Source organism: Tachypleus tridentatus, chromosome 1 (assembly GCF_004210375.1).
Source record: "Tachypleus tridentatus isolate NWPU-2018 chromosome 1, ASM421037v1, whole genome shotgun sequence".
NCBI classification, from domain to species: domain Eukaryota; kingdom Metazoa; phylum Arthropoda; class Merostomata; order Xiphosura; family Limulidae; genus Tachypleus; species Tachypleus tridentatus.
In genome coordinates, this window is record NC_134825.1 from 59,065,839 (window position 1) to 59,137,927 (window position 72,089).

Sequence of the window (72,089 nt, forward strand, 5' to 3'; positions counted from 1 at the left end):
CTTCAGTCAGTGTTACTTCATGTACGTAAAATGTAATTTCTCATTTATATCAAAGGTTTTTATCTCATTTATATCAAATATTTTGACAACATTCGTTGTTTTACTTCAAGCCTTACATTTTAATTAAAGTCTGGAAAAAGATTTTATCATGCAAAGAAGTGAAACAGTGTAAAACCAAAATGATAGCTTTGTAGGTATACATAAATAGGCTTACCTCAAGCGCCTATACTTCGAATAATCGGCTTGGCCTTAAAAAAATACCAAAAGGTGCTGACTAGTTAATATTGTGATGAAAAATAATTCTATATAAATGCTTAGTTTTATCTAGACCACCATCCTATTTCAACCCTAACAAAGGCATCACAGAAGAAATCACCATCAGATACAGAGGCGGAATATTGTAATAATTATTCTCAGCAGCGGGATCCTGTAGTCACATGACTGAAACATGTGATTGCTACTGTTATCACTAAACAACAGTGATTAGTATAATAGTTATTCTTCCTGTTTCTTTGGGATTCAGTTCATATTTTGGATCAGAAAGTGTCGGGTTCAGCGTTAACCTCTACCACTCTCTTAGGAATTGTTATTTTGTTTGCACTGTTACTGAATCATAGGTTATTATTTTTGTCACATTGTTACATTACTCAGAGTATGTTAAATGTTTTGAGTCGTACGCTGTATCCTCGCATTCATCTGCTGGAGGCGGACAGTACCCAACACGACGAATCAACGGTCAATGGTTTAAATAATATTTTTTTTAATCAAGCACAAAGCTACACAATGGGCTATCTGTGCTCTGCTCACTACGGGTATCGAAACCTGGTTTTTAGCGTTCTAAGTCCGCAGATATACCGCTGAACCACTAAGGGGCAAATAATATTCATTAACTCTGACATAAATGTAATATATAAATTGACATGGCTGGTTTGTTTCTTTCAGCGTTTTAGTACGATATCATCCATCTGCGCTCTGTTCGGAACGAGAAAACACACGCCGCCGAATTTTAGGCTTTTAAAATTTCTAATTTGCTGATACACTGATGGACAAATGATTAAAACTAAGAAAGCTTACATTACGAACAATTATTTTGCCATAGATAGTGTACATTTAAGCTGTAAAAGGTTTAATGACTTGTTACCTGAGGAAACATTAGGGGAATTCTCTAGTGTCTTCATTGGGTAATCAGTTTTGTTTTTGAAAATCGTGCAAAGCTACACAAGGGATATCTGCGCTAGCCGTCTCTAATTTACCAGTGTAAGACTAGAGGGAAGGCATCTAGTCATCACCACCCACTGCCAACTCTTGGGCTACTCTTTTACCAACGAATAGCGAGACTGACCGTCACATTATAACGCCCCCAAAGCTGAAAGGGCAAGCATGTTAGGAGCGACGGGGATTCGAAACCGCGACCCTATGATTGTGAGTCGAGTGATAAAGTTATAAGTCTAGTTAAACCTTGAACAAATTGAGCTTAAAGAAGTCCGTATCAAGGCCGAGAAATAGAAATAGCAAGCTGAAAGAGAAAGTAAACGTCTAGAGGCCAAACAAACTCGAATTGAAGCTGAAATAGAAAGAATAACATTATATAGAAGCTGGGAAACATATTAGTTTGAAAGAAATGGAAATTAGACTCATCACTGATCAACTAAGGCAAAATGGCAAATTAAGTTAAAGTACCACCATTTAAAGAAAATGAAATTGATAAATATATTCAACACTTTTAGAATGTTGCCTGGAATGACCCATTGAAAAATGGTCATTATTATTACAAAGTGTTTTAAATGGTAGAGCATAAAGACCTGTGCTGCTCTCACTCTACAAAATTGTAAAGATTATGATAAAGTTAAAACAGCTATTTGAAACCATATAAGTTACTACTGGAGGCTTATCGCTAAATGTTTAAAGATTATCACAAACAAGAAAGCCAAACTTATGTAGAATTCACCCATGAAAAAGAGAGGCTTATTGGCCACAGTTTCGACAAACTAATATGTTGTAGAAGCGAAGACTTCAAAACATACTTGGATAAAAAGAAAGTTGAAACACTACAGGAAACAATTGTTCTTTAACACATAAAACCACTTTTCATAAAAAGAAATTTCTGTAATCTCAGGAATGTGTAATGTGAAAGTCTTGCCTATTCCCTAAATTTGTATAAGATTTTCGAGTGTAAGAATCAACAATATGTGTTTTATGAAAGTACTAACGTATCTTCGAATATTTTCGTCAACTGAACTTTCGAAAATCTCAACTTGAAAATTTATAAATCGACACGCCAAGAGACAATTTAATATTTTGGTTTGCTACAGTTAATATACTATAAACCTTGGAAGCTATAACTGTTATTAACGCGTATTAATAGGAGAACTACAGGTATTTGACCAGGAAACATTACAAACCGTTAATTTTAATGAATTAACAGACCCAGCATGGCTTGGTGATTAGAGTACTCAACTCGTAATCTTAGGTTCCAACCATCAATTCTTCAAGATATGCTAAAGGGTTTGTTTCCATTACATTCCTGTAACTAGATATATTACTGATAACTCTTAGTATAAATATTTCATTTATTGTTAGTGCAATGATTTCTCTCCTTGTTGTTACTGGAACTTTAACCTTGGATATAGTATTTGCCATGTAGTGCATAGAGGTTTCCTACTCAATGGCTGTAAAGCTTTTTGAAGAAAACTTAATGTCACATCTTTGTCTCCATATGAAGCTAATACCCGCTATGCAATCTTCCTTCTTATAAATTATGAGTTATAGAGGAGCTTCGTACAGAAGTGTACCAGCTCAACTTGTTTTCATTTTGCCCCACTTCCAGTGTAACTCGTACATCAATAGACAAATCTGTCAAAGTATGAGAGGTGTATGTTCCTGTTCACCTCAGTCTCATCCACTTCCATTCTGCTAGTATCTACAACAACAAGACACAATCTTCATATTGGTACATCCATACTTTTATCATTTTATTGTAGCACATCTTCTGAGAATGGGTAGCCTTTCTGAATTTTTGGCAAACAAATCATTTAATGCAGACCTTAACAATTCTAAATGTTCTTATGGCCTTTTCATCAAGGAGAAAATCGTGCATCACGTCAATAGTGACAAGTATTTCCCATCCAAACATGAGCATATTCAGCAAACAGCCTACAGATCTGTGTTCAACTGCCCAGTAATTGCTCATCCCAGTGAATCTAGCCAGGATTAACAGACTTAACAAGCAAGCATTTGATAATCTGTATTACCTATTCTGTTAAATTATCAGACTAAAGGCGATTAAACAATTTTAAAAAAACTGGCTGTTCAAATTAGCTACCTAATCCATGTTAATCTCTTCTCATGATAACAACTGTGCATTCCAGTTCTGAGTCAACATATCAAATCAATCGATTGGCCTTAGCATATTTTGTGAATTAGTTGATGGCAATGAGTGTGAATTAATGGTCTCTGTTATGAGGAGTAGATCAGTAATATCCAGATCTTACCCTCTATTGAAAAGATCCAACACTTCTCTTTTGGAATTTTCTTTCCTACCACTGTGTTTTTCTTTAAACAGCACATATCGTATTCACAAGTGCTGAACATCTCTTAATTAATGTAGTCATGAAACTGTTATCAAATGTTGCATAATTATGGGTAATATTTTTCTATCCTCCATACTTTGCTATGCAGAATCATGGAACCAGCAGCTGTAACACAATTATTGAACCATGGCTTAGTGACATACAATGGCAATACAGCACATTGTCCTGCACTCACAACTGCTCATAGAAGTACCACAAATTAAGTGCATCTGTACTACGTTTCTCTGGATGGCTGAGTTTTATTTTGTAGCAAGAAAAGGGACATCAATGCTAGATCTGGGTCCTTTAGTTCATCTTTCAATAATTTCTGAACTATTCATCAGTGCATCCATCCACTGGTGCATTGTTATGGTTAAATCGGTTTAAACTCCTTTGTCCTGCGGTCAAACGTTGAAAATGTTTGGGGTGAATGGCAAGGTAAGTCTATAGAAATGTACGTCAGTTCCAAACAGTGCATGATCTTCGTGAAGCCATCTTCACCACTTGGAATAACATTCCAGCCAGCCTTCTGCAAACGTTTATATCGACAATGCCAAAGCGAATGTTTGAAGTTATTCGCAATGACGGCCGTGTAACTCACTACTGAGACCTCTTGTTGGGCATTTCTTACCCTGTTTAGGACTTCTTTTTAGTATAGTCTTAAACTTTTGACCAGCTAGTATTTAGGCTAATTTCACAGTGTTCACATTTTCCCTATTAAATGCTAAAAAAGGTTTTTATATTTATTTTCCCTTTTCTTATTTTCATCTTTCAAAGCCCTACTCAAAAAAGTGGTTGAGTCTAACAACGCAAAATGCATATTTTTCTTTATGTTCATTGATCTAAAGATTTTGGCCAGCAGTGTATTGTTGATTTCTACAACTCCAAGTTATAGTAGCACCCACTATTTTATTGAGTAGGTACTACTAATCTTATATTAATCAGGTATCACTTGACATCCTCGAGGAACGTTTTCACAAGCGGAAATTCAAAATGGCTGCAAACAGTGTTTAAAAATTTACTGTAACGCGTGTGTGGGGGTTTTCTTATAGCAAAGCCACATCGGGCTATCTCCTAACCCACCGCGGGGAATCGAACCTTTGATTTTAGCGTCGTAAATCCCTAGACATACCGCTGTACTGGCGGGGGCCTGCTGCAACGCCATAATAATAAATATTTATTATCATTGATAGATAAGAAATCAAAGAAAAATTACCTTAGTGTGTTTCCAACTCCCAAGATAAAACAAAGTATACAAGAATAAAACGTTTAAAGCTAAACCACTTCTCATAATTCTGGGAAGTTTAATACAAAACACAAACGTGTGACTGCATGAAAATTAAGAGATTTTTTAAACCGAAAAGATTTAACTAGATTTTTTTAAATCATGACGAGTGCATTTCCGTGCTAATGCTAAATATATGTACGTAATATATTGTTCACTGCATGTGTTTATACTACAATGACATTCATTTCAGCAACTGTATTTTCAGTTTCAGGATGTAATACAAAATGACATCCTCTGAGGGTTTACGGTTATTAAATTAAGTGCTCATCGTTAATTCGTTCTTCCAGACTAGTATCCATCTGGTGACTCAAGCACGACCATGGAGTTAGGTAAATTGTCGACTCAGTTTTTGAATGGAAAGAAGTAAGTTTAGCTACACTAACATATGAAAACACAATTAATTTCCTGATAGGTTTCGTTAATCTGTTTCTTGACTGGTTTTATATTCTGAACTGCGTACTTCCTAGAGAGGGTAATACTCGAGTTAATGTCCTTGTTGTTGTTGGTAGGTAGTCTAGTCTGTTTTGGATTTTTGTTTTTGAATTTCGCGCAGAGCTACTCGAGGGCTATCTGCGCTAGCCGTCCCTAATTTAGTAGTGTAAGACTACAGGGAAGGCAGCTAGTCATCACCACCCACCGTCAACTCTTGGGCTACTCTTTCACCAACGAATAGTGGGGTTGACCGTCACTTTATAACGACCCTACGGCTGAAAAGGCGAGCATGTTTGGTGTGGCGGGGATGCGAACCCGCGACTCTCAGATTACGAGTCGCACGCCTTTACCCACCTGGCCATGCCGGGATATATATGAAAACTACATTTTCTTTTTAAAGGTATAAATATTTTTCTAATCAAAAAGGTACGTATACTGGTTTTGGACAAGCACCACCACCTTGACAGTATAGCAGAGATGATGAAAATCTATGAAGAGGTTGATACCACAAGGGTCAAGGGCATATCTTAGGAGGAAATTGAAGATTAAAGTTATGCTAAACTCCATTCTATATAGAAGGTGTTGGTATATCTATACCAACTCAAAATGTGGTTTGTATTGAGGCAAATTGTCAATCGTTTCAACACTTACTTAGAGATTATTTATGAACTACAAACACTCATGTGCATTATGTAGATATACTTTATTTTAATAAGCAGTTTTAAATGTAATATGTGTATTAATATTTTAAGTACAGAATATCTAAATTTCTGTTGAAAATACTAAACAGAACCTTAAACTTTGAGATAAGTTTGTCTATGTATTTGTTTTCCTAATAATGTTTTTGTAAATAGACAAATGTGCTTTTTAGGTATGTTCTAAGTAACACTGTATGACAGTTCTGTTAATCAAACTACAAGTATTAAACATCAGTTTTGTTCACTAGTTGGAATATAATTTATAACTTCATATAAATTTACATATTAAACCTAACAGGTTTCTACCTAAAAACTATTTTAATTGCATTCTAATATTATTTCTACACAGAAGCAGAATGTTTTGTTTGCACAACTTTGTTTTGAAAATGGTATTGGAGAACATTACAGAGATCTGTGAAAAAAACCAAAAACGTTTTGAGTGTGAAAGGGAATAATTACAGAATGCACTATCTTATTGTTTTAATAAAACTTTCTGTAATTATTAATATATTTATGTAAATAATGATATATTTAATTAAAAAAAGAGTTGTCTATTGGGCTGTTGTGCAATTTAATTTCTTTGATTGTTGTAATGGTATTTTAGAAGAGAGTTTATATGCCTTCACCACAAATGAAATATTTTCAAATTCTTCAATACAAAAGTTATTTGTTTTAAAATGTAGAACAGTATTATTTGTTTCTTTGCAATTATTCATCTTTGCCTAGACCTAGACTTAGGTTTACATTTTGTAAACATCCAGAAAATTCCTGCTTGTTTGTTCTTGAACTTCACGCAAAGCTACACCAGGGCTACCTGCGCTAGCCGCCCGTAATTTAACAGTGTAAGGCTAGAGGGAAGGCAGTTAGTCGTCACCACCCACCGCCAACTCTTGAGCTACTCTTTTACCAACGAATAGTGGGATTGACCGTCACATTATAACGCCCCCACGGCTGAAAGGGCGAGCATGTTTGGTGTGACGGGGATTCGACCCTGCGACCCTCAGATTATGAGACAAGCGCCCCCACCTGGCCTGTAGAACAGTCACGAGTAGATGTAAAAACCTGGGCGTGGAAGTCGGTCAAACTCGGTATCGGGCACGTGTTCATAAGACGAGTGAATAAGAAAACTACTTACGTTATGTAAAGGTCTGTGCCCCAGTTTCAGTTTTCCTGGCTTTCTTGGAGACACGGGTCTGGGTTTTGTGGTTCTTTGCTACGATGAGCTCCGTGGCTATAGATGCATGTTTCACCACGACGTGTGGTGTATGGGTGAATCTATTACAGACGTTTTCGGTTGCTGGCTCTCATATGCGTCATTCTTGACCTGTGGGTAGATAAAGCTACATTAATATATGGTGGAACTGTGAGAGGCATCTGGGTTCTCCACGTTGAATGGGGTCCTGAGGCAGGCTTACTGGTGTTGTTAAATTGTGTAGCTATTCGGCTGCGGGGACGTTCGGCTCTAAAGTAAAAAACATTAAAGAAACAACCATTAGTTAAGAATTAATCAGCTACTTATTTAGACGTGATTAAAAGCTTGATGAACTGGGTAGTGATACTTGTGACTGTGATCGGATTTGGTGGAATTCAGTGTCTTCTTCTAGGAACAGCTGGATCTCATCTGGAGAGATGTAAGGGTGGACATCTCTAAGAAAGACAGAAAAGAGGTTTGCTGAACTTTTAGTGGTAGAACATGTGACGTTGTTGTCCATAATCCAAGGTTTACATAAATAATCAAGGTAAGTCTAGGTTGAGGGCTGGAGAAACTTTCTCCTCGTCGAAGAATCCTGGTCATTGGGGGACTAGTGGTTAGTGGTTACTCCAGGCTTATCTTTGTTGATAAAGGCGACTGTTTGTTACGAGGAGAAGTGAAGAGGTACTCCATCATGGAATACCAGTAGAACTGGCGTCAAACTGGCCAGCTGGGAAAACAAATCAAGTCTTATTAGCTCGGATGCTGAAATAGGAATCCATTTAAAAATGCTAAAACGTTTTTAAAATGTCTCAAAAGAAAGAGATGACGCCTTTATGTTGGAAAATGGCTGAAAAAATCATTAAGGGGACATTCTGAGCTTTCGATTGGTTATTCACATGTCATATATAGAAGTAAGTGTATATAAGGGACCGTTTCTAAAAATGGAAAGAGATGAGAGGAGCCACTTTGTTTGATTCAGTACGTGAACGATATCTGAGCAAATATAAAAGATAGAAGGTTATTATTTTATATTCTAGCTTGTTAATATCTGTAATTTGAGTTCCTAATTCGTACAACGTTACAGCCTTTATATTTTGACATCACAAAATCTAATCTGAACCAGTGTTGTATTCAACTTACTACTTGAAATACAAATATTGATGTTTAAGTGTTGTTTTTTTAAATATTTACCCTTAAATTAAGAAAATTAATAACGTATAATATGAAAAAAATGAGTTGTGATATACAGTTTGATACCAAACTTAATGACATAAGTTCATTAAATACTAGTAGTTATTACAATAGTGTCGGCCGTTTCCTTTTATTGCATTTCTCAATATACTGCTAGATCACTCCCTGAGATATATAAAATACTTATATGCGTTCCCCTCACACTGTGTGTATGTTGTGTTATAAGATGGTATAAGTTTTGTGCGACTGAGGACCATATTACAACGACTAAATGTGGTAAGCCCATCATTACAGAACCCAAAACTGAATATTGTAAGATGGAAAAAAAACTATTAAGATCATTGGAACAATACTGAATAAAAAATGGAGTCATCACAATATTTTACAATTACCTATCATATTATTAAACATTATACTAATCTGATTTGTTGATAACTTTTTATATTTGGAGGACATAATAAAACTTATTACATTGTAACTCAATAATACCGTAGTATATCTACGAAAAAACTTAAAGCTCCGTAATTTTAGACAAAGAACTCTATATATGTATATTATATATTCAGTCCATGTCTAAAGTGTATAAGATTACCTATATTACACCTCAAGTTTTCTGATGTCTTCTCAGTGAAAGAAAATTTCTGTAGTTTTCAAACAGATACAATTTAATAAAAATGTTTTCACAATTCCCAACTAAGAGAACTGAAAGTTTACAGAAATCACCACGAGAAGCACCTTAAACGTATTTATTTGCTCTATTAATACGCAATAGTCCAACACTTGCTCTAACCAATCGTATTTGAACTTTGTTTATAACTACTTTTTATTAGTAAACGACTAAACCACGTGATGTAGCACTGTAATAATATGTCCATAAAGAGAAACGCACCAAAATCAAGAAATGGATGATATATTATTAACAGATAATAGGTTTGTTTTTCTTTTTTTGTAAAAATATTGATGTTCAATAAAATAAAAGCATGTTCGATGAGTATTAATGTTAAACATTTCGAAAGCTGAGCCTTTCTTCTTCAGACACTATGATAGCGTAACTTCGTTATTCAGTGATATGTAAAGGTAGTTGAGTGACGTCACCTAAGCTTCCAGGAAGTGTTTGTGAATATTTTTCAATGTACGGTGTTAAGTCTCTTTCATTTCCGGTGCACCACGGCTGGGACCAAGGGCGTTATGTAAAATGAGTTGGAGATGTTCTGCTCTTGGTATGTTGAAGAATAATTATACTTATGTGTTCTTAAAATAAAATACATTTTATTTAATTCCGCGTACAGGGTGAAAAGAAATAAAAGTTTCTGAGCACTCCTGATTATCTTACAGGTCTGAAAGACTTTAAATCAAAATTACTGTTAAGATGTTGAATGGAAGCACACACATGGAAATTAAATAAAAAGGAATTGTTAAACAATCAACTTAAAGAGAATGAATAGAAAAGTATTAAAAATAAATAGTAAGTACAAGAAAGATCAGAAGGTCAAAGTTACGAGTTTACAATTCTAAAATCAGGGTCTTGATTCCCGTCGTTGGACTTAGCGGATAACCTGATGTGGCTTTTCTGGAAGAAGATACACACACTATATGAAAAAAAAAAACACAAATAAAAAATATTTTTCCGACAGAGAATAAACCAGGGATCGGAGGTCGCTAATTCCATGATCTAGTTTTAATCCAAAAGGTTGAACAGTACTTACATTAGCAACCCAACAAGCTTTCTTTATCACTATTCGCTTTAGTTGTAAAATCGGTTTCAATGGCGATTACAGTAAGTTCCTTAATGGAGTTGGTTGAAGTGTTGAGCAACGGAGAAATATTTTTTTATTGTTAATAGAAGACTTACGGCTGTTGTCAAGTTATTTAAGAGTTGTTTGTGTATGTCCTACGTACTAGTGATTGCATTTGTTACTCTGTATAAGATAAATGGTATTTTGTGATGTAAATTCTTCTAGAATTTTCAAGTTTCTCTGATTGTGCATTTTAGAGTAAAAAAAAAAGCCAGTGGTTTTTTATAGATTGGAAGGTTTGACAACGATCTTTATTACATAAATAACAACCATTATTTGATGTGGTGTAATTCACTTTAGTATGAAAAAGGGTATCTTTAAAACTTTGCCTTTCCGAAATGAGACAACAGAATCTTCAGGAAATATCTGTTCAAGGCGATCGTTTAGTTGCAGAAGATATAAACGTTTTTGTTCTTATAATTTGACCGTAGGTAATGTTCCGTTTAGTGTGAGTCGTTGAGCTTTTATAGTTGTATAGCATAAAATTAATAACGTTAAATGTAGTAATGGAAGATTAACTTATTTTGATCAGGTACAAAAAAAGCCTATTTTTCATGTAAATGTAAGCAAAAGTATTTTATATTGGATGCTTGGATTAAAAGAACAATTTCAAACAAATGAATGTCTCAATAAAAATATAAATTGGATGTACATGGGACAGTTCTTTCTATATTTTAAACAAAATATTATGCTTCTAATTATTAAAACATCTTCATCTACATGCAATTAAAAGCTATTATGTAATGGTTCTACTTAAATTAATCAGTAAACATCCATATGTAGTTGTCTGTTATCTGTTACGGTTGCTGAAATAAGATGGTTTCTGAGCTGTAACGTAACAATGGAAAATTTGAGCTCCTATTTCATGTAGTGTTAGGGCTGCCAACTTTTAGGAATGTGTTTGAATGAGACGTTTTAAGAACTTAAGTTTCAGTATCTGGTGAAGTTCTACAAATACCAAAGATGCTTACCTTGTAGTAGCTCTGGGGGTATTATCCCCTTCCCTTATTATTTCAATGAAACACCTTGGTACATTCATGGATGAACGTAATACTGCACTTGACCTGGATCCAGGCAGTCAACCAATTACAATACACTATATAAAGCTGGTAATGTGACTAAAATGTAAAGTTTTGACTTTGTACCAATGCATGTGAGTGTGTTAATAGGTTCAAACATTTGAGTATTTGTAGCTCTGTAGTGTACATCAGTAAATCACATCAGCCAACACTATTCAACTGTATAAAAATATTTTGTGTGCATCTAGTTATGTTCATAGATTCATAAATATATATACTTTAAATAAGTTTATATTACATTACATTGTTGACTCTCCAAAATTATACCTGTAACTTTATATGTAAAAACAATGAGTAATCATTTTAATTATATAGTTTTAACCTAAAAAATAAACTGTGTATGTGATTATTTTATTTAAAATATTTCTACAGAATGCTTCTTAAATTAAATTGAAAACCTCCCTCTAGCCAACAAATAAATTACAACACTAAGAATTGTTTTGTTTTTTTTAATTTCGCACAAAGCTACTCGAGGGCTGTCTGTGCTAGCCGTCCCTAATTTAGCAGTGTAATACAAGAGGGAAGGCAGCTAGTCATCACCACCCACCGCCAACTCTTGGGCTACTCTTTTCCCAACAAATAGTGGGATTGACCGTCACATTATAACGCCCCCACGGTTGAAAGAGTGAGCATGTTTGGCGCGACGGGGATGCGAACCCGCGGCCCTCAAATTACGAGTCGCACGCCTTAACACGCTTGGCCATGGCAGGCCTAACATTAAGAAATACGGTGTACGATAGTAACGGTAAGCAACGAGTTGTTTCATCCGCTACAGTTTTTAGAATTAACCATATTGTTTCTCTTTTAGAGTGCAATAGTAAAGTAAATTACTCAACATTTAGTAATCAATTGGTGGTATTTCGTCAGAATGAACATTAGGTACAAGTATATAGATTATTTCCTTTCAATAAGTTAAAATCTGCTGTAACGATTAGAGAAATGCCCATAGAATGTATCAAAATATGCGTTCTTTTTATTTTTATTAAAGCTTTATCAAAGTAAAAAATTACAATGTTTGTATAGCAAAACCCGGTTTTTAGCGTTGCAAGTCCTCAGACATATCACTGTGCCGTGAGGATTGGGATTGAGCAAGTTACGATCTTTACAAAATCAAATACGAATTTTGAAAAGTTTAAACTTTACAATAAGTTCCCACAAATTGTTTCATGTAATAAAAGCTTTTTAGGTATTTAAATGCAAAAACAACTTACAAGTGATGTATGGTGAAATTATTTCAGCAAAAGAATAACATAATTATCACTACCTGACTTCAAAATAAAATTGATTTCATGAATCAGATGACTCAAATAAGTTTTAAGTATTACCTTATCCTGTGACTTTAGAATGTCTATCCAATCATGAAAAATGAAATGTTGTAATGAACTGAACACCAACAAACAAACATGACTGTATGTATATAAGCTGAAACAAACTGGCGACCTTCGTTATATTTTATATACGCTATCTGAAGGAAAATCCCCAGACGCTAATTCGAATTTTCAGCGCCTTACTGTTTCATTTCCCAAGTTCAACTCTTTGCTAAACATCTTAGGCTATGAAAACTCGAACAAATGTAAACCGAGTCATAATTTTTAAAATAATATTTAAAAAATCGACGAACTGTTATTATTTATATCAGTTGATATTTATTAATAATCAGAAGTTACGATTTGTATAAATTTTGGACCCTTGAAAGAAATCTTACAAATTTGTGTAAAGTGCCTATTTGTAGTATTAGTAGTAATATTAGTATAAACTGACGTGTCCACTTCAAGTGGAAAGTACTGTTACTACTGCTGTCGTTAGCTCTTATAGGAAATGTCTGATAATCCAGTTAATTCCTGTTTGCATAAAAATTTGTTGTTGTTTTTTTTTACAATCCATGCTGTTTTAATTTCTTTATTCATCATGGGGAAATGTATTTTTATCCAGTTTTCAATTTAATCTAAGAAGCATTCTGTAGAAATATTTTAAATAAAATAATTACATACACAGTTTATTTTTTAGGTTAAAACTGTATAATTAAAATGATTACTCATTGTTTTTACATATAAAGTTACAGGTACAATTTTAGAGAGTCAACAATGTAATGTAATATAAACTTATTTAAAGTATATATATTTATGAATCTATGAACATAAGTAGATGCACACAAAATATTTTTATACAGTTGAATAGTGTTGGCTGATGTGATTTACTGATGTACACTACAGAGCTACAAATACTCAAATGTTTGAACCTATTAACACACTCACATGCATTGGTACAAAGTCAAAACTTTACATTTTAGTCACATTACCAGCTTTATATAGTGTATTGTAATTGGTTGACTGCCTGGATCCAGGTCAAGTGCAGTATTACTTTCATCCATGAATGTACCAAGGTGTTTCATTGAAATAATAAGGGAAGGGGATCATACCCCCAGAACCACTACAAGGTGAGCATCTTTGGTATTTGTAGAACTTCACCGGAAATTGAAACTTTAGTTCTTAAAACGTCTCATTCAAACACATTCCTAAAAGTTGGCAGCCCTAACACTACATGAAATAGGAGCTCAAATTTTCCATTGTTACGTTACAGCTCAGAAACCATCTTATTTCAGCAACCGTAACAGATAACAGACAACTACATATGGATGTTTACTGATTAATTTAAGTAGAACCATTACATAATAGCTTTTAATTGCATGTAGATGAGGATGTTTTAATAATTAGAAGCATAATATTTTGTTTAAAATATAGAAAGAATATCAGTGCTAAATATGAATAAGAATCTAGAAATATAAATAAGTAACATGCTTCAAAGAACACCAAGCTGAATGTGATACATTGTATAGGGTGCATTATGGTAGGATCATTTTATGGCAATGTCTGAGAAATCCTGAATGTATGAATTTTTGATGACAAAATCAATATTGAATGTTATTTATTATATTTGAAATCACTTGTATACAGCTTGTAAATTTTACTGCAATTATTATGAGTAATTACTTTCAACTATGGTAAATGAGCTACATAAGATATATGTATGATACTTTCACTGTCTTTACTGTTGAATATTGAAATATAACCCGAATTACAAAATTTATTTTTTATTTAAACTCCAGCACTAACAAACTATTGGGTGAATTTATCATGTTATGTATATAGCAAATCTCATTTTAATGTTATTGAGAAAACATAATATCATGTTAATAATTTGGAAATAACACTTATGCTTTTCATCACAAAAAGTTTAAACACACTTAAGCACAAAGAAAGAAAAATAATAGAAAATATGTCATGTTATAGTGCACCAAGACCACATTATGTGTTTTTTATGATATGAACGGAAAATACAGTGTGAGTTTTATTCTTTCATTTTAGTTAGGTTAATGGGAAACTGCCTAAAGGCTAAATCATTGCTAACGTTACTCCTGTTTTAAAGGAGTTAATAACATTTGCATTGGAAATCATAGACTTATTGGTCGTGTTTGTACAGTGAGTAGAATTCCAAGGAGTCAAATAAAAGATTTCCAAAATAATTTACTAAAATGTGATATTATATTACACGTTCCCAGTGTGAAAGTTTCCCTTATTTTAATAATTAAAGTTCTGTCAACAGTGAGATGGAGAAATAACTTTAGTCTTTATAAACAAATAAAACGTCAATCAGTATATCTAATTAATTAAAATCATTGATCGGTTTGTTTTGTATCAAAGTAACTAACTACTCTGATCATAAGTTGATATTAATTTACCACTAAAAAGTCATTTCATTCTTTCCTAAATATGAGTTTTCTCTGACGCTGATACAGAGCCTAACACACTTAAATATTTTCTTGTGAACTGTCCCATGTACATCCAATTTATATTTTTATTGAGACATTCATTTGTTTGAAATTGTTCTTTTAATCCAAGCATCCTATATAAAATACTTTTGCTTACATTTACATGAAAAATAGGCTTTTTTTGTACCTGATCAAAATAAGTTAATCTTCCATTACTACATTTAACGTTATTAATTTTATGCTATACAACTATAAAATCAACGACTCACACTAAACGGAACATTACCTAGGTCAAATTATTAAAACAAAAACGTTTACATCTTCTGCAACTAAACGATCGCCTTGAACAGATATTTCCTGAAGATTCTGTTGTCTCATTTTGGAAAGGCAAAGTTTTAAAGATACCCTTTTTCATACTAAAGTGAATTACACCACATCAAATAATGGTTGTTATTTATGTAATAAAGATCGTTGTCAAACCTTTCAATCTATAAAAAATCACTGGCCCTTTTTTTTTACTCTAAAAAGCACAACCAGAGAAACTTGAAAATTCTAGAAGAATTTACATCACAAAATACCATTTGTCTTATACAGAGTAACAAATGCAATCACTTGTACGTAGAACATACACAAACAACTCATATATCACTCAATAATTTAGTTACACTATCATAATGCCTCAAGAAGAAAGGCCCAGCTTTCGAAATGTTTAACATTAATACTCATCAAACATGCTTTTATTTTATTGAATACCAATATTTTTCGTCAAATAGTACGTATTCCTTTTTGCTAGTGTTTTCAAAAATAATGTTATATTCAACACTGTAAGAATCTAACTTACACATTATGTTGATCTGTAGCCGAAACTAGTCATTTTTTAATGTTATCGCTGATATTTTTAAGATGATAAACATTATATGAAAACATTTGTTGAGAGAAAATGTCATGAAGTAATATGTTTATTGCCTTTAACAAATATTCATTAGTTTTAATACATCAGTAGTGTTATGTCCAGGTTTTGTACAGCTTTTCGTGGTTAATGCATATTGATGTAGAGCAGTTAATTCCTACAGTATTTTATCTGAAAACAAGATAATCTCAACTTTTATCTATATTCATTACAAAGTTTTAAAACAATTAAACATGTAAATTATACGTATTTAAATACTTTTAATCTCAAAAATATTTTCAAATCGATATTTGTTGTATTCTAACTACTTTTAATGTAATTCTTGAAGAAAAAATAATATTTTCATTGATTTTAATACTGTTTTTTCCATCTTAAAATATTCAGTTTTGGGTCCTGTTATGATAGATTTACCGCCTTTAGTCGTTGTAATATGGTCTTCAGTCGCACATCTTATAGCTGCGGACTATATCTCAACGTACACACAGTGCGAGGGGAACGTATATAAGTGTTTTATATATCTCAGAGAGTGATCTAGCAGTATATTGAGAAGCAATAAAAGGAAACGGCCGACACTATTGTAATAACTACTAGTATTTAATGAACTTATGTCATTAAATTTGGTATCAAACTGTATATCACAACTAATTTTTTTTCATATTATTATATAGCCCTCAACCTAGACTTACCTTGATTATTTATGTAAACCTTGGATTATGGACAACAACGTCAGATGTTCTACCACTAAAAGTTCAGCAAACCTCTTTTCTGTCTTTCTTAGAGGTGTCCACCCTTAACACTCTCCAGGTGAGATCCAGCTGTTCCTAGAAGAAGACACTGAATTCCACCAAATCCGATCACAGTTACAAGTGTCACTACCCAGTTCATCAAGCTTTTAATCACGTCTAAATAAGCAGCTGATTAATTCTTAACTAATGGTTGTTTCTTTAATGTTTTTTACTTTAGAGCCGAACGTCCCTGCCGCCGAATAGCTACACAATTTAACAATATCAGTAAGCCTGCCTCACGACTCCATTCAACGTGGAGAACCCAGACGCCTCTCACAGTTCCACCAGATATTAATGTAGCTTTATCTACCCACAGGTCAAGAACAACTCGACTAAGAATGATACAGGCGAAAGCCAGCAACCAGAAACGTCTGTAACAGATTCACCCAGAAATCAAGCGTCGTGGTGAAGCATGCCTCTCTAGCTACAGAGCACATTCTAGCAACGAACCACAAAACCCACACCGGTGTCTCCAGGTAAACCCAAACTGGGGCATAGACCTTTACACAATGTAAGTAGTTTTCTTATTCACTATACTTCAAACTATAAAAGTTCAATCCATGTCAAGTTCCAGAAAAAAACAAAAAAGAAATTTATCACAAACTAATTTAGATTACTCTCAAATCAGGAATTTGCCACTTTATCACAGGCTTGGTCTCCACAAAAGTCAAGGGACGTTATTTGTTCCTGTACTCAAGCTACTGAAATTATCTCGCGTGCACACTCCGTTAAGTTTCAGCCTAAGCCAAGTTCAACTCTTCTGCTTTTCTCTTCTTACATTTCTGTCTCATGGGATTTTGCTGCCCAATAATATAATACATTATCCGCTCGCAGTACCCACCTTAGTAAGTAATAATTAATTGTCTCAAGCATTTCATAACTGCCGTGTAGTTTTAATATACTTCTCGAAGTGGTGCTGAAAAGAAATTACTGTTTATGAGCGCCAGTTTCTCTCAAGCCCCTTATGAGCTTGCTAGATATAAAACCTATACTGCCGAATCTGATCATCCTTTCGAGGCTATCCCTCGTGCTGATAATTTCAGTCTTTAGCCTATTCGAAATTTCATTTTCTTAGACATAAATACAGCTTAGTTACTAAACTTGATAAATTAGCATAAATTATAAATTGGTAATTTATATTTTTTGTTTTCATTATTGAAACGTATATATAAAAAAAATCCATAAAATTATTTCTTTTCACATCCTTCCAGGAGTGAAATTTCTTAAGGCTTAGCTAGCAACGACAAGCAGCAACTGTGTACAAAGATTGTAACCAGAAGAGATAATTATAATAGTTTGCTTTACTTCTTTATTGATTGTTCTATAGGCCAGGTACTTAGATCGCTCAACTCATAATCTGATAGTTGCGGATTCGAATTCCCATTACACAAAATATGCTCGTCCTTTCAGACGTAGGTACGTTATAACGTTGCGGTTAATTCCACTATGTGTTGGTAAGAGAGTAGCCCGAGTTCACAGTAAGTGGCGATGACTAACTTCCTAAATTACGGACGGCTATCGAAGATAGCTCTCGTATAACTTTACGCGAAGTTCAGAAACAAAGAAATAATACTGTTCTAGATATTAAGACAAAATTATGTGGTTTTGTTAGATTAATCCTCGATGTTTATTTTGCTTTGCAAATAGCGTTGTTGTTTTAAAATAATTCATGATAAAAGGGAGAGAAAAAAACCCAAGTAAACGTTTATGTGATTTCTGATTCTCATTTATATAGCCTGGAAACTTGAAATGATCCAAAATACCTTTAGGGACAATTTTATAGTGGTGACAATCAGGAAACGAGCTTGAACTGTTTTTGTGAAAGAGGGTTGGTGACACTATACTACTAATGACATGGTCAGTATTTGAAAACTCATCAGTTAATTTCACAAACCAGTTAGAAAACCTGACATTTGTAGTGAAAAACAACTAAGTTATGTGAATTAAAATTATTCCTTCTGAACAACGAATATCCACCACCTCTTTGCACATTTTCAAGTAGAAAAAAGAAAGAAAAATTTCCAAAGAAAACCCTAAATATATTACTTTAATGGTACCTCTAACTAATGAAGCTATCTTGAAGAAAATAAAAACTAAAATGTAGGGTCGTTTATTTCCAGTGTTGAAATGTCTTTTATACACCAATATATAATACAGAAATTAAAAAAAAACTTTAATATTTTTTATCATCCAACATACCCTGTGAATCATAAAATACTTTTCATCATATACAATAATCATTTACACATAATCATTTTAGATTAGTCCCACCTGTAATTTATTTTTAATGCATTTTTTCTGTAGAGTTGATACTTGTTATCAAAATAGATAGTTCTCTTCTAAAAATACTATTATAACAGTCAAAAAATTAGATTGCAAAACAGTCCAGTAGATAATTCTTTTAAATGAAATACATCATTATTTACACGAATATATTCATAATTACAGAAAGTTTTATCACAACAATTTTGTTTTAGTTAAAATAAAACCTAATGATCTCTGTGAATATTCTCCAATACCATTTCAAAACAAAGTTGTGCAAACAAAACATTCTGTTTCTGTGTAGAAATAATATTGGAGTGTGATTAAAATAGTTTTCAGGTAGAAACCCGTTAGGTTTAATACATAAATTTATGTGAAGTTATAAATTATATTCCCAATAGTGAACAATACTGAAGTTTAACAGTTGTAGTTTGATTAACAGAACTGTCATACAGTGTTACTTAGAACATACCTAAAAAGCACATTTGTCTATTTACAAAAACATTATTAGGAAAACAAATACATAGACAAACTTATCTCAAAGTTTAAGGTTCTGTTTAGTATTTTCAACAGAAATTTAGATATTCTGTACTTAAAATATTAATACACATATTACATTTAAAACTGCTTATTAAAATAAAGTATATCTACATAATGCAGATGAGTGTTTGTAGTTCATAAATAATCTCTAAGTAAGTGTTGAAACGACTGACAATTTGCCTCAATACAAACCACATTTTGAGTTGGTATAGATATACCAACACCTATATAGAATGGAGTTTAGCATAACTTTAATCTTCAATTTCCTCCTAAGATATGCCCTTGACCCTTGTGGTATCAACCTCTTCATAGATTTTCATCATCTCTGCTATACTGTCAAGGTGGTGGTGCTTGTCCAAAACCAGTATACGTACCTTTTTGATTAGAAAAGTATTTATACCTTTAGAAAGAAAATGTAGTTTTCATATATATCCCGGCATGGCCAGGTCAGTTAAGGTGTGCGACTCGTAATCTGAGGGTCGCAGGTTTGAATCCCCATCACACCAAACATGCTTGCCCTTTCAGCAATGGGGGCATTATAATGTTACACTCAATCCCACTATTTGTTGGTAAAAGAGTAGCCCAAGAGTTGGTGGTGGGTGGTGATGAGTAGCTGCCTTCCCTCTAGTCTTACACTGCTAAATTAGGGGTGGGTAGCGCAGATAGCCCTCAAGTAGCTTTGAGCAAAATTAAAAAAAACAAAGAAACAAAATGCTTATATAATGTATATTACAGTCTTAAGTTTAAAGCCAACATTTTTTATGTAAATTACACAGAATATTAAAATGCATATACAATTTTTACATACAAACTTTGTTTCAACTTTAAAACTGCATAAGTTGTTATTAAACCTACTGAAAAAACAACCAATGTATAAAAGTTTTATGAAAGTGCGACTTCATATAATACATGTTGCAATGTTTATTGGTACCCTGAAATGAACAAATGTAATACAAAATAAAAGATAAAGGGGCATATAAGAGTATTATGCAAGAAAGAAATATCTTAATCTGAGGAAAATGTGTGACAGAAACATAAACAATACATTAATTACAAGTTATAACATAAATCATAAGTTTGAAAAATAATTTATTTAAAAAATGAAAAACTCAAATTCTTGACAAAATAAACTACTCTGTGAAATGGACTGTAATTTTAAAGTGAAAATATAAGTTATTGAAATCCTATTGTGTAGAGAGTTTTTTAAAACTAATTTATGTGTGGAATTTTTCATAAAATTAATGTGAACACACAGGAAATAAAGTTACAGAATAAATTAAAAGATATAGGTACACATTAAAAATTTAGTATTATAAAATATAATTTGAACATCTAAGACTTCAAAACAAACATTCTGTGACACTACTTTTACAGGTAAAAACGTCTCATAAAGTCATAATTGGTGGGAGACAAAAGTATAATTAAGAGAGAGACAAGATTATTTACAACAACCATATGACTTATTGGACCAACATGTAAACATCTACACCAGTCTTTCCAAAATGAATACTCATCTCCGTGAACAGCATGACTTCTTTCCTTTTGAGTTTTGCACATTCTGCCAAAGAGACTTGCAAATCACCAACCTTGTAAAAATTCCCACCTAATCTTATATGAATTTACACCACTGCATGATTGCATCATCTTACAGCAAAACACTTCATCAATAGAAGGACAACACACCTCCATGAACAGTGACTCCCTCTACTTTCAACCCTCATAGATTGGTATTCTTTTTTTTTGGCACTGTAGTGAACTGGCATATTTTAAGTTTGCTGAGATTTTAAACTTTTTCATCTTTCATTTGCTTGAGTTTATTATACTCAACATGAATTCACATTTTAATACAAATTCTTCTTGTGCTTATTTGACTGAAGAATCTTCTAATATAGAGCCTTTATTACCCTTTCTGCTGAAAGTTCTGTATCTGTGAAAGGCCATCTTTCATTTTATGGTTAAGTCCATTAAACTGCCAGAACCTCCTATTCCCTTCCACTCATTTTCTTTCGTATTATTTTGAAATTAAAGGGGATGAATTCAAGCACCATTTTCTTCCTCAAGGTCTGCACTCTGGGAATTGCTATACCTAATGAATAACACATTCAAACATGTTTTGACATTCTTCATCTTACTTTTCAGTATGTACAATTTTTCTCTTACTCCAATGCCTCCTGACTCTCTTCACTTTTATGCAAATCTTTTCATAATTTCATTATATTTCTTCTTTCCCTTGTTATATCTGTACATGATACTTCTTTTAGGTTCAACTTTGCTCCCATGGTTTTATGCAATCCCCCCCCTATTGTGACTAATTCCCATGTTTTAGTTTTTAGTCAGTCAGATTTGCCATTTCTTGTATCACAGTCCTTGAAGTTACTTTTGACAGTGTGGGGGATAGATTCATTATCTGCTGTTTCTTTTTTTTAGTAATTACTCTTCCCACCTTTGTGACTTCCTTTTACCCTTCCTTGGTACGTCTCCACCATTCACTTCATCTGGTTACTTTGGAATCTAAATATTTCTTTTATTTGTGACTTTACCTCATTCCACATTCTTTGCCATTTCTCTTTCTACCTTCTACTTTTGCTCCTTTTTTCTTCATTTGGAGATTCCTAGTAGTTTTTATAATTCTCTGATATGAAGGCTTTCAGCTGTCTATCTCTAATTTCTTCTGACACCTTTGTTTGCCCCCATTGTCCAACCTTGATCCACCACTTCTATAACTCATCCTGATTCTTCTCCCACTCTCTATCCTATGTCTTGTTAGTCCTCCCCTTCTCGTTCCACTTCAATCCAACTTCTTACTTGTTGATCTACTTGTCAGTTATATTTGGTTTTTCCTCCTTTTCATCCCAACTACTGTCCTTCACCTTACATTTGATCCTGCATAGCTATGACATTTCAAAGGGGAGATGTCAGAATTACTGGAGAAATAAACCATCGAAAGGTTCACAGCCCCTTTTGAAACTTTTACTACCACCTTTCTGTTATCCACAAAAAAGACTGGGGACTGGCAACAATTTTCAATCTTTTCTCTTTCTCAATTGGCCATTTAGGCCTGACGTATAAATTATCAAGGTTTATATCTGGGACACTTTTCTCCACATCTTAATTACTCTATCCTCATGACATATTCTTCTATTCATCCAGTGGGATCACATTTCTAGTTATCTTTCGTTTGGTATGGTGTTTATTCCCCTGCATTTTCATTTGCATTATGTGGGTGTTTTCTCATCTTCTTCATGTTCTTGGCCTATTAATTTCATTTTATCTTGATGACAGTCTTCTCCTAGTCTGTTCCCAATCATAATCCTTCCTCCAACTATGCTTCTTTTCTTCACAAATCCAATTATTTAACATAGCTCATCAGTCTTCCTATTTCTTTTTTACACTGACCCTATTTCTCATTCCCCTAGTATTCTCTTTGACTCCTCTCAGCCATTCTCAACCTTCTTCCATTTGCTTACTAGAATTTGAATGTCTAGTCACCACATTTCTCATTTTGCATTCACTTTCTGCACTAGAGATCCTTTCTCCTTCAGTGACTATGGCATTTTTGGAGCCTCTCCTTCTACTTAGTCTGGGAGATATGCATTATCTAAGTTGATATTACACAACCAATGAGCTATGGGCTCAGTCAATTTAACCCAAACATTACTCCAAAATAGCCTTTACAGTTTCCATACTATAACTTTCAGTACTTTCTAGTTATGTTCAAGAAATTTCACAAACTTTCAGGAAGCATTAAGAGTCATTTGTAGAGAAAAATCAGAATTTTTAATAAAGTATTTTCACCAAACGTTTTTCAGGAATATATGAAATCAAAGTGTTGACTGCTCCAAGTGCAAACAGGTTTTTGCATTAAGATTAAACATACTTTCGTTCATCAGAAAAATATCAAATTTCATTTGCATAATCTCCAAAGACTCTTAAATAAATTTCAAATTTTTTTTCAATAAAAGTTTATATACTTTTTCTCTCATTTTCTTTACCCTAATTATACAATGTTGGTTAATTAAACTGACCTCATAACTGCCAAAAAATAAAAATAAATCTAATCCAAGAAGTTAGAAACAGTACTACTGGAGCTAAAATTAGTGGATTTAACTGTAGTGAGCATATTCTGTTGAGCAACATATTCCTACCCTTGACTTGTGCAGATGAACAACTATTGGAGGGAAGGAAAAGGAATAAAGATAAATGTGAATGGTGAACTTAAAAAGGTAATAGCTATGGATGATTCTTTAACAAGGTTTGTGGAGAGGACAGTCTGTGAGGAAATTTGAAGAAACAAACTGGATTATGCTATCCATGGGCAGAAGTGGGGAACATAATTGACAGAAAAAGATATATAATAAACAGAGCTAGCAATAAAGCAGTTTTTGTTGAGTATGTAGGGAAAGGTAGGTCAGAGGAACAAACTGATAAATATAAGGGATTAATAAAGGCCATAACTTAATTTTGTCAAGGATACTGCCTAGAATTATAAGTTGGTCACCTAGGGCTAAACCTAGGCTTAAGTTAGTATGTAATGATGAGGAGATTGGTAGGTGGGACTTGTGAAATCAGATCAGTGAAAGAAGGGAGCATTTTTAAATGAATGGTTTATATTTAAATAAGATAGGGGTTGGCTTGTTTGAATGGCTATTAACTCAGCTGTAAGACAAGTTTTGAAACTAAGACTAGATAGTGGTGAAGGCTAGGATAAACAACATGCAAAATGAATAAAGCATAGATAAGATTAGTATAGGAAATGAGTATAGAATTAGAAGTAGTTATAAGGGTAGGTTTAGTTGTTGTTATTGTAATGCTAGAAGTATAAGAAATAAAATAGATTACCTTACAGCATTGGTAGAAAGGGAGGGTTTTGATATAAAGTGAATAACTGAAACATGGTTAAACATAGGTGATTTTAATGAGATAAATTTCTTTGAAATATAAAGTTACAGGTTATTTAATTGAAATGGAATACTAAAGAGGGAAGGAGAAGTAGTTTTACATGTAAAATGTGAAATAACTCCCATTGAAATTGAGGATATCAAAGATAATATGTTGGAGATTGAATCCATTTGGGCTTCTGTTAATGAATATAAAGTGAAAAGGCTTTTAATGGGGATTTATTACAGATCACCAAATGATATTCATAAAATTAGTGAGAAACTTGATAATGACATTATGATTTTAGCTGTTAATGAAGTCATAATTGTTATTTTTTTAATTTCAGGCATATAAATTGGGAAATGTTAGAGTCAAACTGTGAGGGAGAAAGGTTTTTGAAATTGTTCAAGATAGTTTTCTTCAAATGGTTAAGAACCTCTACTAGAAACAATGGTATTTCAGATTTACCGCTAACATCTCATACAGAAATGGGTGGAAAATGGGGAATATTTGGTTGCAAGTGATCATTGTTTTATTAGGTTTGATGATTTATTGCATATGGAGATAGGAAATAATGATATTTTGGTTACAAATTTCAAAAAAGCAAATTTTGAAATAATGTGACAAGAATTATTTATTACAAATTGGGCAGTTGAGTTATATAGAGACACCAATGAATTATGGAAAATCTTTAAAGATAAATTTTTTAAATATTCAAAATAAACATATTCCTGGTATGAAAAATTAAAAGTGGCTACAAGTAGAAAATCAGGTTGGATCACTAAGGGTAAAAGGGATAAAACTTAAAGAAAAGCATCACAAATTTTAAATTGGCTGGAATAAGTGGAGATTTAAGAGATTAAAGAAAATTAAGAAATTTGGTGAAATAAGAAATTAGGGCATCAAAAAGGATGTATGAGAAAAAAAGGTTGACTGAAAATTCTAAAAATTAACAGTAAGGTTTTCTTTAACTACATCAAGGGTAATAAACAAAAAGTTAGGATAGGGGTAGGATCCTTGAGGTATAATAAAGAAAGGCCCATATCTGATTATAATAACACAGCTGGATTACTGAATTCTGGTTTCTCTTAAGTTTTTATTAATGAAGATTTAAGCAATATTTCTTATCTTGAACAGTTTATAGAAGGAAACATGATGATCACATTAATTCTGAGTCTGTTTAGAAAAAACTGAGAATTTTAAACAATGATAAATCTTCTGGGCTGACTAATATTTTCCAAGGGTTTTGGAAGGAGTTTAAGGATTGTATGTGTGAGCCACTTGTCACTTTTTTTTTTTAAGTCCTTGAATAGTGAACAGATAAAAGAGGATTGGAAGTTGGCTAATGCTACTTTCATAGAAGGTGATAAAAATTGTCCCAGTAATTATATGTCTATTATTTTACATCACTTATGAGAAAAGTGTGAGAAAATATGATAAAGATGTTTTGGAAATTCATTTAACAAAGTTTAAAATTTTATTGGATAGTCAACAGAGTTTTACTAAGAGAAAATCTCACCTTACAAATCTTTTGACATTCTTTGAAAACGTTACTGCTTATATAGATGAGGGTAAGGGTGTAGATTTGATATATTTGGATTTTCAGAAAGCACTAGACAAGGTGCAACATAAAAATGTTATTAAAACTTCTCTCTCTTTTTAGGTGTGGAGGATAAGTTAGCAAATTGGATAGAAGAGTGGCTGAATGAAAGAAAGCAAAGGGTTGTTATATATGATGATCAGTCCAAATGGATAAACATCACAAGTAGGATACCTCAGAAATCAGTTTTACAAACTTTGTGTAAACATTCATATTGGCAGGAATCCATACAATGCCTTAATCTCACAGTGGTATGAGCCAACAGTAGATGATGGTAATGCAGATATGTGATGATGAGAAGTGTAAGTCTATAGTGTTTCTTTATGTACTGTGTTATCTGTTTAAACTCTATATTATGCGGGTTCTGAGGTGCCCAGTAGGTGTAATTGTGACAATTAACTGAGCCATTTATGTGGCCTCATTGCTCCAGATAATGTTGTTTGGAAACTGTACATCCTCTGCAGATTTTGCCAGATACCACTCACAAAATTCAACTCTCTGCTCAGGATCATCTTCATTGAGGGTGTGGACTAATGCCAGAATAAAACTTTTCCAATGAATGTGCTTCCATATGCGATGGATGCTCAATTTTGGGATTTTTGTCTTATGGGCTGTTTGCCAAACAGATTTTCTTGGAGATCGATGGAGACTTTCCAACAGCTCTGCTTTTCATGTGGGACTGGTGGATGACCACAGTCTTTCAGAACGCCCTTTATGGACGTCTTGAACAGTTCCATTTGTTTCAACTTTTTTTTTTGATGCGAGTAATGGTGAATCACATTCTAAACTGTTTTTGCACTTCAGTTACATTCTCACACTTCCAGTAGCACTTTAAGATAAATTTCCTTTTCTCAAAGCTTAGTTTTGCTTTTGCCATTACTTCAGATCAGTTGCACCTGTAAAAAAAGAAAGTTTGAGTGAGTTATAATCATTCAAAGTGTGTGTACATGTTTTTGAGACACCCTGTATATTGGAGAATCAAGCAGAAAAATGGAAACCAGATTAAAAGAACAAACAAAAAAACACCTTCATATGTTTTTGAACACTGCAAATTAAATAAACACAACATAACCATATAAAACACCCAGATATTAAATAGGGAAACAAACACAAACAATTAACAAAATTAAACCAATATGAAGGAACACCTTTTTACCTATATTAATTAATAACCTAACATCTAACTGCAGTGCCCCCTACAATCCCATACCCGTTTACACTCTTGTTCCTAAGACATGTACCCAGCAATAGTCAGTTGCAAATTCTCTCTTTGTTAATGTGAAGGTGACCTAAGAATGTTGAAAAGTGGTTCTCTGCTTTATTTTGGTAAAAGTGTTAATACCCATACCAGCTGTTCTAAGATACATAGTAAAACAAGTACTTATCTCCAGCACTTTACTCTTACAGGCCATTTTTACCTGTCAAGTATGATGGTAAAGGAGGTGAGCACACAACATATAGTCTAAATGAACCCAAACCTCACTACATGTATGGACTGTTTGATGGTTTGTTTGCAAGTATACAAACAGCCATGTCCTATTTTGCCTCTTATTCTCCTACAAGGTTGAGACAAAGGTTGGTCTCCCATGAGTGTTTTCTTAGATATTGACGAAGCTGAGATAAAGGTAACTTCCCTAGATCTGGTGCCTATTGAACTACCACGAATTTGCAGACCCCCGAGAAGGATCACTGGTGATGGCTCAGTACACCATTCTACAACAGCTAGAGATTACTACAGAAGCCAATATTTTGAATTTGTGGACACAGTCATAGAACATCTGACCACTAGATTCAATGCAGACAACAATGACTTGAGGCAATATCTGGCACTTGAGAACATGATCACATCTGGCAAGATTGACAACTCGGTTATAAACTTCTATCCAGAAATCTCTGCACAACGGCTCGAGTTTCAGTTGCCCATATTCATAGGAACAAGAAAAGCAGTATCTCTGAAAGGTGCGAGAGATGCTTACTGTAAAATGCATGAAACAAACCAGCAGATGTTTAGTGAAGTGTTTCTTCTCATGAAAATTTTATTTGTATGTCCAGTATCCAGCTGCGAATGTGAACGCAGCTTTTCTGCATTAAGACGATTGAAGATGTGGTTAAGATCAACTATGTCTCAGTGCCGCCTCAACCATGTGGCAGTTTGTCACACTCACAAAGATGAGGTCGACACAATAAATATAGAAGAGCTTATGAAAGAATTTATAAACAGATCATCACAAAGGAGGTCTACGTTTGGGAACATGTAGACTAGAGGACTAAATGAATCTTACTTCAATGAAAAGTATGAATAATTATGTGCTGCATTGTATTGATGTGTAATTTTCAAGAGTTTGCAAAGACATTTTAATTATTTTTATTAAACAACATGACAGTTAACTTGTGACACATTTGTCTTTATTCTATTAACATTTTGAAAACTATTCACAACACCTCATACAAATCTACATGGAAACCTTGAAGTATCGTGGCAACAAGATTACTCTGAGACTGCATGTTTACAGCTTTCAGGTTCACGTAATCTGAGATTACCAATTTGAAAATTGAACAGTCCACATGAGTGGTTGAAAAAATTATCCCCCCATCAGGTGTAAAAAATCTACGCCCCTGGTCTGAGGTTTAAATAGGGCAAGCCTCATTCACAATGCTGAGTAACGATCTTCTAATTATGTGCACCTGTTGTGATACACATTTGTGTGAGTTGAGCCATTTTAAGTGGGAATAAATGTGGGGTGCCCTAACTTTTTCCTCAGTTAGAATACGCATTTTTGTACAATTACATTTACAAAAAATCTTGAAAAGTCTTTTCTTCAGGTTTAATTGTTTAGTTATATTCCTATTATATCTCAGTATTGTTAAAATTGAGATTAAATATCTATATATCCAAAAATGTTACAAAAATACACAGGCTTTCATCGGATGTCCTAACTTTTTCACATGACTGTATATATATTATATATATATGTATATAATATTCTACATATTAAACAATACTGTTGTCTAAGCAAAGTTTATAACTTATAAACGTTGCTTGTTATTGTTAGTGTAACTCCACCGAAATAGTTTATAGAGTAGTAAAACGCTATAATAAATATACCACTCACTGCTAGTCAATACAATAGCGAACGCTCCACAACTCGCATTAATACAATTTTCAAAAAGTTATTGGAGTTTTAGTCATTGACAAATTTAAAATTACATTTTAAAATCACGAATAGATACTTGTGAAACTTATTTCCAATAATTTACTTTTATCTCGCCTAATTTTGCCTACTAATGGAAGCGCTTTTTTTTTTTTTTTTTTTTAACATTGCTTGTTCCTTTCGTCACAAATACCTTTCGTTAAACATTTTCCACAGAGTAGTCCAACACAATTGATTTTTCTTTTCTTGAGTACATGAAACATATATCAACAAAGTGAAATTCCAGATTCACTTTCAGTTGGTGCATGTTTCCGGTTATGAGCTACTGATATTCTTACGTTAAATATACCTAATACATTGAGAATAAATTTGAAGTAATATAACATTAATTTTGTTACCAAACACGGTTAACATAAATTGTTTTGAGATTTCATTTTACTGTTTTAGAAAAATCACTGTTTCATTCACCATTTTGTAATTTTTTTAGTTTTTATTATAGTAATTTTAACCTTCTGTTAGGAAGGTCCTTTTTCAGCAGCCTCCCTGTGGCACAGAAGTATGTTTGTGGACTTGTACATTTAGAAATCGGATTTCGATACTCTTGGCGGGCAGCGTACAGTTTCCTCTTTCTACGTAATAACGACAAAAACAACCTTTCCAGCAGAAGATTCAATTTTTATGGACGATAAATATACTCTGAAAATTAGTGCAACTGTTTGTTTTAGACTTTTGCGCAAAGCTACACATCATTTATCTCCACATAACTATAAATTAAATGTAAGACAGTTAATCAGTCAACAAACACAACCCCATCTCTTGAGTTACACTTGTTTGCATGAACAGCGGAATTTTACTTCCAGGCTTACGACGAACTCGTGGCCATAAAGTACAGAATGTGTTTTTCAGCAACTGGTTGCAAATCACAAATTCTTGAATTTATAATCTTGACACGTTAACTTATTACAGGTATACATAATTTTCGAACGAATAACTTAAACTAAATGCCTACTTTTTGATAGTTTATTAAGCAAAATTAAAATTGTAAACCTTGTGAAAAAATATAAGTTATTTAATACAATTACGTGTGCTTCACATCTTGTTTAAAAATAACAGCTAAATGAAATAAAATTGGACAGATTTACCGAGTAAATTAATGTATTTTATATATAGTAATAATGTGACTTTTTCATAAAAACCAGTTTCTTAAAAGTAAGCGTAGTTACAGCTCTAACTATAGGTTTGGTGAAAAATCCTTTAAAGAGCGTACCTTTCTCAAATTTTAACTCAAACTAAATTTAAATGAAGAAACACAAGTTGAATAAGTTATATAGCCATCTACATCACTTGATAATTCTATGAAGAGGTGAGGAAATGGAAGACGGACGTTTTTATACCGAATCTCTTTCATATGACTAAAGTTATAGTATTTTGTTTGTTTTTTTGGAATTTCGCACAAAGCTACTCGAGGGCTATCTGTGCTAGCCGTCCCTAATTTAGCAGTGTAAGACTAGAGGGAAGGCAGCTAGTCATCACCACCCACTGCCAACTATTGGGCTACTCTTTTACCAACGAATAGTGGGATTGACCGTCACATTATAACGCCCCCACGGCTGAAAGGGCGAGCATATTTGGCGCGACCGGGATGCGAACCCGCGACCCTCAGATTACAAGTCGAACGCCTTAACCCACCTGTCCAGTAATATATATACACATTTATCATCTTCTGATTTCTACAAGTGTCAATTTTTAACTTTTCGCCAATACTACCATAATCTAACTAGCTAATTAGGCCTTTAGACGGTCGGTTTCCGAAAGTCAAATTACACATCAATCGGGATGCTCTTGTAATGAAAAAAACAGCAGCTCTTAGACTGTTTAAATTAATTTATTACAAATATGTAACAAAACTTTGCAACCACGATTAGTCAGATATATAAAAAGAGTGCAAAAATATAACATATGGGGAACTGAGGAAACCAAACTCTTAATGGCCTGCAAATTAACAGAGAAGGCCAAGTCTCGCTGAAATGGGAATTGTAGAACACATCCAAGTGAGATAGATACTGAGTGGGTGTAAGATCACGAGCTAACCTAACCAAGCTACTTCTCTTTCAACGAAGAGTATCGTTGAAACAAGCCTGTTGGTACAGAACTTAAAGAGACAGTTCGCCCATGTACTAGTGAAACCACAATGTCAAGTTATTAATGTGACGAGCAAAAGCAAACACTATGTGACAAAAAATGTGCAAGGCCAACACCAAGCTAAAAAGGAGAGTGCAGAATTAATAAACCCAAGCTCAACGTAGATACTGAAAATAAACGTGTGAACGTTAGCATCAGGAACGTCCACCTTGGCCTTCCAAAGCGAGAAAAAGGCCACCAGAAAACTCTCCATGGTGAACTGAGGAAGGTCGAGAATCTAATTGAGACATTAAAGATATATGACTAGACACTAATCCTGTCTTCCTGGAAACGACAGACAAATGGAAATAAAATCGTGTAAAGAAGTAAGAAACACATTTGATAGCATCTTTATCCAAAAGGTCCACCACTGCCTTAGAAAGACACAGGATTCCATGAAGGAAGAAAAGGAACAGGGGAAAAGGAAGAAGTAGATGAAAAATAAAAGACAGTGCTTTCTGATAGATTTTCCAGAACCAATCGTCAGCTGCAAAATCAGGTGACACATCAGGTCAAACTGGCTTTCCACCATACCTGACCTTAAAGGACAGCCACTGAAAAAATTGTTGGCACAGAATTCGAAGTAGAAAGAAAGAACAGATGGGTGCAAAGAAACAGGATAGAATGACAAAGAGAAGAGAGGATGGAAGATAGTTCAGTGGTGGGATGAAATGGAGGTTGGAAAGACAGATAACAAGGGAAAAATGGTGCACAATTTCAACCTGTGATTCCACAGAACCAGGTATCTCATCCAAAAATCCCTTGGCAGAGAAATGAAGCCAGAAATGTTTAAGGTCTCTCAGATAAAAGTATGGTAAATGTATTTTGGTATGAAAGGAATTCTTCAATTATGAATTTCAGCAACAGTAACCAACTAGGAAGGAATAAGGCCGAGGAAGAAGAATGTGACAATGTCAAACAAATAAGAGAACAAGTGTTTTCTAAAAATGGTGGTTTGCTTCTAAAAAATAGTGAATGGAGAAATATAATACAAAAGAGTAATGACAGTAAGGTGAAGACAGGAAAATTGGACCTAAGAAAGATGAACAAAAGAACAACAATCTGAATCCAAAACCTGAAAAAGTGGCTTCAGAGTTTGGGAGTCCAAGATAGGGTTTGTTTTGAATTTTGAACAAAGCTACACAAGAGCTATCTGCACCAGCCATCCCTAATTTAGTAGTTTAAAACAAGAGGGAAGCCAGCTAGTCATCACCACCCACCAACAATTCTTGGGCTACTCTTTTACCAACAAATAGTGGGATTGACTGTAACATTATAACACTCCTACGGCTAAAAGGGCGAGTATGTTTGGTGTGATGGGAATTCGAACTCGCTACCCTCAAACTACGAATCGAGTGCCTTAACCACCCGACCATGCCAGGCCCTTCTAGATGGGGACTTCAGCGCAATTATGAAATAAAGCACAAGTGTTCATCAAGCAAAAAGGATATGGCTGGCCGACACCACAGCTGGATTGAGACAGAAAATTATCAGCATGGAGGAAAAACATAATATGCTGAAAAAGGGTCTAAATACAAAAAAGGAGCATGAGAAAACATGTGAAATAGGAGAGAACGAGAAAATATACCTGACAAACCTTGACATCGAATGTCTAGGTAAATCTCAGACACCACTGAAAGAAGAGTGGGCAAAGCTAGGTGGTGGGAAAACGACAATCAATGGACAGTATTTTAGAAGAGGAGGGATGTCAGTGACAGAAACAGGCTACATTAAAAACCCAACTTTAACATTACACCACAGTGGATTATGACGATATTTCCATCAAAAATGTTAATTCTAAGAATCTCACCACTGAATAAAAGACACGTCCGTATGCACAAATTTTAAATTTAGAAGCGATACTTAAACAATCAATTTAGAGGGAGCCAGCTGCATTAAGTGGCAGCGTAACGCTCCTATTGGCATAGATTTACTCCATGCTCACTTGCACACTACAATACAGCAATATCATATGAAAATATGAGAGAATAGATGTGAGATCAAGGCTAGTGTAAAACAAAAAGTATATGTATATAGGGAAGCACTGAACCAGGGAAGTTAGACACAAGCTCAAGTTATGTATCATATTGGAAGTCTTTTTTCACTCAGTTATTGTGGCTTGTAAATATGATTTTGTTAACTAGCTAGTATATTATTTTAGTGAAAGTTTAATCAATATCACCAGAAACTTCTATACTTCAAATAGTTCTTTATTTTTTCATAATAGTGTAAAAGTTAATTTCATTTCACATGGCAAGTTAAATGAAATGCATCTCAATAAGTAAATCAGCGACATAAATTAGCTTATATTCTGTTTTTGTCGTTTGCTTTAATGTGCCATTGTAAGTAAAAAGAGCAACTCAACAAAACACTAAATATGACCTGAAATAACTAAAGACTGAAGCTCATTCACACAAAACAAGCAATTCCACTTTACAAGTTCCAATGTTGTCAAAACATTTGCTACCAAGTATGAATATTGAATATAAAAATCATTAACACAAAATTCAGGGAAAACCTCAGTCTTTTACAGCATGTTTGAAATAAATGTTTGGAAAGCTCAAACTCTGTTGGTGTACATCAGCAAATAATATCCATAAGTACATAGCTTCAGAATATAAAACACTACAATAAAATATCTTTACTACAATGAGACATAGTTATAAATAGAAAATGTTTGCATTCACTTAGTTTAAAATATTATACATAAAAACAATAAAATATATCAGAGTATACCTCATACTGTAAAATCATAACAAAACAATACTGTAATTTATCAATCAAAACAGAGGTTTAAAAGCTTAGGCTAATAAAATCATGTTAGAACTTTTGTTGATCTGATGGTGCACTTTTTAGAATACTTGTAATCATAAATAACAATTATATTTTTAAATCAAACTTCAAGGTCAAATTTTTCTGAAGATATCAAAAATGAGCACACGTGTTTTGCCATTTCAGATTCTGAATCACTTGTCACTTTCTACAAAACTGTACATGGCATGTGCATCACAACAATTTACGGGACAGCTTATAAACAAACCAAAGAGAAAACAACACAAATCTGATACCACTCTGCAGGTTACAAAAACAATATGCAAGTAGTGTGCTAAGTTTTAGAAGATTATGAAAACAAATATTCTGTAGAATTCAAGAAGTGACAAAGGATCAAAAGTAAATTCATTTTGTCTGAAACATTTCTACAATGTACATATTACAGCCCATGGTATGAGAATCATAAGTTTAGAAATACTCAACAAGCCATTTACAAAACTCAATGGGTTTACTTCATACATGTGGTCAATATAAAGCATTTCTGTGTATTTAAGTAAAAATTCTTAATATGTTACAAAACATCTACATATCAAACCATATTTTTATATGTAAAAAGTTAAAAATACTAAAATAATAATAAAAAATAAACAATTGACAATTATATATATATCTATAAAAGCTTGTATATCTGATTAGATTTGGCACTTCAGAAGAGAATCTTATTTCAAACAAATGTTTCTCGCATCTCGGTGAAGGACAAGGAAACCCGAGAATCATTTGCATCAACAAAGCGATGAGTCAATCTTGGAGATTTTTCTGTTTTTTCTTGTGAAAATTGTGTTTCAGGTTTTTTTTCAACAACTGGTTTCCATGATTCACCATTAACAGCTGCCTACACAACCAATTAAAGAAAAAATACTCAATTTACTGAGAGTACATTAGAATTACAGGTGACAAATTTTGTATAAAAATCTATGTCAATATCTTGTTTCTACATTTTTAGTATAAAAACACAATAAATACTTTGTAAGTGACAAAAAAGTGTATCATGAAGTACATTTTTTGTTATTCAAATGTCTAACATCTCTGACTTTAATTCATAATAACATGAAATTGAAGCTACAATTTAAAGCAACTAGGTATGAATCAGGTAATAATATAAACTTAAACTAAATTTATCAGAAAGCATGTGTCAGTGCTTTAAAGGTAAAAAAACAAACAAACTTTAATACATTTATGTGGATGATAAAAAAACAAAACATAGCAGTACATGCAACTAAAGTTGGAGTAGCACATACATCTACGTTAAGACATTCTAAACACTTTATACTGCATCTAATCAAGTGTATTTTTGTACTGAATAAGACTCAATACTATACCTAAAGTATAGTAGCCAATAGTATTTTCTATTAACTTTCTTTAAAGCAGAACATTAACAAGATATAACGTTTCCTGCAGACAATTCTTAACTTTATATCTTCAAGCACACACATATCTGGAATATCACCTTGTAAAGAAATTAGAACAAACCAACTATTCTAAATTCTGAACCACAAACTCCTACATACCATCAAGTAGATGAAAGCACCCATGAACAAACACATTCCACCCAAAAATGTTGGAAGCATGAAACAACAAGGCATTGCTAGACTGTAAAATTGTAAATAATAATGAACATACAAATTACTAAGTTAATCACAAATAGTTACTTACTGTATTACTTAATAAAGTTTGAAATGTGCCATAAAATCAGACCACTATGAGAACCTATCTGAACCTGTACTCAGCATCACAATTATGATTAAATCATATTGCAAGTAAACTCATCTTGTTAAGTAAAAGATTAGTTGAGGCTAAAAATCTAATTAGTGCATCATCTGAATCAAAAGTACAAAAGCTTAACTTCTGGAATATACAATGCTAAAAGTACAGATTGTCAATAAACTCTATCCAAACAACAATTCTTAAACTATGTATATATATATATATATATGAACTATTACAATTTATAAATAAGTTCTACTCTCTGAAGTATTCTACACATGAAACTGTCAAGAGCATAGAATTCACTATATGGTTTCTCAAAAGATAAATTCATTTTATTATGTTCTTTGGATAATACCACATATTGTTCGAAGTAATATTATGGCACATGTGCCAAGAAAGGTTAGTTCATTAGTTTCTAAGGATGTTTCAGTCAAAAACATTTCAAGATCCTGCCCCAGATAAAACACCAAGAAACTATTAATTGATCAACATATAATGATCAAAATAATTACTAAAGCTAACAAAATGAAGTTAAAAGGTATGTATACAAAGCTTGGAATCAATCTAATGAGTGTTCTTTAGAGACCTATTTTCTAAAATAATTCAGGTCAAGTACATTATATCAAAAAGACTTTGAATATTGAAATCACCAAACCACATGATCCACAGCCAATGTAAATATGTGGTTAAAGCGTACATATTATAAATTACATTTTGATATTGTTTCTCATATCATAGACTTTAAAATTACATTATGACTTCCTTGGTAGTTCATTATTTCTTTTCTTTTTCTCTCACAATTCTGGATGATGACCCAAGTTTCATAAACGTCTCAAGACAAGCTAAGTAAACCAGATGTTCAGAACAATATTTGTAAAAAATCCTCATCCTTGTATTGTTGAGTTTTGAAACTCTAACACCATCTATCTCAGGCTCAATCACATGAAAATAATTATTTAGTTATATGAATGTGAAATACATAAGCTTCTAATGTCTTTTACACATATCTTAGAAAATCCTGTTGTTTGAAATAGCAAATATAAAAATTTCATAATAATACACATAATATACTAACTTACCACATGTACACACAAAAGCGGACATAATAGCTTCGTGCAAGTGGTCCAGTAGCAGAAACATAAAGAACAATGTATTCCTGCAACCTGTATAATAACTTTAATGATTAATAACAGTGTTTATTCCTTATCTCTAACAGCTATGGATGGTTGAATGTTAAAGAAATCAAACAAGATATTTTTAATAACCAATATGCATGTACGTTTCAAAATTTTTTATACTGAACTTCACACATGATGTGGATAGCACTAACAATGCCATGGTGCATACTATGGTCTCTCTTTTAACACCTGATTCTACAGCAATTTGCAATAATTTCACATTTAACTATATAAGAATAAAATTATTATATGAAATATTAAATTTGCTTAATTTAATGTGTGCATTCTCTAACCATTTTTTGCAAACTTTAAATTAATTAACAAATCTAATAGTTAAGTTCCAGCTAAAAACAAATATTCCACAAATTTTTGTTCAGAAAATTTAGACTCCAATATGAAAAACGTATGTACGTTTAATCAATAATCATATGGTGATCTTAAATTTAAAAATTACTTAAGATAAAAAAAACACATGTAAATGGAACTACTATGCACAAGGTGATTCTGCTTAGCTCATACAACACTAACATATTTAATTTACAAGTATTTTACACCAATCATTACCTTACTAGATTATCAGTTAACAATTTTTGGCACTTGTACCTAGTTTAATGTTGTTACTTCCCTATTTCAACTTTTTACATCAATAAATGTTTATTTAGCATAATTTCGTATATGCCCATTTGGCTATATTGGTTGGCAGAATTTAACATTTAAAACATTCTTTTTTTTTTTTTTATGAAACTCACAACTGTGTAGCTCTAATAAATCAAAAGCACTCAAGACTTTGAAGATTCCTTCAGTTGTAATAAATCTAAATCTTTTTGCACAAGTCTGTTTCCAACATGGTTATTTTATTTGTTTAAAAGGTGTTTTGAGGTATCCATCTGTTAGAGACAGAGAACACTGAATATTGTTGTTAGTTTGGTACAACATGGACAAACTCCCTGGCAATTTCACTAACTAGCTGATTTGTAATGAGTGAGAGTGATTAGCCTAACCATACAAGTGGCAAATGATTATACAAGCTTTTTTTAATTTTACATGATTTTATTTCGTTATTCTAGTGTTTCTGAAAATAAAACAATAACTACATTTACATCAACCTTAAGAGATAGCAAGATTCACAAAATTAAATGTTTATACAGTTAATACATCATTCAAAATTTTTTAATCATTTATTTGTTACTAAATCAATGGATAACATTGTCAAACTATCTAAAGATAGTTGTAGCATCATTAAAATATCTGTTATTGCAAAGTTAAAATTTAGGAAAATAAAATAATTGGTTTCACAATTTAAAGTAAATAGATAAAAATTCTGCAAACATTACAGTTTAAACTGATAATGTTAAGTAGGTTAGTTAAGGATACTTAAATAATGGAATAAATATACTGATATGAATTTTACACAAAAATTAATATTTATGACAATTAGTTTTTCTACTACAAAAACAAGAAGTAATTTTCATACCTATGACAAACTTCTGTATAAGAAGATCACCAAAACTAATTAATTGAGGAACAAAGGAGGCTTTTAGTCACAGTAATTACAAATTAGAACTTATTCTGTATAACCATTGACAGTTAGTTCAGTTAGAGAAAAACTAGTTCTTAAACACAACATAACATGTGGACAGCCAGGGGTCAGTTGGTTCTATTCTTACACACCCAACAATAACAAAAAAATATACATAATTTCTTTTACAGGAACTTGTCAAATCCTGTCTTAAACTGGCATCACCACACCTTATGGTAACTCATTTCATAAGTTGTCTATCCTGATAGCAAACAAAACTGTCTTAACTGTAGCTTAGTCTGTCTTTTCCAAATCTTATAGCATAAAGAAACCCGTGGCCTTTATACTATGAGTCCAAACAAATAATATTGTGAACTTTAATAAAATCAACATTTAATATTCTTTTCTCAGAAGAAAATAAGACAGCCCTAACCTTATAAGAAAACCTATCTCCAGAATCATTCAATATATATAGTAACCCTTTTTGAACTGGCTCCAGTAAGTCAATATCCTTTCTTAGATAAAGAAACCAAAACTACACACAGTATTCCAAGAGAAGCTAACTGTTGTTATTTACAATGATGAAGTATTTTGATGTACAAAACCTGTGTTATGCTCACTCTCAGTTTTACAGTTTAATGATTCCTATTTTTACAATCAGGAAAAACTTCTCACTAAACAACCAAACATTTAAAATAAAAATAACATGAAGAACATACTTATTAAATGTAGATTTTCATCTTATCTATGACCCACAGTATTTATAACTCTTTGCAGGATATTCATAATATGGAGACACTCTGAATAAAACCACAATTATACTAATAGATGGTGGTGGGATAGATCATAAAGCTATTATGTAAGATGGAAACTGATAGAATTAGAGAAAAGGCAAAAACAAAAACACTCAATGTTTACAATGATCAAGATGGTCGCATCTCTCATTACACATACTGTTAATGTTATTTATACTGTGTAATAATCCAGTTCCTTAACATACCAACTGGGTCCTTTACATAAGCCTCAACTAGCTAATGTAGTAAAAAAAATGTACTTTTCTCCAGTGTGTTATAGAAAAACAACATTGAAGGACTAGTTGGCTCCTTACTGCATGAATGTTATGTTAAAGAATGAATATAGTATTGATATGTGAATGTGAGATTCAACATAAGAAATGTACTTTATAACTAACTAATAAGAAATGAGTACAAATTTATTATCTTACATAATGAAATCTCAGAATCATACTACTAAAAAAATCAGCATTTTGAAGGGTGCAGTTTGAAGAACATTACAAGATCAAAAACAGCCAGATACAAGGATAATGTCATTCAAAGATTATCAACATCAAGTTATCCAAATATTCAAATTATCTCTACATATAAATAAAGTAGAGAATATGAGAGAAGTTAGAATCATCAAGAGAACTAGTTGAAGGCAGTTCATTAAAAAGGAATTTTTCACAAATGAATAAGGTGAAGAACTGATTTTGCAGAAGACAAAACAATTTGAAAAGAAAATTTACTATAGACTGACAAAACTAGAAACTAAGGGTTTTTTAGATACTTAAGATCTAGGATAACTTTTGTACAAAACCTTGCTCATAAAAAGAATAAGCATGTGCAAACAAAACAGTAAAAAAGTAAGAGGGAGTGTGGGTGCGTGTGTGGATATTTTGTGCTCCAGAGTGGAAAGTATTGTAAAAATGAATGATATTATAATGGAGAAGAATGAATACATCTTAATCCACCCTGCAACAACTAATGGCTTACCTTAAAGTAACCACCTCGAGGTTCCAATGCTAATCCAAGATAAAAATTTGTGTCACTAGTTAAAAAGAGTAATTTTTGTCCATTATTTAGCAGTCTGTCTGTGTGACTGTTAATAACTGGCAATCAACTAGAATGATTGTTACCAAACCTAACATATATTCTTCAGACAAAATGGAGTGACCTTTTGTTTGGATGGTGTTTGGATCTGAATTTGCCATGTCACCCCCTGAGATCCTTATGACTTCCTAATGCATTTAAACAGCTGGTTTACCTAGTGTTGCATGAGAGAAGCCAACCTACAGTAGCTCCATGGAAGAGTACAATAAAAATGCTAGGTTATGGGCTAAAGAAAAAAAAGGGAAAATATGTATTTGCATGACATCATATAATTAAGGCTAATGAACAAACTAAGAAATATTAGCAAGCTTGTTTAGTTGACATACTTTAAAACGAGTTTCTTAAGTTGCATGTGCATAAACATATTAGCTATAAAAAACAATTTCTTTTACAACTTTTCCTGAAATACCTATGTGTCGATACCTTGGTTTCAAGACTGGCACTGTATTTCTTATAAATAACAATTAATACAGGACACTATTTTTAATTGAAGTCCAAATGACTTTTCAGATGAGCTGATATAAGTGTTCAGTTTTAAAACCCTTAAATAAATTATGAGCCAAATATAATTACCATCTTCAACATAATCAATCACAAAAAAAAATATTTTACACACTTAGGTCAAGTTGAACTAGTATTAGATATTTCTTGTATCATAAACAATGCATATGCAGTAACTCATTCATAAGTGGATAGATGTTACACAAAAATACACAAATTTGCTTTTCAGATTCACAAGAACCTTTATCATTGCAACTGAAAGAGATAATACTCAATAACTTCATAATGAAATTATTTTTAAGAAACATCAAGATTTGTCTACTCTTGAAAAACTTCATACAAGTCTTAATAGTGAAGTATAATGGCAGAATGTGGCATATTATTAATCAATCTGAAGGTCACTTGGACACTAACCTTCTCTTTTTTGTTTGTTCTTTTTTATTCATGCCTCTTGGAAACTCTATAAACAACACCCCAAATCCTGTAATTCTGTATCAGTCAAGTTTTGATTAACAAACAGAAACACACAAGTGCATTTATTACTCAGTCATAATTATTAGTACTTTAAACTATGCTTTAAATGAACTATGCATATAACTATCAGTAAGCTTAAAAGATTTAACTATATGTACACATGCAACTGTCTAATTGATATGATAATTAAGGATACAGTCCAAAGACAGCTATTCCCCATTTATCAAATATTCCAGAAAGTCCAACTGATGCCCCTATGATCAAAACTGCATAAATACAAAAAAGGAAAAAAGTGTGTTAAATAATTAGTTTTACAACATAGCAGTCCCATGCATACTAGTATAAACAAGTCAACAGAGATAAATAATTAAACATTACTCCAAAATAATACAAGTATTTACTTACTGAAGAAAGCTTTACAATATGCATAATGTCAAGTTTAAATATTTTATGACATGTGTAAAGAGTGGCTCTTAACTTCTTAAAAACTTAACAATGACTTCAATTTGTTTAAAATAGCTGTTATATAAATCTGTAGAATTTAAAGGCTTGACAAAAATAACTTTCATATTTATTGCATAAATAGTATGACTATAATTTAATTTTACTTCTTTACTCATACTTGTATCTTACTTTATCATCGGATACACAGAGCAAAAAGTTTTAAGTGCCATGTAAACCATGTGTTATTCATTTTTCAATTTCATTTAATTTTTACAACCACAATGTACATGTGCCAAAACAAATGTTGTAAGTGTGAGGTTAACTGGCTTCTCATGTCACAATAAAACCTGATTTATTAAATCCATGTTAAAAAAAACTATACAGCAGAAAAAGTTGAAAAACAAATTATTTTTTTTCTTTTACCAGGTTGCTACTGGTAGATATGGCTGCCCAAATTACTATTAATAATAACATGTATTATATTCTAGTAAGGATTTAATCTTTAATTATACAATAATTGAAGATACCCTTAAGAAGACCCCCTCCAAGAAAAAGAACAACAAACAAACTATAAAGTTCTGACCCTCATCAATCTATGGAAAATATTTAATTAGCCTAAATACGATAGATATTAAAGTACTGATGGTGAATGAAATGAATGAGAGATTACAAATACAAAAGACATGACAGATAATGATTGTCATTTTCATCTTTGGTATTTCATCAGAAAATTTTTTAATGTTACTTCTACTTTTAAAGGAAAAGTGATAAGTCACCCTGTAAATTACAGGCTCATTAGTTGTACTTCAGTAATGGTAAAAAAAAAATCTAACCTCTTAAGAAATTCTGAGAAACTATTCAATGAAACATGATAAAAGAAAGTCTTAGTAATATAACTTCATCTCTTATGTAAAAAGGCAATCTACAGCCCTCTTCAAAAAACTATATCATTATTAACTAACTTATAAAGTAATATTACTGAATATTTCCTCATGTTATTATCCTTCAAATTCCAAACCATTTCAGTAATCCCTGCTGTATCATAATTTTTCAATTTCAATGTAACCATAAATCCATTCATTTTGTTCCTAACAATTGTAACACTACAAGAAATATTAGGCTTATTCTTGAACATGTTGCTTATTTTTAAACCTGACAAAAATCATTTTAAAATCTCTTACTTAACTTATGCTCTAAATCTTGTATTTCCAATCTCATTGTTACCTATCTGTCCTATTGGTTTACTTCCAATTCCCCAAGTTCTCTCACTACTATACTTATTAAGTTAAGTTACAATTTTATTCAGTGAATATCATCAGAGCATCTTAAACATGTTACTATGTAGTATTTAAGTGGAACCCATCTAATCTAAAGAATGTAATTCAATATTATCCTGGAAACTATTCCACAGGTTCAAGTAGCCCCTATGTTGCTGTACGTGTATCCTTAGTAACACTAAGTAACTGGCTTCCCAGTGGCAGAGTGGTATGTCTGTGAATTTATACTACTAGAAACCAGGTTTCAATACCCACGGCAGACAGAGCACAGATAGCCCTTTTTGTAGCTTTGTGCAAAATAAAACAAAGCAATGCATTACAACTTCTACTCTATCCCTATATCACTGATGGAATTCTTTATCCTTTTTAAGCAGCTAATATAATTTTAATATTTCAAACAGATGATGCTTCTTTCCAATACATTCTATACTTTTCTGCTATTTTTTACCATCTTGCAAGCAAATTCCAATCACAATATTTCTATACTCCTCACTGGAAATAAATTTGTCAGTATACTTAATACCCTCTAAATAAAGCTTTGGTGTAATTTGTTAATAAAAGAATTCAAGACAATAAATGGCCATCATTCTAATATATATATATGATTATATCCTCAATCATGCTAATTTCAAAATTAGTAGTAGTACTTTTCATCTGGCAACATTTTTTAAAGGTGTTTAACGGTAACAGTCCAGTGTTGTTTTTCCCCTGCAGGAGAGCAGTAAGTTAAAAAATTTCTAATGCTAAAATTTGTAATTTGATCCTTTCTGACGGACAGAATGCCAAGAGCTAATTATTTAACTACGAACCAAGAAAATAAACGTTACTTATTAGTTTAACGCTGTACGATTTTTGACCAATATTCTTATCTTATAATTACAATAAAAATGTTGCAACAAATATCATGTTTATAATAAAATTTATAGCCGTTTTCATCCATAGTTTCATTTTTAATCAGTCCTGAAATATTTTCATTCCTTTTGCAGTTAATGAGAAACTATCTTAAAGCAATTAATTTGATAAAACACGTTTAATTCTCTTGCATAAATTATGATTAGTTATAAATATGTTATTACTATTTCAGTAACAAGCACAGTTAGTACTGAGTTAATGCTTACTGTATGAACTTGCTAATGTTTGTTCGTTTGCCCAAACAGCCCATTCCATTTGACCCATTTTTGTTGTAAATGGCACTATGACTTTCGCTTTCAAATTCAAGGAAGATTTGTCTCAACCAGCTAATCTGACTACATTAAAATTTAAAGCACTAAGACTATTATTCACTAAACGTCAATACCAGAAAAGAATTGTAACGTAATACTCTGCTGATAGGTTATATTCAGTGACAGAAACTAGTTACATGTCAATTATATTAATCAATAATATTAACATTGCAATTTATATATAACGTATGATAATCATTTAAACAACAGCAACTTCCTTTACTTAAAAAGTAAAGGTCAGTCACAAACTACTCATGTGAAATGCGAGTTACGACATACTTACCACTAGGTGGCAGATAAAATTGAAATTTTAAACTTTAAAGACATTTTGCGTACATAGGCTAAACAAGTGTTCTAAAATCCTGAATAACAGAATTGAGCGTGGCTTTCATCAATGTGTTTTGCAGTACCGCATCACAAACGTTTCGATCCATATATGACAAAGACTAATCAGAGAGTGCAAAAGCACCAAAGCTCGAAACCAAAGGGATACCCACAGGGATGGAAAAGGAAAGGAAGAGAGAGAAAGAAGATAAAGACCAAAAACAACATAAGTTGAAAAGTAATCTTTATCACTGACAATAGCCAAAGATAATGATCGTATAAAAATACAAATCTGGACTGTTTTAAAAGTGGGGAGAGCTTTTGATTCAGAAATAAATCTGTCCACAATCTGCAAGAATGTGAATGCGACCGGAAAAAAGAAAAGGATAGCCATTATACACAAAACAAATAACTTCATCTCTCGCAAACTCTGTTCATTACTGCACACCACATCTACTGATTCTATTACATCTATCACACTGTTCACACAGTTCTAATCACAATAGAAACTATAGTTTTTAAATTAAAGCAGGCAACTCTCCCAACTATGCCAACTTTCAGTTTATAACACGCTTGATATAAACTAGTATTTTATAAACTTTTTTCTTTCCCATAAGGTTTAGTGTAACTGGCAAGTTCTGGTATTGAATATTAGGCCTACAGACTATCGACATTTGCAGACAGAAGGTTTGGTTTGGTTTCTTTTGAATTTCACGCAAAGCTACACGAGGGGTATTTGCATAAGCCGTCTCCAATTTAACAGTGTAAGACTAAAGGGAAGGCAGCTAATCATCATCACCCACTAATGATTTGAAATCTGTAATATTATAATTTACAAAATGTAAAAAGCAATGTTCGTGGCGATTCTACTGTTGAATGAATAATAGCTACATAGAAGTGACATAGAGCAAAAATAAGATAAATCTATAATGCTCTTATTAAATATCTCAGGTTTGAAATTCGTAGTGTGTTAGCCAAAATCTTCAGTCCAACTTGACTTTCGTCAAGAATGTTGGAGGTTTTAATTTATCTTGTGGGTATTCAGCAGTAAGTCTAATAACATTTATGACGATAAAAATCGGAGTTCAATGTTCACAATAGACAGAAAAAAGGTACCCAATAGCGTAGCTTTGCGCTTAACAATAAACAAATAAAACCTTCTGATTCAAACGCTGTGTAAGCTTTCTAGGTTTATTGGTTTGGTTTGGCGTTTTATGGCGCAAAGCAACTAGGCTATGTGCGCCTTCTAAATTTAAACCGTAATATTACATTTTCTGTGTTGCGTATATAATTTATGAATGCCATAGTAACAGGCCAAAATAAGAAAAAACATTGAAAAACAATTACCTTGATCAGTGATTTTGGGAGGAGAAAAAAAATCTAAAAATGCTGTTGTTAATCATTCAAAGCATTGGAATATGTTATATAATAATGAAGAAAAACATTCATAGACGGAAGGTTTGGTTTCTTTTGAATTTTGAGCAAAGCTACACGAGGGCTATCTTCGCTAGCCATCCCTAATTTTGCAGTGTAAGACTAGAGGGAAGGCAGTTAGTCATTACCACCTACCGCCAACTCTTGGTCTACTTTTTTATCAATGAAAAATGGTATTGCTCGAACATCATAACGCCCTCACGGCTGAAAGGGCAAGTATGTTTGGTGTGACGGGGATTCGAATCGGCGACTCTCATATTATGAGTCGAGTGCTTTAATCATCTGGCCATGCCAAGCTTTTATCACAAATATTATATTTATTGGTTGTTTTTCGTTTCGCCACAATTGGGCATTTAACACAGCAGTGTTAAAATATACCGTAATATCATTTCACGTGGATTTCGAACGACTCAGTGACTTCCCAATTTGAACGCATAGGTGGTGGGTTTCGATTTCAAGGTTGGCTTATATTAAGTTATTGTGTTTATGAAAACGAAACTTTACCTCAGATGCTCCTTTTTTACTCATCTGTTAACTGGAGGGTTACGTTTTTCATAAGTTTATACAAATTAAGCCGGAAATTAGCACTAGATCCTGTGTGCTATTTCAGCATGGAAAAAACTTTATCTTGATCCAAGATGGTCTGGAAAAGATGCCATTGTGCACGATTTTTTTTCTTTTAAGGGGAAGGACTGGTGTTTGACTTAAGGTGAAACATACTCGCATTATAGTTTCAGAGCCATTAAAGCCAGGCCTACTTTCATGCAAAACCAAAGAATTATGGTAGGATGTTTTTAATCAGTGTAGTTATTTTTAGTCAGTATGTCATAGTGTCATGTTTTCATTACTTATATGTATACCAGAGCTTTTCGTCCCACTTTTAAACATTGGTTTCGGGCTTCCATTATACCAAGCTAAAATGGCGATTCTGAATATAAGTTGTCTTGAGTAAAAGATATACCTAAAATAATACCTTGATATATTCCTACTTTTAATTCAGTAGTAGCTAGATTAATTCAGAAGAATATGAAAAAAAAGAGATCTGCAACCGAATTTGATGTTTTATTATGTTGTTGGGGTCTTTATATGTCAAACATTCGAAAGTGTTTGTTTTTTTGAATTTCGTGCAAAGCTACATGAGGGCTATCTGCGCTAGCCGTCCATAATTTAGCAGTGCAAGACTAGATGGAAGGCAGTTAGTCATCGCCACCCATCGCCAACTCTTGGGCTACTCTTTTATCAACGAATAGTAGGATTGATCGTCACATTATAACGCCCCACGGCTGAAAGAACAAGCATGTTTGGTGCGACGGGGATTCGAACCTGCATCCTTCAGATTCGGAGTCAAACGCCTTAACACACTTGGCCATTCCGGACCTCTTTCAAAAGTGAAAGCCTTCCTGAGAATTAGTTTATGCTGGAAAAAGGGAAGGCTAAAAGCGTGTTTTTGAACATTGTTGATTTGAAATTCTCAATTTACTAAAGTGAAACGTAAAAGAAAAAAGAGTAAAACTTATGCAGCTCAGTCTCATTTTCAATCACGAATTTTAGGCCGGTTATTCTAACAGTTTCCCATCTTTTAGCGATAACACCAGTGGTATTACAAGGTGCACTGGTAACTTGAAGGCGAGGACACTAACCATAATAAAAGGATGGATGGCAGAAAATGTTATACGTAATTAATTGTAAATCTTTTAAGTTTGACTAAGTTAAATAATGAAAACAGAACACAATATAAAAATATACTGAATACGTAAAACACAGGAAAAATAAATATAATTTAATTACAATTCGTATTGAAACCATTAAACTTGAATTAAAACATTAGTACGAGTGAATGAATAGCTTAAGGTTCAAAACGCTATATAAATAATGAACAGCAGAATTACTTTGCGTAGAAAAAATAAAAATATAATTAAAATCTTTAAAAAACAAACAAAGAACTCAAAACATCCATTTGAAGTGAATAAATTATTTATTTTATCTTAGTAAAATTACATCATAAAATATGTGTGTGACGTTTGTAAATATTTTATTGCCTGCGAAATTATGTAATAACATCTGAAAGTGTACGTTTCATTTGCCTCCCTGCATTCCGAATGGATCTACGGAGAAAGAACAAATGTTAAGAAATATTTGTTTATAATCAGGTAATAACTGTCATATGCTTATTAATAGCTCACATACACATTTCGTTTACTTATTTGAAATGTATTAAAGTTTCATCATGTGTAAGAAAATCCAATTCATATTTTTATTAAATAAAAAAATTCCTAGCTTGGAATAAAAATAGGATTTTCTTGAACTGGTTTGGTATGTCTCACCTAACATATTTGCCATTCTTAATATGAAAATATAATACTGTTTTCTTTTAGCGCCATCCATATCTGCCATAGCCACCATGTCCTCTTCCATAACCAAAATTGCCGAAACCGCCATGCCCAATACCATCGTAGCCACCAAAGAAACCTCTTTGTCCAATACCACCGAGACCTCCATGCAAGCCACCGAATAAACCTCTACGTCCAATACCACCGAGGCCTCCATGAAATCCGCCGAAACTTCCATGACCAGTACCACCGTAGCCTATAAAACCACTCATAACGGTAGCAGCTGCCAATAGAAGCACTACGGCAATGAACTGTCAAAAATGAATTAATATTACTAAACATGATATTTAATTACTCTAAAATATAATCTACGTATTAGCATTTTTTTACAAAATCTAATAAAATATATTATCACAATTGTCGTATTTACCTCCACAAAGTATACACTTTTTAAAGGAAATAACTTTCTTAAACAATCGGGATGAAATAAAATGTAAACATGAAAATCGTTAATTACATATCACAGTGTATTGCAATGCTAAAACATATACATTAGCCTTATTGCAAGACAAAACTCACCATAGTCTTCATGTTTAAGAAACAGAACATTTAGGAAGTGTGTGTGCTAAGATATCTTCAGAAGCGGTTTGATGTTTAAATCAGAGATAGATTAGTCTTATATACACTTAAGAGAAGGCATGGTTTAAGTCTCTAAGTACAGTTTTTATGTACGGGTGAGAATACAGTTTAAAAATAAAGGCGATAAATGAGGCATCGCAGCTTTTGTTTCTGAGCGGCACCGAATGATGTCCTTTTGTAGTGCATGGTACCACGAAAGCAAATTGAAAGTAAGAAAAGCCGTCTTTAAAAATCTTTAAAAATCCCTATTTTCAGAGTACTGCCATCAATCGACGCTCATCGTATCAATCTTTCAGATACAAAAAGCCTCTGTGAACTTTAACTAAGTTCAAATACAAGAAAGACAAAGTATGTAACCCTGGGAATTTGTTTGTTGTAAAGCGCAAAGCTACACAATGGGCTATTTGTACTCTTCTCACGGCGAGAATCGAAACTCGATTTTTAACGTTATTAATCCAGAGATTTTCTACTAAGCTACCGCTGTAAAGCGCACGTTATTGAGGCCGAAATTTTCAACTAAACTGGAAATATAATTGCAATCGAAATTATTATGTTTAATATAAGAAAGTCGTTTTATAATCTTTTAAAAAATGTATTTCTCGAAAAATAAAATTCTGGCAGAAGAAACCTGTCTAAAATGAATTATCTAGCAATCTGCAATATAACTTAACTTATAAAATGCGTATCGATTCAATTAAACTTATTCATCCTTTAGTTTTTAGAGGATACACTTCTGTTATTTAAAACTTGTTTATTTATTTGTTTTGAATTTCGCGCAAAGCTACACGAGGGCTATCTGCGCTAGCAACCCTTAATTTAGCAGTGTAAGACTAGAGGGAAAGCAGCTGGTCATCACTACCCAATGCTTACTCTTGGGCTATTCTTTTACCAACGAATAGTGGGTTTAACCGTCACATTATAACGTTCCCACAGTTAAAAAGGCGAGCATGTTTGGTGTGACGGGGGTTCGAATAAAACTTTGAAGAAAATAAATTCTGGTATATGTCTTGGAACAATATGTCGAATTAAAATTTATTCGAAATACGATGATTTTTTATGAGTTTCAAAACAACAAATTATTATTTAACACCTATTACACCCATTACAACCATTTTATTTGTACTTCGTGGAATATTATATTTTTTAAAATATATACTTTTAACAAATATTATGCAAGGATAATTGAAATACGTAGTATCATATTGTTGCTAATTATTATTTTGTACAGTTAAAAATATCAATTTAAATCATTCGTCGCTAATGTTTTGTAATTGAAGGCCTTCTGAGGCCGTACAAAACCTCGAACCACCTGAGTTTAAGCCCACTGTGATATTTTTCAATACAGACTTATTTCTTTGTACTTAAGTACGAGGTTACATTATGGACTATCTGTGCTCTGCCCACCACGAGTATCGAAACCAGATTTATACAGAAATGCAGACATACTGTTGTGCCACATGCGGGGGGGGATCAATAGAGATCAAAGTTCAAACAATGATTTTTTTTCCTGAATGTAAAATGGTTCAACCAAATTAAGCCTTATGAAAATCTAGGACTCTAAGCTGCTTATCTGTTTTCATGAAATTTAAAAGTATTACCCCACTATAAGCAATCTTTCTTCTAAAGTATGCAGTGAGCATAACTTTCGATCCACTAAATTGTTTCTAGGAGTTAATGGCAGTGCACACTGCCATCTCAGATGCCCTGTAGAAAAAAATGCTCTGGTCGTTCACACGAACACTAGTCCGTGATTCATAATTCATCCACTAAACCAATAATATTAAAAGCATTACTGGCACCAGCACCAGCAACTTCGTATTTTTGTGAAAAAAGAATATCTAACTTTGTGTAAAAAAATTAAAAGTCAGGTATCCAAATCTGACTACAAAAAAAATAAACAGGTTAATGTCAAAATGAGATAGTACTAAAACAGAAAACCGATAATCACGCTTACTAATGATATCTACAGTGCTGATCAATACATCCATGACTGATTAACATCTGCCGAGCACATTCAGAACAGAACATTGGACGGGTTTTTTCGAAGCCATTACGTCTTTAGTAATTATGCTATTGGGCATTTTTTCATATTGTATTTCCGGTAATTCATCATATTTGGACAATAAACTGGCTATAGTTGTCGTTAACCAAAAAACAGTTTGTTTCCGCATTTCTCAAGAAACATTCACGCAGTAAAAAACCTACCAGCACGCACTGTAGTACAACTGTCGGAAATATAGAAAATATACCAGAAATCTTTTTTATTTACAAGTGCGTAAGATCTGACTGTACCACGTTTCAAAAGGTTCGTTTTTAAAACAACTTCATCGTTTCGTACTAAGTTCGAGGTGAACGTTTCTGATGAGTTTGGTTAGAAATGGAATTTTTACACTTAAATAATAAAATTACTATAGCCTAAAGCTGATATGTAATCAAGAAATAACAAAAAAGTGTTTATTTAAGCCCATCAAATAATTAAGTAAACAAAGGATCTCAACCATCGGAAGATTTTATCGAAAACATTTTGTGCCGTGTACGGAATGTTTACGATCATGGATGTTTTCTTTATAAATTTATCAAACGCTCTACTTTTAGGTAAGAGCAAGCGGTAGGTAGTTCAGGCTTTCATATTTTTGTTTGTTAGAAATTTACATGAGGCGATTGACTTATAATAATATTAAAATTGATAGAAAATAGTTTATTTCACTCTGTGAACAACACGACAATTTATCCTTATCGTTATTAGTCAAAAATCCACAAAGGCGATGAATAACGTTAATATTTTCACATGTTTTGAGTTACATGTGTTGTCGTACAGAATGAGTCATAACTGAAACAATATTGGAACCTCACTACGTCGTTACAATCCACATACACCCTGTATAACTCGTTCTACCAACATAGTTATTGGCATTAAAGTGGTTTCCACTTAAGAAAGCGTCCGTCGCATGGCTTTTATGTCTATAGCACAATACTTCTTGCATGTTTTTGGTAGGCTATCTGGTATATCAGGCCAACGATCTTCCAGCGCCAGTTTTAGTAGTTGAAGTACACGAATATGCATAAATGTTACACTTGACAACTTCACTGGTGTGTATTAGTATGAAATACCCCCTTTTTTCTTTAGTAGTTTGGATGTATACGACTTAAAAAGCTAGATATGTAGTAAAACCATCCTGTGTACACGTTACATGTGTTGCTTTTCCACGTGCTCTACGGTAACAGTATGCTAGTTATTGTTACTTTGGAGCAAGTGGGCGGATTTTGCCACTGACATTTATGTTTGTAAATTTTCACCTGCTACAAAACGATGCATTTTGCCTACCACAGCTTGAGTATTTCTTGCAGGTCTCTTTCTAGGTGACCCTGTTGGCCCAAGCTAATCCACATTCTTTTGTTTTTCGAGAATATTAAGTAAAAGGAATATAACCTCTTTGAAAATTTTAAATCCTCAATCTGAAAACACTTTTATGATTTGAGTATATGAATATTTTCCATGGGGAAATGTAATCCTTTCTTAAAATTATAAAGTTCTGACGACATTATGAAACGCCATAACTTTTCAAATTGTAGTTTTAATTCAAAAACAACACATTAAATATCATCTTTTAGGCCTTTTAAAGATGCAACTGATTATATCAAATCAGGTTTTTCACAGCTACGCTGCTCTATCATATCTACAGTTTACTGAAATGATATGATGAAGTGACGAATCAAAGACAAAAATATTTAGATGTATAGTCATTTTGCGCTTGTTTTAACTGCTACTGTAATCTGATATGCTTAGCCTGCAAGAAATAGCTGTTTTTTTCTTAACATATGCCGTATAAATGTAATTCGTGTGAGTACATATACATAGTTAGGGTAAGGTAGTACCCTTGTGCCAAAAGGAATGTCACCTTAGAGATGTCGCCAGGCAATATGGAGGGGAGCGGAGGATGAAATATTATGATGTCATAATTCAATGACTTGAAAATAGAGAGCATTGGCGTCATAACAGGCGGACATGACAACAGAAGATTGTTTGTAGTTAAGGCACTCGAGTCGTAATTTGAGGGTTGCGAGTTCGAATCCCCATCACACCAAACATGCTCGCCCTTTCAGCCGTGGGGGCGTTATAATGTTACAGTCAATTCCACTATTCGTTGGTAAAAGAGTAGCCCAAGAGTTGGTGGTGGGTGGTGATGACTAGTTGCCTTCCCTTTAGTCTTACACTACTAAATTAGGGACGGCAAGCGCAGATAGCCCTGTTGTAGCTTTGTGCGAAATTCAAAAATAAACACGCAAAAACATATTAGAAACTAAGGATGGTAGATCAACAAGCTCAACATAGTTATAACTTGCCTTAGAATATATAGAAACTAGAAAAAAAAAAGGTATTGTACACTGTAATATAAATTAATTCTACTAGTTCTTGTGAATTAAATAAAAGTAGGTGGAGGGCATTAGACCTGATTCTGTCCCTTACACCCACTCAGCAGAGCTCATATCGTTTAATGCGTAGCTTTAATTCCAACCAAAATAAACTAGACCTAATGTATTTTCATTAAAATATTGAAATAAAAATAGGCATTTCAACTCTAGATAATTACAAAAGAACATTTTATTTGAACCAAAGTTGGTTCAAATACGTATACCTTTTCGCGCTGTCAGCAATGAATACGGTACGATATTAAGAAATATTTTTGACAAGACCACCCACAAGTACCATGGGGCTGGTTGACTTTGAAGGCAATCTTCACGCTTCAAAGAGAGAGAGAAAAAATGGGTCAAGTGATCACGTCATTTCAAAACTTCATACGCCATTCTTTATCTTTCAACTCTGAAAAGAATTATTGTCTTGGCATATAATATTTGGCGTATAAGTAATAATTGAACCGTTTATATAATAGCAAGATTGTTTTATGAAAGGCGACACATTTCACTGATATTATATATATATATATACCCTCAAGAACGTTGTGACTTCATAAGTACGATATTTATAAGGTATTTTGATATTAAAGGTCCAGCCTATTTATTATTTTGCGATACCAATTCAATATCTCATTTTGCTAGTTTATGTTTGAAATAAAAACTTTCAGATTGTGTTTATATACTTTTAGCTAATAGTATACACATGGACCTTTGCCACAATTTTTTCGAACAGTAAGTTGGTATGTAAACCTGTGAATCAGCTTATTCTGTTAGAAATTTGTGTAAATAAATAACAGGTTACAATTAGCGTAATCTGAAGAGATTCTTCTACACGTATGAACGTATGATGCTCCACTTATACATAACAAAATTAGTTTTAAAACTAAAGAAGGAGCCTCAAAGTTTTGAAAAGTATAGTTTTCAAAGGTGAGATTGGATCTTATTTTTGTTATATTTCCTTTCACTTAGCAAATTTCGTTTTTTTAGGTTTAAAATGAAACCCTTAATCGAAACATATATATAAAGCATTAAAAACATAGAATGTTCAATATTACAAAAGCATTAAGATAATGTTTGAAATTATCATAACTGAAACTCAAAATATTATTTATTTCTTACTCATTTAAGGTTTTTGCAGTGAAACTATTTACATGTTGAATAATGTTTAGAAGAAACTCAAGATTAGTTGCTGGAACGCTCTGCTTCATTTCCGTCGTTTATTGTCTAATATTATGCTAAAACCCAAACAAAATAAAAAGCGGTCAATTAGGGTGTGGTCATAAGATAGTGTTTAAGGGTTTTGAGAGCATATGAGTCATTGTTTTACGCATGTGTCATAATAACATGGTAACGTAATTTTTTGCTCAGAATCCTTGGATTACAATTCATTTAATCAATTGAATTATTTACATATTTGCCATGGCGAGCTTCTACCTAATATTTCATAAGTTTTTCTCTTGAGATTGTTCTACTTTCAATATCAAACTGTTGTTATGACCATTACAGATGTAATGAGCACAAATCGGTAAATATGAAGAAAAATAACCAAAAACAACAAAAACGGTTACTTATTGTAGACTGTTTTTCGAATCTCGTGGAAAGCTACACGAGGGCTATCTGCGCTAGCCGTCCCTAATTTAGCAGTGTAAGATTAGAGAGAGGACAACTAGTTATCACCACCTACCGCCAACTTTTGGGCTACTTTTATGCCAACGAATAGTGGGATTGACCGTGACATTATAAAGCTCCCACGGCTAAAAGGGTGAGCATGTTTGGTGTGACGGAGATTTAACCCGAAACTCTCAGATTAGAAGTCGAATGGCCTAACCAACTGGCCATGCCGGTCTGAAATATAATTGGAATTAATTAGGTAAACTAAATAAATTTTTGTGCACTTCTGTATTAAAATACTTTATCAAACTAATACTTTACATCATATCATAAAAACAATCCACTGGGTAATTTAAGAATAAGCTATAAGAAAGTTTATACAAAAAAAAATAAACCAGCAAAACAACAACAACAAAAAAAACAATTATAAATTAATAATGATGTTTTTATCAGATCTGAAACGGCACTTAAACTTACTTTTGACAACCTTCGTGAAGAATGGCATATGAAAATCATTTTTCTCAATAATGGTTAATATAATTTACTTGCAGAAATACTTCAAATAAAACTCAACTTTTATACAAAGAAAAAGAATCGGATTTTCAGGAAGTGCAAGCCAATGAAAAAGTGAATCATTCTCATGTGGTATATGAACCAATGTATGTGGAACAAGCCTGACGTTAATTAATTCTAGTTTTAAGTTTGCACGGCAAAAAACTTTTTCAATTACCAAAACAGCTTAAACAAGAAATGCAGATACAGCCCTGAGATATGTAAGATATAAGCATTAAAGGTAAATTATAATTGAAGTTTCGGCCATTGAGACATTTGGACAAAATGTTGACTTTTTGCAACTACTATAACTATATTTGTATTTCCTTTAAAGAGCTCTATTCACAATAATGAATTTATAACATTAATTAAAACAATAGCTTAAGTTAAAATAACATTATTGTTTCGTGAAAGTTGACTAATTTTTAAAATCGACTCCGAGTTTACAATTATCATGATTTCTTAGGTTGTTAAATAATCTACATAAGTTCTGCTATCTTAAATAAAAAAAATCAAGTTTCTAGCTGTTAAAAAATATATTAGTAAAACTAAGAAGCTATGAGGCAGTTGCTGTTAAGACTATACTATTAGAATTCCTTTATCAAACTTATTAATATTTATTATTGTTATTATTTAACAACTGTGTGATTTATTTATGAAAGAGATAAAAAATCTTTCAGCTTCAGTCAATATAGATCGAACACTTTACCTTACTGACGAATAATGATGAAATTCAAACGTATTTCTAAAAAACTACTATTATATTTAAATTGATCGATTTACACATATGACTGGAAAAAAACTGTCCGAGAAAGGTGTGCAAGATTCTGCTTATTGGTTTGTTTGTTCAGTTATTTCTTTGAAGTACAAAGCTGTATAATGGAATATCTGTGCTTTGCTAATCACGTGGAGCAAACTTCAAATTTTAGTGATATGAGATTATAGATTTACTGCTTTAGTATTGGCCATTTTACGTACTTAATTAATAAGCAGGGCATCTAGAATTGTGTTAGCTAATTTATTAACCCAGATATCTTGATATACTTTATGACGACAATTGTACCTAAATGATAATTATCACAATATCCTTTCTATAGAACCAGTTATTTGTACTCCTAAATTGTTAAGTTGGAGGCACATTCGACATGATTTTAGTAGCTTTGAGAATCAGTGTTACATGTTAATGAAACATAAAAGAAGAGGAATTTATTATCTTTAGTTATCATGAGAAAGTTTATTGAAACTAGTATAGATAAATAACATTATATCAGCAATACCGAAAGTTATTTTTGGGTCTTATAACATACAATGATGATAAGTTCTTGACGAAGCCACCAAGGAAACTTTTATTTCATATGATAAAAATATAAATCTATACTTTAAAAGGCCAACATTCGTGGGCGAATACAACATGTTTCCGCCATGCAATCCCAACATGACCAATTCTGACATCAGAAAAATCGTGAAAAACAGAATGATCGTAAACTGCCTATATCATTGCTTGGGATCTGCAATAAAAGATATCTTTGTACAAAATTCCATGTAATATGGGTGAAATACATCAATAGTTCACGAAACTCAGAGCTGTGCTTTCAGTGGCGGCGCCAAGGGAGGCCCGACCCTCCAAATGAGCCAAGACCCTCAGTTCTCCCAATATTGTTACCTACATATATTCATAAAATATGGAAAACATAATTGTCGTTGTTACTTAATAATTAACATCAAAGAGACATAGATCTGTAGAACTCAACGTCTTTATTAAGATGAAAGATAGTTAGCCTGATAGTGACCTTACTTTTCCTCAGAGTGTATTAACTTCACATGGGATAATTCGTTTCTGTTATGTAAACTATGTCTTTATGTTGTATTTCTTTTGATTTGTAGCTTTACTTTTAATGGTATATTAAATGTTCAATCTAAGCTAATTTTGATTTTCTTTATTATTATGTATTACCTTGGGTGGAATTTAGGTGAGCTTCCTCTTTTACATATACGCATATTTTCATAAACAGATTATTTCTAATTTCTAATAATGAATTATTAATCAGAGTATAAGTTTCTAATGAAAACTGCGTTGAAAACACAGTTCAAAATAGCACACCTTTCTGAAATGTACCATGGTATTTACATTATTATAATTTACCATCTATACTTCATACTGATAGCATTTTGGGAAGCCCCTCCACAGTTTACCTCAGCCCCCCCAACAAAAATGTCCTGGCTCCGCCACTGTGTGCTTTCTTTACTGAAAAAATAAACAAGAAACAAAATTTTACAGTTGTCTGTGTCTCTAATTAGGGACCTGCAAAGTATATCTTTGTACCGAATTCCATTTTAAATGTATGGAAACAAGGCTAAATAATTGATCAAAATTCCTAAAATTAAGGGTTTATTTAACATTTTGACCATTCAAAAAGTACTTTTGTACAAAATTCCATGTAAAATGGCCAAAGTACGGTGAAGAAGTAATCAAAACATCCTAAAATTATGTTTTTTTTTGTGGCAATTTGTCCCTCTTAAAATTTCTAAAAATGGACAGATTCACCATTTTTTTGCCAATGTATAGAACCTGTGAGAAATCATAAGTGTACAAAATTACATTAAATTAGTTAAAATATGGCTGCTTAATTAACCAAAACCTCAAAATTATGTTTTTTTTCATGATTTCGTTACCCCGTTCATGAAGAGAATCAAAACGGGAAAGGCCAGCTTTATGTAATTCAGTGTATTGAACGCTTTAAAATTTTTGTCTGTGATAATTTTCATCTTGATTGCAGTAAATATGACCACTGAGGAGCCCAAAATATATATTTAGGAATCGTTTGACTTTTCATCTAATATAACCTTTAGAAATATTCAAATAATAAAACTGAAAAAAGAAATTTAAAATTATTACACCAAGGTATAAACCCACCACGTTTCAAGTCAATCAGCCGAGAAATGAAGGAATGTTGGTCGATTGAAAAGTGTCTTGAAGATGAAGAAAGAAAGAGAAATAACGATATGTCTCTCTATATGTTACATGTTTTTGTACATCTGGACTCCATAGGGCAAACAGCTCATATTAACTTACCTGCTGTTATTTTGTGTTTTACCCTTTTAGCTAATACCCATACTTTATTTTTCGAGATTTAAATATGATTATCACTAACGGTCAAGAATACTTGTAATAAAACTTTCACATTCTTATAAATAAAATCATCTGTATTATAAGTATAGAATAAAGTAAAATAATTCAATGTATTCAGAATGTCGAAATAATAAAAACATATCACTATATCAACTCAACTCATTAGAAAACTAGAGGAGCACTCATTTGAGACAAAAAATAAACAAAAAAAAACACATCCGTCAGTCGTTTTAATCTGACAAGAAACGTTTTTGGCACGTACGACAATGGAAAATAATATTATACATACGCCCACCAAGGTTACTAAATATCCGATCATTTTTAACTGAATTATTAGCAAAAGTAGTGTAAATAATCAGTACCGATTTTAATGTATGGGGATTTTTTGTTAATTAGTGAGGTTGCTGTGACTTTGACCTTTAACCTTGATCCTCCAAAAACTAGTCAGTTTTAAATTGGTTCATAGTCCAAATGTACACGAGCTTTCCTCTAAATTCATTTAGCTGTAATTTGAAAATTATTGCTGACAAACACAGAGAGAAATAAGATATACATGAATTCTGTCCACCTTCGGTGGCTGTGGTAATAACCCTACCTATAAAAAATATTCATGTTATACTTAAAGCTTTGTCTGCCTTCTATATTCTTTGTTTTTTGCATACAGTTTTAAATATAAATAACTTTTAACCGGAAATGAGATTAACAAAAGAGACAACAAAAAAGAAAAAATAAATCCAGCAAGAATGTGGAAAGTATGTGTAAACCCATCAACTTACTTTAACTCATAACTTAGTTCTATTAAAATGTTTATTTTTAGTACAGCATGAGGATAAATTGTGATGAAAGTAGATATTCGATATTTGAACTCAAAAACCGTTAACGTATTAAAACAGTTTTGAAGACTTTTGAAGACCTCACAAGTAACTTTTTTACTTGTACAATCATACCTTGATGAAAATATATCATATTTAATTTGTTATTTAAATAACTAGAAGTAATAAAATAATATATAATGTCAAGTTATTTACTGACTTGTGAGCTTCTTATATTTTGTTTTTGGAATTTCACGCAAAGCTACACGAGGGCTATCTGCGCTAGCCGTCCCATATTTTGCAGTGTAAGGCTAGTGGGAAGGCAGCTAGTTATCACCACCCACCACTAACTCTTGAACTACTCTTTTAGCAACAAATAGTTGGATTGACGGCTGAAAGGGCATGTTTGGTACGACAGGTTATAGCAGTCATACTCCTTAGCCAATCTAATAGTGCATTTCTGAAATTACTTAGTTCGTCATTAGTCATGCTTAAACATTCTATTGATAAAAATAATAGAATGTTTACTAACAAAAAGGCTATTTGTAATGTATATCTATATATCTATTATATCTTATAATTAATATATATGTATATATATATTATATCTTTCATAAATTGTTTGTTGCACAATATAATATTCAGGCATATTTAGTTAAAAGTTGTATTAGGTGTGTAAAAAGAGGTGTAGCCAAAAATGGATTCAATATGCGACTTAAAGGGTTGAAATCAAGACTGAAGTTTTAGGTTGTAGCCTTTGTAAGAGGTTCACAGAAAATAGTTATTAATTAGTTAACTAGTCCACTTCTGGGCATAATGTAAGGTAAAGCCTAGTACTGAAAACTACAAGCCTCCGAGGAATAAGGCTTTATTTATATATTACTTATTATGTGTATGATAGCACTTACCTAAAAAAAAAGTTAATACATTAGAACGAGAAATCAAACACACTGAACTTTTCCCCAAGTGATAGTATATATGCTTCTTTTTTATCAACTTGAAATTATGATCCTAAATAAATTATGTTTTTACGAATGTTTTTCTCATATGGCCTGATGGTAAGGCCATTTGATTTGTGACATGCTGGTCGCGAATGTGAACATCATTCCCGCCGAACATGTTCGTCTCTTAAGCTGTAAGTGCATTGATAACATGACGATCAATCCAACTAATCTTTAATAAAAAATAACATAGAAGTTGGATGTTGCTGGCCTATTGTTCTAGTTGGTGGTTCAGAATGGAGGCAACTCTAAATATCCCTCGAGTAACGTTTCCACAATCCACACTTTTTGTTTTAAATAAAATCCTTAAAATTTCTTTGAATGATAACGCTATTATTTGCATATAAATGTTCATACTTTTTCAGGTATATTCGCGGTAAGGCTTATAGACGATGATTAGAAATTATCAAAAGACTTGTTTATGTTGTCAAACATTTTTGTAAGTCGGCCCTCAACGGGGGCATGTAAACCTAAGACTCGGGTATAGATATTCATAGGGGCACAACATAGAGAGCCTATTGTGTTGTTTTGTGCTTTATAAGAAACAAATAAAAGTTTCACGGCGTTTAATAAAAGCACAGCATGTAAGCATGCCATATATTTGTTCATCGTTCGTTTTGATACAGATTGTTTTTTCAACATATTAATTTATTCAAATGTAAGTACAGTTTTCGCATAATGCGTTATTCAGGAAAGTCGTTAAGTTTCTTTCGCTCTAGCTCCCTATTGTTCTGTGCTATTTACCTAAGGTGTCACTTCTGTCTTCTCATGGGAAAGATTTCTGGAAACTCTTAGATACTTAGTGTGAAAGTAAACAGAGGCTTTTTCTCTTGGCCTGACAGGTGATGTATAGAGAAATTAAAAGCTCTCTTATGTTTCAAAGTGAATGATTAACAACCACGTGGTATCACAAGATGTCTGTAAGATTATTGCATTATTTTTTGGATATATAATGCTTGTTTTTCCAGTCTCAGAGGAACAATTTATGAGTCAGGGGCCAACTCTTGCCCCTCCTGTTTTCTCATACTACTTGTTAATTTCAGGAAGCAATATGCATATAATTCAAAGTTTTTTGCTACTTGTATAGTTATTACATAATATATGAGATAATCAGATCAATTTTTACAAAATAGTTTGATTTTATTTTTAGCCTTTAAAAAAGACACAAAAGCATCGAACCAACCAGATTTCTGCAATTCATACAGAGATCAGAGGTCTCTCCATTAAAAATGTTTTATTGTGTCTAAAATACACATAAGATTTTATGAATTAAATAAAAATTATTACTATGTACTTTTACATTGTGGGCAGTTTCTTTCTTTCACGAACTAAGCCAGGCTTAGATCATTCGGAATTACTTTATAATATATTTCTGGTCGAACTTTCTGTTATGAGTTTTACCTAAAAATACATTAAAACTCCCTTTCACTTCACTCTGTTGCAATTAACGTAGGACCGTGGTAACAAGTAGCTTCTGATATCTGTAATGTGCTCCAAACTGGTGATTGATCCATGGGAATAGGTTGGCCTGTAGATTATTTCACAAATAGGCAAAAGGTTAAACCTACTTGGATTAAAACGGTTTTAGAAATGGCCATATGCACAAAATATACCCATTCTCTTTTACTCCTTTCTTAGCGTTAGGACTGAGCAGCAAAGTTTTAGTTTCCTCATTGAATTAAATAACCACATGGAATTATTTCTAATATTTTAACTGGTTGTCATCATATACAAAAACTCATTAGTGCTTGATGTAATATGGAAGAAGTTAGCCATCTTTTCAGGATGTATAACAGTGGTTCTATTTATACTTGAAAGTCATCATCACTTTTTTCTAGAATGTACTTATCAAGTGATCTTATCAACAAATTTACATTTTTTTTTCCAATAGACACTCTTACCCTTTCTTAGTATTTCCATCCAATATATCGCTGTTATATGTTAAAACTCACACAATCTCATTGAAAATGACATATAAAATGTTTCAACTGTGATGATCTTCACAATATATCTGACTATTCTGATAGAGCTATAACGATATGATAATTTTTGGATGAATCTCATTTTACTTAAATTATATATATTTCAGTTCGTCTAGAATCCAAAGTTGAAAGGTCACAGCAAAACAAATTTGCATTCCAGAAAGGCCTGGATATTGCTGAATAAATTGTCTCAAAGAATGAACAAGTGTAAAATGATCCGTCTAAGGTTCTCCTGAGTCTTGCACTTTGTTGCAGAAGTCTTAAGGATAACCCATTCATACTTCAATTGCAGTTTAGGCTATAATTATAGATGCTAATACCTAAACTGATTGTGAATAAGCTTGTGCCAGTCGTCTACAAAATTAGGCTTTCTTTTTTATTTTTTTACTAAACAGGTAGTTAACTCTTTCTGTTAGGTACATAATATCTCTTCTCTATCTAAAAGAATAATATAAATGGTACACTGGAACCACAGAAAATGCATGACTTTTTATCCTTTTGTAGTTTCATTCGTGATAATGGTTCTCTTAGTGCTTCACAGTAGTAGGCTCAGAACTACAAAGTACATGAAAATAGTATATGAATACTATAGTTCTTTTGTTTCTGGAGCTTGATTAAAGCACAGATTTCATTATATGTCATTGCCTGATATACTAGCCATTACATAGATTATTCATCTTCTTTTTAGATATTTTTCCTCTTAAATCCGTAAGTGTTAATGTTCTCATAAATTAAACTTATTATTTTCTTTCTATCATTGTTGGTCTGATTTTAGTAATGAACAGTTATTGTGGCTCATTCCTCATGTGGATGGTCTCTTACGTGATTTTAATCCTCGTAGCTTTTATATGGTTGTGATTATATAAATCTGAATAGTTTTGCTGTTGGGACATTCCTTGATGAATACTATTTGATTCTTCTTAAAATAGTTTTCCCTCAAGTCTTGATATTGGAAATGGCAATCTCAGTCTTCTTGACTTTTATATCCAATTATGTTGTAAGTATTCCCAAAGTGTTTTTTTCTAAGGCTTTAACTATAATCACTTCGATGTGAAACCATGGTTTCTTTGTTTCTTTAGCTTGTTTCCGTATATCTGCTCAAGACTCTCTGCTATTAAATGGCATTATGATGCTGCAGATATTCATGATGGTCTTATCCAATTTTCTCCTACTCTTACAAATGCTGGACCTTTTTTCAAATCCTCCCAAGTAGAATTACAACAGTCCTTTCTGATAGTATGCTGAATTTAATTATTTAGTTGTACCACATTTTTTGAAACTCAAAATATTAATTAAAGTGAAACGCATAGATATATTTGTAATCACAAAAGAGACTGAACGAAAGTCCTTCTCTTCTACTTCAAATTGTTGTAGTTTAGAAAAAATTAAACTTTTTTTCCAAAACTCATTGTTTTTTACTTACAATAGGGTCTATGAATGTAACGTTTTAGCAATATTACAGCTTGAAACAACGTTTAATTCAGCTGACTCTCAAACACTTCATTAATTTTTTGTCATCCTACTGGTACCCAGTTCTTTAATTTTTTATGACTTATCTGTTGTAGACGTCCCAAGATCAGATCAGTAGTATTTTCTGAACTAATACTGCAAATTAATCTTCACGAAAAGACCTTGATGATATTTTTTAATACACATTTTTTCATATAGATGTTATAACTTCACGAATTTTCTGTTCATTCTATGGCCTTTCTATCTGTTTTATGAGCTAATGAGAGTGAAGTGAAATATATGCATATTGATTTCTGTTACTAAGCCTTATGGGTCTTTTTCTCTTTTGCATTCTCAAAACGGCTGATATGGGTATTAGAGCTTTAATTGAAATACAGTAGAGAATAACGTTTCAACCTTTTGAAGTCGTCTTCAGGCTATCCAGCCGTCTTGAGAATACATTTTTACTTCAAGTGGGTTTATCGTAATCTTGAATATCTTCCCTTTTGTTCTCTTATCAGTCCATTTCTCTCTTGTTTTTCAAACTGTAAAACTTATGGAATGTTTGATTAACTTTCGTTCCTCTTATTCACTTGAATATCATAAACTGTTGTTTATTAACAAACCGAATTTCGTAAGAGCAGGAGTATTGTATCTTATTCAGATCACAGAAATCTATCTGTTTGACGTCGGTCATTGATGAATACGCGTTACCATTTTCTTGTCTTCAAGACTTTGATGGTGTTTAAGTTGGTGGTTTTCCTCGAAAAATGTATTGCCTTTGCTGATGAAAGTGTTTCTTACATTGAGTTCAGAACTATTTAGATGATCAGATCTTCTCAATTAAAAAAAAAATCTCACTCTTTGACTAAATTTTATATTCAAGTGGCACCTAAAGCCTCAAGACTTAGTCCTTGCTTATTCAATTCATGCTTGGTTATTTTGTAGAATGTTTGAAAACTCCTGGCAATCGTGATATTTTAGTCAAAGATGTGGTTACTTGGAAACGGTTTTTTGTTTTAATTTCGCGCAAAGCTACACAAGGGCTATCTGCGCTAGCCGTCCTAATTTTGCAGTGTAAGACTAGAGGGAAGGTAGCTAGTCATCACCACCCACCGCCAACTCTTGGGCTACTCTTTTACCAACGAATAGTGGGATTGACCGTCACATTTTAGGGCCCCACGTCTGACAGGGCGAACATGTTTGGTGCGAGGGTGATTCGAACCCGCGACGCTCCGATTACGAGTCTAACGCCTTAACCCACCTGGCTATGCGGGGCCTTATTTGGAAACCTGCTTTTAGTTTTGTTGGCTTTTTTTTGTAGATGGAACGTTGCTTTCCAGCTTAATTCGCTGATTAATTATAATTTTCTTATATCACTCATTGACTATGCACCCTCACTTCTAGAGTTTCCATTGGAGCTCCAGGAAATCTTTATTTTTCCTCCCTTTCGTCTGTTTAGCATTCTGTTGATCCAAGCCTTTCTGAACAACCTTACTTTCTGGGTTTATTACCAGATAAATAGTTAGTTATGTCAATAAAGTTTGTGATTTTAGAAGTTTATACAAGCTTAATGGTTGCTAGTGCTTTTTACATCTATTTTGTTCAACTAACTTAGGTTTCTTTTATTCTGCGACTGTGGTCCTCAAACGTCTGAATATTTTTCTACTTTCTCTGTTTGCATAACATTAAGATTTCTTGTTATCAGGCAATAATTTTCATTGTTGTTTTAACTTCTCCTTTTTAAAAATACAATCTCAATTTCCTGGAGAGTCGTTGGATTTCACCTTCTCTAGCACTGTATTGTTCACAGCAATCGACAAATTTTTTTTATTTTACATTAGATCAGCCAACTTAGAAATGATTCGTGAGAGCTTCTAAAACTAGCCATAACTAGGTGTTTTTAATTGAACTGTACCCATAATTAGAATAAACAGAGACTGATTGAGAATGAAAGCATAGTTGAACTTATAAGACGCATACTCATGTATGAGGACATGTCAGTTGACAGTTTCGTCATAAAAAACAACAGATGCCTTCGGATGCCCAAAAATTTCACATGTATTCCTGGTAAGAAATCCATTCTTATCATTACTACATTTCCGTTACTTCTTTCTAGAAGGTCACTCTGACCATCCCACAAGGTATAAAATGTTTTAAGTTGTTGTTTTGAATTAAACACAGAGCTATACAATGGGCTATCTGTGCTCTGCCCACCACGGGTATCGAAACCCGGTTTTTAGCGTTGAGAGTCCGCAAACATACCGCTGAGCCACTGGGGGGGTATGTTTTAAGTATATACAAATTGAGTTCTTAAAGCTTATGCAAAATTCAAAGCTTTTGGTGAGGTAACAATGAGTACTGTATTAATATGTCATGTTATAAATAAATTGTGTGAAAGTTAGGACTTTTGTTTTATTTATCACAGCATCCATCCACGTTTTTGTGTTTTTAAGTTCATAACCCGGACAAAAGATGTATGATACAAAACAAGATGCGTGAATATTTTTCTTCTAAGATGTCGATCATCACGAGTTCAAAATTCCTAAATAATATATAGTGACTTGTCATTTCAAAGACACAAAGAGGTACTTTGTTTTGAATTTGATGCAAAGCTACACGATGGCTAACTGCGCTAACCATTCCTAATTTAGCAGTAAAAGAGTGAAGGGAAAGCACCTAGTCATCGCCACTAATGAATAGATGTAGAACTATTACATTATAATAATCACATGGTTGAAATGGAGAGTGTGTGTGATGGGATAGGGAATTAGAACCCGCGACCCTCAAATTGTAAGTTGAGCGCTCTAAACACTAAGCCTCAGAGGAAATGCTTGACATATTTATTAGTAACTTATTAAAACGCCCTCGTTAATGAAAGAGTAGCTCAAGAGTTGGCTTTGCATGGTTATGACTGTCTGCTTTTTCTCTAGTCTTTCTCTGCAAAGTTAAAAACCGCGAGTGCAGATAGCCTACTTGCAGCTTTGCGAGAAGTTCAAAACAAACCGAACCAAACATAGCTAAATACCGATAGAAATGAAGAGATAGTGGAAGGTCGCTGTCGAGAGATAGAGAAAAACATAATTCACGATGCTTTTAGGAAGTTATTAATAAAACGTAAGAGACTGGCAGTATGAACCATTGACAATAACTCGAATATACATCGCAGTGTTAAAAGAGAATGGAAATGGTTTGGTTTTTTGGAATTTCGCACAAAGCTACTCGAGGGCTATCTGTGCTAGCCGTCCCTAATTTAGCAGTGTAAGACTAGAGGGAAGGCAGCTAGTCATCACCACCCACCGCCAACTCTTGGGCTACTCTTTTACCATCGAATAGTGGGATTGACCGTCACATTATAACGCCCCCACGGCTGGGAGGGCGAACCCGCGACCCTCAGATTACGAAGCGCACGCCTTAACGCGCTAGGCCATGCCAGGCACAAGAGAATGGAAATACCGTCTCTAGGGCTGTTTGGAATGACAAGGACAGCATGTGAAACACATTCTGTAAAAGTAACTGAAGTGCCTTATGGTTGAAGACTTTTAGAAATCCTGTACATTGAAGATCACCCGAATGTGGGCTGCTGCGTAAAATTAGATAGATCCATTTTTGATCGACGGAGTTAAAATACATATTATAGTAATTCTTTTCCCGACTAATAGTCTTGGTAAAAGAAACAGTAACACAAATATGTTTTATAATATTCTTTAACCTCTGTGTTTATAAAAAAATATGTAATATATGTGTGTAGTGTAATTCTAATTCAAGTAAAATATATATACGTAATTAGCATGTCGGTTGAATTTTTTATTCTTCTCACGAAGGAGGCGCTCTAAAGAAATAAGTACGCTAACAGGTCCGCGCTGTTCACCTTTAATTATTTTGAACATTTGAATCTTGTATTTTAGCATTATTTTATCTTATCTAATTTGCTTTTCAATGAATAACTGAAATTTATGGACATTGTTCTTTGTTGTTTAATTTCTGAATGGGAAAGCAAATGCATTTTAACTCATAATCACAGTGAAAACAAAAAAGAAAAAAAAAAGACTGAATTGGTCGAGCATCTAACTATTTTATCTTTATTCGCTTTCCTCGTGGCCTGGCATGGCCAAGCGAGTAAGGCGTGCGACTCGTATTCCGAGGGTCGCGGGTTCGAATCCCCGTCGCGCCAAACATACTCGCTCTCCCAGCCGTGGGGGGTATATAATATGACGGTCAATCCCACTATTCGTTGGTGAAAGAGTAGCCCAAGAGTTGGCGGTGGGTGGTGATGACTAGCTGCCTTCCCCCTAGTCTTACACTGCTAAATTAGGGACGGCTAGCACAGATAACCCTCGAGTAGCTTTGTGCGAAAAACAAAACAAACAAACAAACAAAAGCTTTTCTCGTTGTGACATAAATCAATTTCAGTTTAGTGGTATACAGAACATTTTGTTTCTTTTAATCATTTTTAATATTTGCAAAACATTATGCCCATTGGTTTTGCGCAATCAATATAGATATACACTATCATTCTTCATCACGAGATTAATTTCTTTGATACGTGTTTTACCGTGCGAAGCCATGACAGGGACAATATGTGTCTTGTACAACTGTATACCAGCTTAAATTCCGATATTCCCAGCTATAAGGTGCTTTATCAGATGGTGCCTTTATAACCTAGTTACTGTTGTAAGTTTCTTTATTCACCCAGATTTTGTTACAGCAAAAACATAGAAAAACATGCCCATATACATTTAAAAGACACGCTATTCTCATTTACTTGATAAAAGATTCAGAAGCGGAAAGTTTGTTTTGGTAATAGATAATAAAATTACGATCTGTAAAAAGAACTTTTTATGAATGGAATGATTCATTTTCAGTAGAGTTAAAAAACGATAGATGCAGAATTAGAATGGAGTTTCCGCAATTTTCAAGTAAATTCATCATTGTAAAAATGAAATAATATAAAATACCACAGCGGGCAACTATTTAAATAAGCATCAGCCACATGTAAAAGATTTAAGCAAATCTACATTGCAATCCGAGCTCAAAACACAAACCCAAAGGGAAGTAGTTTGTATAGTACTGATCTGTCAAGTAGCAGGAGTGTCAGTGCTGGCTGTTTGTATTTATATTAGGCCATACTCAGGCTTCATTACAGGGTGTACTAGTGACAAGATATAAATGCAAAGTAAAGGTTTCTTAATATTTAAGAATTTTATCTACTAATACGAAATAAAAGTGTATTAATAAACTGGGGTATTTATCCCCACACAGAAGAGAGGGCACTGCTTTCATTTACTTATTTGCTCATCATAGGATTACGTAAGAGGTAACATATTGTCTCTGTTTCTGCTATCTTGATCTATGTTATGTTGTAATGTTGATTACATACCCTTTCACAGCTGTCGGTTGTCTTTTAACATAAGCATGTAATAGAATAAGATAGGAAAGCAGATCTCCAATGTTCAAAAGTAGTACTTAAAATAGTTTCCACTTAGGAGTGATCCAACAGCAACCATAGAAGTCAATCTTACGAGATATTTTCTAAAATTAAAAATGGACGACACCATAATGGAAGACATTTACCAAAACATTATATTAACAGTCTCACAATTTGGGTTTTATATGGACTCCCTAAGGTTCACGAACAGGAATATCGAATTAGACCTGTTGTTTGTAGACAGACACCTATAATCAACCACTAGCAAGTATTTTTGTACATGGTCTAGTTAGAAGTGGTTTGAATTTAACGGTAATCAAAGCGTATTTGTTTTGTTGTAAAGTGTAAAAGTAAGATTGACGGAATGGTTATGAGCTCCAGCCAACCCTCTCTCTTGTGATTCTTTGAAAACGTTTGAACGTCTTAAGCCTATGTATCACAAGAGATACCTTGTTGACACTTGTGATATTTAGAAATGTTCAATCGGCTAAACAATTTCTCTAGTCTTTTATTAAATTATAAACATCTCAATATCAAGGCATACTTACTAATAAAATGTATTATAAATACACTGTGAATATAATTAATTCACATTTTGAAAGTTTCGCGCCTACAATTAAATAAAAATTGGTTAAAACCCTGCTACACAGAATGTTTAAATATCAGTAAGTCAAATTATTTTTGAAGCATAAGTTGAAAAGATTAAACAAATACATAGAATAAGTTATTTTTGTTGTTGTTTTTAAATGGAATAATCCTCACAGACTATGAAAAACTCAACAATCCATCTCCATTTATATTAGAGGTTCCGAAGAAAACTGTTACTTTATTTATACTCTGTACTTAAGTAGTATTTCATATATGATTAAGAAGAAACTTATCAAACAACTATATCCACAGATTCAGTTAAAAAGAATCTAAAACAGAGTCTAGGATAAAAGCGTTCTTCAACTTTAAACATAAATGGTATCTATTGATAACCGAAAATAACGTATCTTACGGCTCAGTTTTTAAAATATTATTTCGAAATAAGCACAGGATGGTGGGATTTCCTAAAAGTGTTTTGTTTCAATTGTAAATAAACATAGGATCAATAGTAACAAAAATTTCGATTTTTGCTTGTGAATTTTATATGTTATGCTATGTTGTAGCCTATAGAGTGAGTAATCCTTCTCGTGATTCATGGCATGCGCACGTCTTACTAACGTAATGATGGTACAAATTTATTACAACGTTAAGCGTCCCTTATGTGACTTCATTTTAGTGTCTAGTGATTGACTGACAGACAACACACTCCTATATAGTAGTACGACAGGTTAAAACAAATGAATCCTTCAGGTGATCTTTGGCCTCCTTTCGTAGAAAAAAGCCACTTTTAACCCATGTTGTTTAAAAATACATTGAAAGAATATATATAGATTTGAGACAGACGTAAAGATTCAACCGAGATTAACTTAACTGTCTTCAAACTGAAGGAACGGAACATTGATCAGAAAGAAATTTACGATCGCCATGTATTAAGGTTTATAATAAAATAACAGAATAACTTGTTATCCACTTTTCATTTCATTGTAATGAAAATACTTCACACATCAATAAGTGATGTTTAATAAACCGAAAGTGGTTTTAACATGTGAAGATTGTGAGCTTATTGAATTCAATCTCTTTCCATTGTACCTGAATATAAGTTTTTATTTAATTTGACTAAACTGTTTATTAAAATTATGTACAAATTTGTCTTTATCATTATCACTAATTTTATTATAATCTTTTTGTATGACGTCAGTAAAATACATCAAAATTCAGTTAAAGAAAGTTTGCACAAGCATATATAATGTTTATTGAATACATAATCTCAACTATGTCTGTTTTTAAACTTGATAAAAAAAGAAAAGTTATGCTTTAATATTTTGAACATTGAAGTATTGTGCTTGAATAAATATTGTATAGTAGTTTGTTGTTGTTATTAAAGCAAAGCCATACTGTGTCAACCAAGAGAAATCTAATCCCTTGATTTTAGTATTTTATGTTCCATGACAAATAAATCCACATTTAAGCAATTTGCTCAAAAGATACCAGATTTTTACACACCAGTTTTCACGAATATTGCACAATGGTATGTCTGCGGACTTACAACGCTAGAAACCGAGTTTCGATACTCATGGTGAGCAGAGCACAGAAAGTCCATTTTGTAGCTTTGTGCTTAATTACAAACAAACTCACCATGGCTATTGTGAAAAAAATTGGTATTTAATCCAAATACTAATTAAAAGGCTATAATATATGTAGATAAATTAATTAGACAGTGAGAAAGACAATTCCATGGCAAAAGAACTTTGTTTTTTCAAGAGAGAGCACTAACCTGAGCTTTGCCTACGGAAGACTTTATAAAATCAAAGTTCTACATTAGAGTCACACTAACCCATAATCAGGGCTGATAATCTACAAATCATTCGTCACCATTCTTATGGTGGTAAATATAAACCTGTGTTCTTTTCCCATCATTGCGTAAACGTTAAGTTTGAAAGTTGTAATTTGCCAGACAAACAGTCATGCTTGAAGATACATAATTAGTGGTACATTCAACGCCTAATGCGTCTTTGTGTTTCTTT

General features: G+C 32.8%; 2 protein-coding genes across 9 annotated transcripts; one reads left to right on the forward strand and one right to left on the reverse strand.

The window, feature by feature from the left end:
- The first annotated feature begins 9,204 nt into the window (after positions 1 to 9,204).
- Positions 9,205 to 28,380, forward strand: LOC143249539 (uncharacterized). 5 transcript variants are annotated; one of them, XM_076499583.1, is made up of 4 exons: positions 9,205 to 9,303; positions 17,029 to 17,223; positions 18,448 to 18,569; positions 26,056 to 28,380. In XM_076499583.1, exon 4 carries the CDS (start codon positions 27,579 to 27,581, stop codon positions 28,248 to 28,250), a length of 672 nt encoding a protein of 223 aa, XP_076355698.1. In that variant the 5' UTR covers positions 9,205 to 9,303; positions 17,029 to 17,223; positions 18,448 to 18,569; positions 26,056 to 27,578; the 3' UTR covers positions 28,251 to 28,380. The 5 variants fall into 5 exon arrangements, with proteins under 5 accessions (XP_076355698.1, XP_076355716.1, XP_076355680.1 ...); XM_076499565.1 differs by having other exon boundaries at positions 9,236 to 9,593; XM_076499593.1 differs by lacking the exon at positions 9,205 to 9,303 and adding an exon at positions 15,419 to 15,789.
- A 5,137-nt stretch (positions 28,381 to 33,517) lies between these two features.
- LOC143249560 (cytochrome b-245 light chain-like) lies at positions 33,518 to 44,658 on the reverse strand. Of its 4 annotated transcripts, none has more exons than XM_076499636.1 (6): positions 44,265 to 44,658; positions 41,622 to 41,691; positions 40,605 to 40,664; positions 36,944 to 37,027; positions 35,666 to 35,747; positions 33,518 to 34,989 (listed from the first exon to the last, which is right to left on the reverse strand). In XM_076499636.1, exons 1-6 carry the CDS (start codon positions 44,320 to 44,322, stop codon positions 34,822 to 34,824), a joined length of 522 nt encoding a protein of 173 aa, XP_076355751.1. In that variant the 5' UTR covers positions 44,323 to 44,658; the 3' UTR covers positions 33,518 to 34,821. The 4 variants fall into 4 exon arrangements, with proteins under 4 accessions (XP_076355751.1, XP_076355744.1, XP_076355762.1 ...); XM_076499629.1 differs by lacking the exon at positions 40,605 to 40,664 and adding an exon at positions 41,366 to 41,440; XM_076499647.1 differs by lacking the exon at positions 40,605 to 40,664.
- Between the last annotated feature and the right edge of the window lie 27,431 nt (positions 44,659 to 72,089).

What these genes read in the sequence shown, in the direction of transcription:
- LOC143249539 (XM_076499583.1), top strand. Translation starts at nt 27,579, where the DNA reads ATGAGTGTTTTCTTAGATATTGACGAAGCTGAGATAAAGGTAACTTCC.
- LOC143249560 (XM_076499629.1), bottom strand. Translation starts at nt 44,322, where the DNA reads ATGGGTCAAATGGAATGGGCTGTTTGGGCAAACGAACAAACATTAGCA. An exon ending in AACATTAGCAAGTTCATACA is followed by an intron (nt 41,692 to 44,264) that starts GTAAGCATTAAC and finishes GTATTTATGCAG; the next exon opens with TTTTGATCATAGGGGCATCA. An exon ending in GGAATAGCTGTCTTTGGACT is followed by an intron (nt 41,441 to 41,621) that starts GTATCCTTAATT and finishes TGACTGATACAG; the next exon opens with AATTACAGGATTTGGGGTGT.